Here is a 72,089-nt window from a genome sequence, read left to right as displayed (position 1 = left end):
TTGGTTTCCTCCAGGGATTCCCTTCCTCTGTATTTATCTCGTTCCTTTAAAAGAAAAAGAAAAATGGGCGAGGTTTCAGTCCTCCCTTTGTTTTCAAACCTTGTGTTTTAGATTTGTTATAACTTGAGCCCTCTTCGCTTGGTGTATGGGGTTCCCCAAACGCTTATTTAAAATTGAATCTAACCAGCCCTCACTAAAAGAAATCCATCGCATTAGGAACATTCATACATGCATATACACATGCATATTTTGTGGTAACAGGGGCAGGGCCTTCTTGGGTCACAGTTAGAAGTCGAGACAAGTTGACTGCGGAAATCAACCAAGGTGAGACGATGTCCGGACACAATTGGCCACAGATTTTTTGTTTCCTACTTGCAGGTACATAGGGACGGATGCAAGTGGGGATGGGGTCACGACCAACCGATCGTTGGCCCTTCCCGGCGCTAAACAAGCGGAGAACATCGCTGCAAGGTAGCCCAGTATCCTTTGCATTTGCAGTTTCTTTTACTATTGTTTGTTTTAAATAAGTAATCGACACCTAATTCTAATTTAAGTAGGTTCAAGTGGGCCAACGCTAACCTATGAGGAAGGAGGGGACATGGTTAATGTTCCCCTCAAAAAAAAAAATAGCAGGTTAGCTCGCCTGGGCGAGCAACCCCTGCATTCAAAATATAAAAACGAGGGAGGGGAACGTTTTTGCATCCAAAAACTCCCCCCCCCCCCCCCTCCTCATTCAAAAGAGAGAACACGAAGGCTTGCGGTTCTTGCTCCCTCAAGCCACTTTTGGTTGCCTTTTACTTTCATTTTTGGTGTTATAATTCACTCCAACAAGTAAGTATTCAATCCTTGGTGTTTTTAGCTTCCCATTGATATATTTTCTTCATCTTTTGGTGCTCCAAATTGTGAGAATGTGCTTGTATTTGTGGGGTAGTTTTGGTTTGTTTTTATGCTTGTTTTCTTGAATTGAGGATTTGAATGAGAAGGCCTTAGGCCTATGCTGTATTCTGAAGCAATGGGGCATGCCACATTGTCCCCATCCTCTTGCAATTTATGTCCAAACGTGCGCTCACCAAGTGCTCGGTGAAACGCCCCAATGATGTATGAATATGATTTTGTAAAATTGGGAGAGTGGGACTGTTTCTTATATGTAGAGACAGCATAGGAAAGTCAAAATAGATGCCCAAATGCAATCCCAAGCTTAGGAACCCAAACTTGTAGCTCCAATGCAAGGAAACATGCTTATGGCTAGGAATCCAAAATTTGGTTTTAGAATTAGAAAAACATGAAAATTAGGACTTGCTTGCGAGAGTTTTTGCTCAAGTTTGGGCTGCCCCATGTTTAATACTTTACATAGAGGTAGCGTGGAAAAAGCCTTGCAATAGTGTGTATACATAGGTAAATATAAAGAGCATGAAATTCCTAGTAAAGTGTGAATGATTGTCTTCCTAAATGAATGTATGATAGCACAGAATTCCCTTTTGAATACAAGTGTGTGCATAATGTAAATAGCTTGCCAATATGAATAAATGTGAATGAAACAATAAAAATTTTTGATATATATTTCAAACATATGAAGGTAGTTTGTAAATAGTAAATGTCTAGGATATAAATTAGGTGTAAAGTTTGACGCAACACTTTAAGCATGAAAGTGTGTTTTCTTTTCAGAATGTATATAGGTGTATGGCAGTTAGAATATGTTGGATGTTCTTGCATGTTGACATGAGTAATAGGATATTTTCTACACATACACGTGTGCATAAATGGATTACATGGGTTTGGTCTAAATCAGAGGGGCTAGCACGACATATTTGCGTTAATATAAGCATTATCTTGTAAAACTAACTTCCAAATGTTCGTTCTTGCAGGAGATGGCCCCGAGGAAACTTGCCTCAAAGAGATCCAAGAAGGATAAAGCGGCCGAAGGAACCAGTTCCGCTCCCGAGTATGACAGTCATCGCTTTAGGAGCGCTGAACACCAGCAGCGCTTCGAGGCCATCAAGGGATGGTCATTTCTCCAGGAGCGACGCGTCCAGCTCAGGGACGATGAGTATACCGATTTCCAGGAAGAGATAGTTCGTCGGCGGTGGGCATCACTAGTCACCCCCATGGCCAAGTTCGATCCAGACATAGTCCTCGAATTTTATGCCAATGCTTGGCCTACGGAGGAAGGCGTGCGAGATATGAGGTCTTGGGTAAGGGGTCAGTGGATCCCGTTTGATGTAGATGCTATCGACCAGCTCCTGGGATATCCTTTAGTGCTGGAAGAGGGCCAGGAGTGCGAGTATTGCCAGAGGAGGAACTGGTCCGATGGGTTCGACGAGGAGGCCATCGCCCAGTTGCTATGTATACCGGGGCAGGATTTTGCCCGGACTGCTGCCGGGAGACGGGTGCGGATCATGCGCATCAACATGACCACCCTGACTCAGATCTGGATGACTTTGCTGCTCAGCAACATCAAGCCCAGCGATCATAATTCCGATCTCCCCCTGCCGAAGTGTCAGCTGGTGTACGCCATCCTGACACGGATGAGCATTCACGTGGCTCAGTTAATCGCTGATGCCATCTATATATTTGCAGGTATGGCGCCTACCAGGCACCCTCTGGACCCGGATAAGTCCAACAGGGCCCTGGGTTTTCCCGCCTTGATCACAGGACTCTGCCAGTCGTTCGGAGTCCCTGTCGCACCTAGCAAGGTGATTCGGCCGTCCATCACCCGAGCTTTTATTGAGAAGTATTGCACGCAGAGACAGGCCCAGGGGGATGCTCCGCAGGCCGTAGACGCGCCGCCACCTCATCAGGCCGGTCCAGCTGGATCGTTTGATACGGAGCAGTATTTGCGGCATTTGGTTCGCCAGCAGGCGGCCAACCACCGGGCACATGTACAGACCCATGATTGTCTTTATCAGATGAGTCTCAGCCTGCAGAGCCAAGGCTTTACTTCTTTTCCGTGCCCTACTCCGGACTAGTTCAGGGCAGAGGTCACATGGCCTGGAGATTGGCCTGAGGCCCAGGCAGGAGAGGCACCAACAGAGGCTCCCGACGAGGCAGATGAGGCCCACGAGGACGAGGAGATGACCGATTTACTTGATTTCTTAGGAGGAAGCGGGGCCACATGATTGGGAGATCCCTTGATCCATGTTTCTTTTTGTTTCCATTTGTTTTTTTCTGTTACATATCATCTTATTTTTTGTTTGACTAAGGGACTAACGTTTGTTTCATGTTTTGACTTTTGTTTTGTACATACATATCATTTGAGTTGTTACGTCGGTACTTGTTTCATTGTTGTCAATAGTGTTTGTTGAAATTTCGGAACCGTGTAGAGTTTTTCATTTAGGAATGTCGTCCTAAAAAATAAAATGAACCAAAAATCCTAATAAAAAGAAAGAAGCGTTGTGAATAAAAGTCATGTTCATAAAGAAAAGAAAAAGGTTTTTATCTATACATGTTTGTAAAAGGAAAATGTGTATAGAAGGTCTTTGTGTGTAAATGATGCGTGGAAAGGAATTCTTGTGTGTGTGAGCAACGAGTGTATATGAAGAGACTTTTGTGTGAACTATAAGTGTGTGTTGGGAAAAATGAAAAATCTTTAAATGTAAATAGGGTTTGTATATAGACCGTGTGATGTAAAGAGAAGAGTTCTAATGCGTGTACAGAAAAGGTTTGTCATGTGTAAGAATATAGATGTACAAAGAAAAATTTTCCTCATAAAGGACCACAGGTGTATATTTTTGTGAATATATAAAAATGAAACAAAAAGGAAAAAGAAAGAATGACCGCGAAGATCGACATGTTATAGTTAAGAAGTATAAATCATTCGTAAAGAGCAAACGTATCTTCTGGAAACAAGGGACTGATGCTAAGAGTTTATTTTCCGAAATGAACCAAGATAAGGATGGATGAATTCATTGAACTGATGAAAGAACATAACTTGGAAACGTTGGGTCTGTCTGTGTAAATTCCCAACCGTAGTATCACAATGCCATAAAAGGGATGCTTGAGTGCCCACCTGGCTGTAGCCATGACTAATTTTGCACGTTGTTTTCAAATCATCATTGTCACGCGTGCCTTATGGAATAATGTGGAAGTTCGGCCCAAGACCGACACCTTGACACCCAAATTTGTTTTGCCCCAGATATCAAGATTGGGTTCCCACGATAAAAGACCCCATTGAAAAAAAACCTTGGACTTTTTTGAACCTTGGCCTATCAAAAGAATCCTCCTCCTTTCCCCCGAAGCAAAGGACAGCGAAATCTCCTCAAGGGAGAGCGAATAGAATGCTAAAACCCGATTTCCCAAAGAAAGGGATGGGGAAGGAAAAGTGAAGAGAAAGAAAAGGAAGAAATGGAAAGAAAGAAAAAAGGAAAAAAGAGATGAAAATAAAGAAAAGAACAGAAGAAAGGAAAGAAGGATTCCCGATCAAAGATAAAAAAGAAGTGAAAAGGGAAAAGAAGCAATTCTCGATCAATGAAAGAAAGAGGACAGAAATTCTTCAAGCCAGATTGCCACTCAGAATCATTCTCGACTGGCAATATCCCACCCCACATAAACAAAGAGGAAAAGACCGAAACACCCAGCTTCCTCTCCAAAAAAGCCACCCTCGAGAAAATCCTATTGGTCCGTGATCGTACGTTTGATCTTTGATTCGATAGGAAGTCGTGTGCAAAATAATGTCATGGTGCAGTTATGGTTTGGGAATAGGATAAAACACTTGCCTTCTGAGTTTTATACACTATGAGTGATTTATTTTCAGCTTAGCCCGATGTTTCCCCTGCATGTTCATTTGAAAGCTAAAAGTTGACGTCCTGCCCTTCATTCTCGGTTACAAGGAAAATTACCCATGGCACAAGTATATTGTTTCTCTAAGATATGGTGCTCTCGCGAATGATTTATTTTTCTTTACAAAAAGCATGTTTGCCTTTCAGGTGGAAAAACCCGGTGGACCGTTCGGTCCCGCCAACCACCCTTTTTCGGAGCCCCATGAATGTTATTGCCTAGCGCTGTTCATGTGTCCTCCACTTTCAAGTTTGGAGCTGTGTTTCATGATTGCCTAAGTGAGGACCCTCAAGGCAATCCTCCATTCTCACCCTTTTTCGGAGCCCCATGAATGTTATTGCCTAGGGCTGTTCATGTGTCCTCCATTTTCGAGTTTGGAGTTATGTTTCATGATTGCCTAAGTGAGGACCCTCAAGGCAATCCTCCATTCTCACCCTTTTTCGGAGCCCCATGAATGTTATTGCCTAGCGCTGTTCATGTGTCCTCCATTTTCGAGTTTGGAGCTGTGTTTCATGATTGCCTAAGTGAGGACCCTCAAGGCAATCCTCCATTCTCACCCTTTTTCGGAGCCCCACGAATGTTATTGCCTAGCGCTGTTCATGTGTCGTCCATTTTCGAGTTTGGAGCTGTGTTTCATGATTGCCTAAGTGAGGACCCTCAAGGCAATCCTCCATTCTCACCCTTTTTCGGAGCCCCATGAATGTTATTGCCTAGGGCTGTTCATGTGTCCTCCATTTTCGAGTTTGGAGCTGTGTTTCATGATTGCCTAAGTGAGGACCCTCAAGGCAATCCTCCATTCTCACCCTTTTTCGGAGCCCCATGAATGTTATTGCCTAGCGCTGTTCATGTGTCGTCCATTTTCGAGTTTGGAGTTGTGTTTCATGATTGCCTAAGTGAGGACCCTCAAGGCAATCCTCCATTCTCACCCTTTTTCGGAGCCCCATGAATGTTATTGCGTTTTCGTTCATGTGTCCTCCACTTTCGAGTTTGGAGTTGTGTTTCATGATTGCCTAAGTGCGGACCCTCAAGGCAATCCTCCATTCTCCATCTTTTTCGGAGCCCCATGAATGTCATTGCCTAGCGCTGTTCATGTGCCCTCCATTATCAAGCGCGGAGTCTCTGGTGACTGGGAAACACGTTATTCTGTTGTTTTCCGGATCGGTTCCTTCGCCAAATATGTGTATATGTGTATATGTATATTATATTCGTCGTTCTTGTTGTTGTTTGTATTTTGTTTTGTGCAAAAGAAAAAAGAAGCAGTAGAGATGAGAGTCGTCATCACAGAAAGGGCAGGACGGACGAAATCTATGTCCTATCTTTGCTTTCCTCTTATCTCCGATAAGAGGTAAGTAAAGAGGGGCAATTGTCATACCCTAATTTTGTCCGGGGATTATTACTTGATGACATGCAACCTTTGGTTAGCCGCTTTGAGATACTTGGCGTCCTTTGTTGCACAATAAATGAAGTCCCGAGACATGCCGAAAATCAAAAGGTAGCAGGCTTACGCAATCCGTGAAAATTCCGTGATGTGACGGAAATCGAAAGGAGGTATTTTTCGCAATCCGTGAGTTTTCGTAACTTCTTCGAAAGCAAAAAAAGAGTAAATACATAATCTGTAAGGACTCGTAACCTTGCGGAAGGAAAATAAGTATCGTTATGAAATTCGTAAAGTTTCGTAACGTTACGGAAAAAAGAATTACAAAAAAATAGAAGGGGGTGCATTTAGTAAAAAGGGGGGTACAAATAGCAATCTGGCCCACTTGGGCCTTCCAAATCCTTCCTCCAGAAGGCTGTTGCTTCTGGAGGAAGCAACATTGCTCACCTGGGCGAGCTGAGCTCGCCTGGGCGAGCTGGGTGACAAGCTTCTCCCCTATTTTGCTATAAATAGGGGGAGAAGTGAAGAAGAAAAGGGTTCAGCCTTCTTGGCATTTCTCCCTTGCTCGAAATTACTGAGGAAAATTATTTCCGTGAAGAAAATCCAAGCCGAAGCGCTTCCGTAACGTTTCCGTGAGCAATTACGCGAAGATTCTCGATCGTTCTTCAACATTCATCGTTCGTTCTTCGTTTTCTTCAGTCTTCAACGGGTAAGTAACTCAAACCGAGCTTTTCAATTCATTCTATGTACCCGTGGTGGTCCACATTTTGTTTCATGTATTTTTATTCTCATTTTCATTTGCTTTTTATACCCCCTTTTGACGTGCTTAAGCCATTTATTTAAGTCATTTCTCGCTCAATCTAAAAATAAAATAAATTTCCACCGATCGTTTGAATTGTATCATCCGTTAATTTCGATTAAAATGAATTCCGACCGTTCGGTCGTGCCGTAACCACGTTGGAAATCAAAAAAGGGGTAAAATAATAATATAATAATAAAAAAAATACCTTTTAGTAAAGTAAAGCGTAAAATCAATCGGACGTTTTCTCTTTGGGATTTCTCATTCTTAATTGAATTGACTAATAACTAAAGTGAAACTAAGGCTAAAATCAAACTCGCCTAGTCAAGCTCGTCTACAAAAATAGGTTTTTGAAAGTTTATCATTTCAGTTTCTTACCAAGTAAAAAGGATCATTTTTAAGGTCCAACGCCTTAAAATGATCACCCTTCAAGTAAAAAGAATCACTTGATTCACGTATAAGAAAGAACTACGTAGGTCTGATTTCCTCTTCGATGGAGGGTACGTAGGAGCAAAAGCCCCGCTATTGTCGACCTCAAAAAATAAAAAGAAATAAAAGTTAAGGTAACACAATTTCCACAATTCTAAAAAATAGGTTGTTGTCCTTTGAGACAAACGTGAGAGGTGCTAATACCTTCCTCAAGCGTAAATACAACTCCCGAACTTAGAATTTTTATTTTGACCGGTTTCCTTCGGTTTTTCCGACATTTTCCACAAATAAACGTTGGTGGCGACTCCGCGCATCTTTCCTCCTTTGGGAAGCGCACCCGTGAGCCTCGCCCTCGCTCGCCCGCGAAGGGCACGTTGCGACAACCGTCGATACTCAATGCAAATACTTTTTATTTTGCTTTGATTGACAGGAAAACACTCAACGAGCTTGGAGCCATCGTCTCCATAGAACATCTAAAGATGAAGTTCTCCACCTTGATGGGAGAGATCATGACTGTCAAGGCAGATCAAAAGCACGCACAACAGTGCTACGCGGAAAGCTTGAAAGTGGCACTCTATCCTCCCACCAGGGAGCCTGCCAAGCTTTACCCCACAGCAGATGGTACCACTCAAATCATGAGTGTGGACGAAGGGTCTCCAGTCTGAGCCCTGACAGTCTACCAAGAAAGCCTAGACAACATATTCAATGTAGATTCGTGCAACGACACTTCTGATAGAGGCCCAAAGCCTACTGAAGAACTCGTCAAGCTACAACTCGGACCCAAACTCGGGTAGTGCATGTAGCTCAACAGGGACCTCACCAGCCATGAGCACAGACGCATAGTTGATGTCTTACATAGGAACACAGACCTATTTGCTTGACAACCATCTAACATGCCGGGAATCCACCCTAGCATTATCTGCCACAAGCTTGCCATTTGTCCCTAGGCGAAACCAGTATCACAAAAGAAAAAGAAGATGGGAGAAGAATGACGCAAAGCGATCAAAGAAGAAGTGGACAAGCTCCTCAAAGCCAACTTCATCAGAGAAGTCAGGTACTCTACCTAGCTCACCAACATCGTCATGGTCGAAAAGGCTAATGGCAAATGGAAAATATGCACCGACTACACCGATCTGAATAGGGCATGCCCCAAGAATGCATACCCTTTGCCCAACATTGGCAAGCTAGTCAATGGAGCGTTTGAGTTCCAAGTACTAAGCTTCCTGGATGCCTACTCTAGATACAACCAGATTCAGATGCACGCTCCAGATGAGGAGAAAATGGCATTCATCACTAAATATGCCAACTTTTGCTACAAGGTCATGCCCTTTGGCCTAAAAAATGCAGACGCTACATACCAGAGATTGATGGATCAGATTTTAAAATTGCACATCGGACAAAACATACCAAACATGGTTGTCAAGTCTCAAAGCATAGCCTAACACATTGCAGACCTAAAGAAGTCTTCAGAGAACTCCACAAATACGACATGCACCTCAACCCAAAAAAATGCACTTTCAGGGTCGACGGAGGTAAGTTCCTGGGATTCATGATCATGCATCGGGGAATAGAAACCAACCCTGACAAATGCACAACCATATTGGAGATGCACAACCCTACCAACGTCCAAGAAGTCCAAAAGTTGAACAGTAGACTAGCATCCCTGTCCAAGTTTCTCCCAAAGCTTGCCGAGAAGGCGAAGCCATTCTACAAACTGCTCAAGAAAACTTAGGCATTCATATGGGACGAGACCTGCGAACAAGCCTTCCTGAATTTCAAGAAGACCATTGCCACAAACCAGTCCTGAGTCGACCCAGTCTAGGAGTACCCTTACTCCTATATCTCTCAATAGCTGACGAAGCTGTTAGCTTTGCCATCGCATAAGAGGAAGAGAAACACCAACTTCCCATTTACTTCACCAGCTGCATACTCCATGACGCTAAGAAGCGCTACCAAATGATGAAGAAGGTGGTGCTAGTACTCATCACCTCGGCCCAACATCGCAAGCCATACTTTCAGTGTCACCAGGTGGCAGTCAAGACGAACTACCCCACCAAACAAGTATTGCGAAAGCCTAAACTGGCAAAGAAGAGGTGACATGGTCTGTAGAACTTTCAGAGTTTGATCTCCAGTACAAACACTGTGGCCCCATCAAGACACAGTTCGTGGCAGACCTCTTGGCAGAATTCATTGGGAACGACCAAACCACCCCAGACTAGTGGAGCCTTTACATTGATGGTGTGTCCAACGTGAAGGGGAGTGGGGCGGGAATCATCCTCGAAGGCCCTCACAATGTCACTCTAGAGCAAGCCCTCAAGCTCAATTTCAAGGCCTCATACAATTAGGTTGAGTACGAGGCACTTATTGTGGGTCTAAAACTAGTAAAATAAATTTGGTTTAAGAAGCTACGATGCTACACAAGCTCATAGCTTGTCCAAGGACTTATTGCCAATAGATACCAGACCAAAGAAATAGAGCTACTTAAGTACTACCATATTGCCAAGAATCTCATTGACAATTTCAAATGCTTCGAGATGTACTACATACCCAGGGAGAGCAACACTAAAGCAGACCTGCTCTCCAAGTTGGCTAGCACCAAAAAGATCGGACACCTCAAGACTATCATCCAGGAGAAACTCCAAACTCCTACCATAGACATTGAAGAAGTTATGGTCGGAGAAGAGGAGGAACCATACTGGATGACTCCCTACAAGAATTTTTTAATTTGGGGGGTGTTGCCACGAGACGAGAATGAAGCCCGACACATTAAACGGAAGGCCAACTTCTACGTCATCCTTGATGGTGAGTTATTCAGAAGAAGGTTGACATCACCCTTGTTAAAGTGCCTGAACAGCCAACAAGCAGACTATGTCATGAGAGAACTTCATGAAGGCATCTGCGACCTTTACACCAGGGGACACTCCCTTGACACCAAAGTGGTGCGCATCAGTTACTATTGGCCGACACTCAGGGTTGACACCCTCGACTTCACCAAGAGATGAAACCGACGCCAAAAGTTTGCAAACGTGCCACGTACCTCTCCTAACAATCTGCACAGCCTGAGCTCCCTTTGGCCCTTCTCCATCTGGGGAATGGACATACTGGGACCACTCTCAAAAGCTCTAGAAGCAGTCAAATACTTACTAGTCGCTATCGACTACTTCACCAAGTGGATCAAGGAAAGACCACTACAAGAAATCACAGCCAACGAGGTAGAGAAGTTCACCTGGAAACACCTCATATGCAGGTATGGCCTCCTTTACGTCATTGTCACTGACAATGACACCTAATTCAAAGCTCAGACTTATTAAGACTTCCTGACGAGGCTAGGCATCAAGCACCTCGTCACCTCTATCAAGCATTGCCAGACCAATAGATAGGCAGAGGCAGCCAACAGAGTTATCCTCAAGGCCCTGCGTACTAGACTCAACAAGTCTAAGGGTCTATGGAAAGAGGAACTCCCCAGTATACTCTAGGCCTACCATTGTTCACCCTAGACAACCACTAATTAAACTCTTTATCGACTCACATATGGCATAGACGCCATGATCCTCGTTGAAGTTAGGGAACCACTAATGAAACTCTTTATCGACTCACATATGGCATAGACGCCATGATCCTCGTTGAAGTTAGGGAACCGTTGATAAAGAGGTTGTTTTTCCAAGAACAACAGAATGAAGAAAAAAGGGAACCAAAGGCTTGTCAAACCAAGGTCCGCCCTTGGTGAGCCTGGACAAAACCTGGGATGAACACATCACTGGTCCAAAGCTCAACAAACCTAAGGTTTACCGTTGGTGAGCCTTTCCATCACCAAGTTTCGCTTTTGCAAAAATCTAAGGTACACAAGGTCTACCCTTGACAAGCTCTTCCATTCCTAAACTTTATCTTTGTAAGAATACAAGTTTACTGGAACACAAAGGCCCAAGGTCCACCCTTCGCAAGCAAAAATCCAGGACGGACACGTGCCTAGTCGCACCTCCACAGGCTCAGCAAACCTAAGGTCCGCCCTTGGTGATTCTCGCTTCTCCAAAGGGTCGTAAAACCCAAGGTACACCCTTGGAGAGTCTCTCCAAAACCCAGGACGGACGCGTCATTGATCAGTCCAAAGGCTCGCAAAACCCAAGGTCCGCCCTTAGTGAGTCTCTCCAAAACCCAGGATGGATAATTCCCTGGTTGGTTCTCCAAAGGCTCACAAAACCTAAGATCTGCCCTTGGTGAGTTTCTCTAAAACCCAGGACGAACAATTCCTTGGTTGGTTCTCCAAAGGCTCACAAAACCCAAGGTCCGCCCTTGGTGAGTCTCGTTTCTCCAAAGGCTCATCAAACCCAAGATCCGCCCTTGGTGAGTCTCGCTTCTCCAAAGGCTTGTCAAGCCCAAGGTCAGTCCTTGGTGAGTCTCAATTCTCCAAAGGCTCGCAAAACCCAAGGTCCACCCTTGGTGAGTCTCTCCAAAACCTAAGATGGACAATTCCCTGGTTGGTTGTCCAAAGGCTCCCAAAACCTAAGGTCCACCCTTCATGAGTCTCGCTTCTCCAAAGGCTCGTAAAACCCAAGGTGCGCCCTTTGTGAGTCTTGCTTCTCCAAAGGCTCGTCAAACCCAAGGTCTACCCTTGGTGAGTCTCTATTCTCCAAAGGCTCGCAAAACCCAAGGCTTGCCTTTGGTTAGTCTTGCCAAAATCCAGGACGAACGCATCGCTGATCGTTTCTCTAAAGGCTCATCAAACTCAAGGTCTGCCCTTGGTGAATCTCTTTTCTCTAAAGGCTTGTCAAACCCAAGGTCCACCCTTGGTGAGCCTCTCTTTTGCTAAGTTTCGTCTCCACATGAACTGAAGGTATGCAAGGACTACCCTTGGCAATCTTTTCTATTCCTAACTTTTATCTATGTAAGAATACAAGTCTGTAGGAACATCAAAATCCCAAGGTCCGCCCTTGGTACAAAAACCCAAGGTTCACCATTGGTACACACTCTTACAAAACCCAAGGCACCCCTTTGGTCAGCTCACTCCTTAAGGACCACGACGACCACAGTCAAAGGTCTAGGTTCCACAAGGAAAACTACCATTAGACTAGTCGGCAAGTCCTTCAACCAGGTGGAAGTCATACTAACTCCTTACAACCATCAGGGGAAAAGCTCCGCAAAGGACAAGGAAACACCACTAGATGAGTGATAAGACCTTCAATTAAATTGAAATCAAACCTAAGATGATTTCATGTCATCTACTTCTCTACTTCATTTCTTACATCACCAAGGTCTTACTTCCTATGCTATCAAAGATTTCACTCTCACCATGACGACTTACTCATACTACTATAAGTAACAGAGCATTGCATAGACAAAGGCAACATACATAACATACACACAGTGCAAAATTCGTCAACAAAGGAAAGGATAGGCATTATCAAGGAAAAATAAGAATTTTCATAATTACAAAGCCTTTGCGGCCAAAATCCAAATACAGAAGAAAAACAAAGAAAAGGTTGCCTAAACATTGGCATCATCGCCTTGCTCCTCAGCATCCTGCTCCTCATCAGCCTCCTCCTCAGCAGCCACATCTTCCTCGTCAAGCAGAACATCGTCTATCACGTCCTTGAAAGGGTCAAAGAAACCCAAGTCAAGGTTCTTGGCAAAGAACTCGGCCCGTCTGACGGCCTTGTTAAAGCCCTTTTCATGTTGCTCCACAACCTCCTTCTTGTACATTAGCAGCTTCTCTTCAAGTTCCTTGTTGGCCTCCATCTCCCTAGCCGCCCACAGCTTGGACTCTGACTCCTTGAGTCAGACCTCGAGGTCTACGACCACCTTGGCAAGCTCGTCCTTCTTCGCCGTAATGCTTTCCACCTTGCTAGCCAAGTCATCTTTCTCTTTCTGCAAGTCCTTGTAAGGCTTAAACAACTCATCACTGTTCAACCTAGTGAGCAAACACTTGGCCAAAACTCTGCCAACCTTGGAAGACAATTGGTGGTTTGACTTCACAGCTTCAGCAAAGACGACAGTGGCATTGGCTACCTTAGGGCAGTCCACTCTCCAGGCCATGTGAGTAGTAGCCCTTCATTTGACGACCTCCACCTCCAAGGAGGCCATTTTGCTTAGTGCCTCTTTGTGCCTTAGCCCATTTTCTTCAAGGATTTCCAAACTCCATTGAAGAAAGACCTTGGTTGAATCCATAGCATTATGGAACCCAACTGATCGGATGAAATTTTTGTCAAAGGCCGACACAAAGCCAACTTGGGTCTTCTGTTCAGGCTTGTACCCCATGCCCCACAGGGAATCAACATCGTTGGAGGTGTAGATATAGTCTAAGCGCTCGTGGTCTCCACACCAGCACTCAATAAGGGTACATCGACAGTGTACTAAGGAGCCACAACAGAATCGGCCAAAGCAGCTGGTGCATTAACTTCAGTAGCAGGAGTGACCTCCTGAACAGGCATAGCAGAATGAGTATGAGTACCAGTAATAGCAGCAGGAGCAAGATCCTTGACGGCCAATGACACCGAAGGTAGGCAAACCTTACAAACTCGAAGGATGACCCAAATCAGGCATAAACCATGTAGCCTACCTCAGGGCTCACAGTCTAAAAAGAGCCTTTGAATTTTTGCGGCCCGACGCCCCAGCAACGTCACCTTGCTTCCCCTTAGCTAAAATAGAGGAAGGAGCCCCAGGGCGACATCAGCAACACTAGAGCAAGGCTAACCTCAACAGCAAGTTGACCCCCTTCTCCAGCAACAAAAGCAACAACAAATGATGGCACAATCCCACCAGCAGGTTTGACCTTCTTCACAAGTGGCCTCCAAGGGAAGTCGCCCATAATACTTGCAAGACAAGTAACAACAACACTAGCAAGTGTTAGTTCAGACTAACACCTACCTTAGATACAAAAAAGGACAAGGTAAGACACTTTAGCGTCCAAGGCAATGAGGGGATCGCTTGCTGAGGGAAGAGACAGAATGGCCCGCGTGCCCAGCGAGTCTGGCAGTTGCTCCAAGATAGCCTTGTTGACCCTCTCCACAAAGGTTAACAGATCCTCGTCGAAAGACTTGAACCTGGTGGGGTCATACTGCCAGTAGAACAGGAAGCGAGGCTCCCCATCCCTATTGAACATCAGTGGCAAACAATCAGCCACGACATCAGTAGCCAGAACCCTGGAGAAATGGTCCTTGAAACGAAAAAAGATGTTCAAGTCAAACTCGAATAGCTTCTTGGACACGTTATTCAAGGAGACCTAACCAATCTTTCCCGTTAGCTTCATCTGGAAGAAACACAAGAACACCGACACACTAAGCCTAATGTTAAAGAAAGGACATAAGACCTCAAAGGCCCTCACCATGGCCCAACAACTATTGGGGTGAAGTTGAGAATGGGCCATGTTCAAGTGCTCAAGCAGAGCATACTAGAATGTGGTCAAGGGGAGAACTAGACCCAAGACCCCAAACAGACACCTATACATGAAAAAGAAGGGCGGACTACCCGACCCTGCCCTCAAGAAAAGGAAGTCATCACTCCCACAAGCTCAAACGACTATCTTGCATAAGCCCTAGGGCTTGCCAATTTTACTTGACGTTGTAGTGTAGCAACACTCGCTTCAGAGGTGATGAACGACTTGTTCTTCAAAACATTTTCCTTCACCCATTCAAAGCCAACAATGGCAAGGGAGACGATGTGACATCCCATTTTTCGTGAATTAAATTAAAAAGATTTTTCATTTAATATAAATAGAGTTTTAGAAAAAAAATGATGAGGCTTTTGTAACTAAATAAATAAGGAGAAATAACTTTATTAAAATAATGATTTGAAGGAAAATAAAAATGATATTTGATTTATTTATTTGATGGGAAATAAAATAAAGTATTTGTTTATAAAATAATAAAAAAAATAGAGTAAATAATAGACTAAGAGTACCTAGCTATAAATAGAGACATGCTAGGTCATTTTTCAGACTGACAGTAGTCTTTGCAGTTTCTCTTCCTCTCAGTTTCGTTTTCCCTTCTCGTCCTCCCAAAACCCTCTCTTTTTCCCGCAGACACTCAAACCTATCTCAGTAAAATGAAGATCTCAGAATCATTAACCGTTCGATTATTGTGAAATTTGATCACCAAGTTCACAACTCAGTTACGAATATTCAGACCGTTGGAATATACGAAAAAATGTCGGATCTGAGATAAAATCCCTTTGTGTTGTAGCTTTCTCTTTTCCCGCAGAGATCCAAAACATGTTCCTGTAAAAACACGATTTTGGACTTGTTAACCGTTGGATCATTGTTAAATTTCGATACCAGGTTCAAAATTCATTTCCGCATATCTTCACCGTTGGGATTTTCAAAATGATGTCTAGGAAGGGACAAAAACTCATTGCATGTAGACATGGAATGAAGGCTTCAATCTCTTCTCCTTCTCTCTAACTTTTGGAAACCTTATCAGAGCAACCAGAGAAAAAGCTTAAGGAATCTCAGAAAACTGTTAGAGATGTCGCTATCACTGTCAGAATACACACGTGAGCCCACTTAGAGGTAAGGGATGAGTTATTCACAATTGGGGAGTAGTAAAAACATGTGTATGGATCCTTAGAGTATCAATTGGAATGAGTTTTTGGGTTGTTTCTGTAAATTTTGATTCTATCTTTACAATTATAAATGTGAATTATATAATTATATATGTTTGATGAACCAATTGATGTTCCAATGAGAAATTGTTATGAAATTGATGTGTTCTTGTGTTGAGTGTAAACCTTAAAAATTGAGTTCTTTTTATTAACATGAATTATACTCTAAATATTATTCTTTTTAATGACTTATTTTATACAAATTATTTTCTTGTTCTGTATTTTCCAACGATGATGATCAACATGTTGTGTGTGTGTGTGTGTGTGTGTGTTGTAATACTAAAATAATAAATTAAAGAAAGTTGTAAGGTTAATGTCTAGTAGTAATTTCTTTTGATGTAATCTTAAATTTATTGTTGTAGAAACTCTTTTTGATTGAAAATAATGTAGTTTGATTTACTATATATATATATATATATATATGTTTTGTGTCATGCAATTATTATTACTATGTGATGTGTATATGAGTTATGAGACGTGATAAATTATTATAATGAGATTATAATATTGTTGTTGAGATCAAGTATAAGTGTAAAGTTAGACATGTGTTAATTTGTGAAATACACATGAACATGTGATGATGGATTGTGATATTATGAGATGTTAAATTGTGGTCATTAGATTTGGTTGTGAATAAGTGTGTGTTTAACACTTGATGTAATAGTACTTGTGTTGTGATCTATGAATTATATAATAACCCGACCAGTGTTTACCTTGAAAAAAATGTTTATGTGCAGTGTTAAAGGGAAAGTGTAGGTTTCCTAGTTAGGAACCAGTGTTAAATTGTAACACAATGTGATAAACACTTTTGAAACACGAGTGTTAGGTCATGAGTATTATATAATTCATGAGCAGTGTCTGCGTGCAAAAATTATTTTAGGGGTTGGACCTGAATCAGGAAGGTGAGACCCTAATGGATTCTTCGGAGTTTAGGCCTTGGGGTAAAGACACTCGGTTTGAGTGCTCCTTTAAGCCTATGTTGATCCCATATGGTTGGAGCATTCTCGCAAAATGGAGTTAACCTGACTGGTCATCTTATGATTTTACTTAGTGAGAGTGACCTGACATACCCATTGTGTGGTGTGACTTGTTATGTACTCCTAAGTGCCCCGGGGTGGTTTTTCACTGACATGGTATCACATTGCATATAGGCTTGAGTCTTAGTGTATCTGCTGCATAACGCTTGTGTATTTATTGATATTGATTGATTTAGTGATATTGTGTTTTGATCTTTGATTACGTGAATGATGTGAAAATGAATGAGACGTGTTGTGTTGTGATGTGATGTGATGTTACGTGACAAAGTGGTGGAATTAAGTGAGCAATGTTTAAGTAAGTTGTATCTCATTTACATGATATGTATATCTAGTTGTCTCGTTTCTCTCTATTAGTTAGGAATGTGATAACTCACTCCCCATGTGCTATTTGTGTTTGGATCTTGTTCGACGGCCGGCAAGTGCATCGGATCGCGCAAGTAGTATAAAACGGTAAGTGAATACCGAGTATCGAACTCTCGAGGAACTTGTTTTACTTGGTAAAGCTGTGGTTCAATAAATAAGTGTCTTGGGATGAAAGTTTGGTGTGTGGTATGGACACATATGTAAACTAAATTATTCAAAAGCAAATCACGTGAGTCGTGGTGTGTGAAGACAGATAGACAACGTGTTGGTCTTCCTACTGGGTGTCTGATGTTATTAAGGATGTTCTCTACCTAACAATGTTCATGTGTTCTATGTTGTCTCCTGGACTACTAAACCCCGATGTCTCATGCATGTTTAGTCTAATCCTAATCAAGCTTTGTCCTCAGATGTCTCTTGTTGGACTAAACTTAACTAGAACCGCATTAAGACATAACATAACAAAAACTAGGTTACCGTACCCCGATGTCTCGTGAAAATACAATAAGCTAGCCTTGTCCTATCAGGTTCTAAGGATCAAACCATTTCCCAATGTTGAGTGACCCTAACTAAGCATGCAGTTGCATGATCAAGGCAAAGACACACTAGAATTAAGTACTGATAGCACAGTGAACACATAAAACATCATTAGATAGATAAGAAAGTATTTACATCAAGTATCCCATAGGAAGAACCAACTGAGGATTTAGCTCTCCATAGCAGGGAAGCTTCCATTACAACAATGAGAAAAGAAGATGAAAGATAGAAGAAATACAAGTAGTAGGGATGTCTCCTCCACCTCTAGAAACCTCACAATGTTTCAAAATCTCATCCAAAGCTTTGTAAAATGGCTTTCTCGTCAAGCTCAGCTCTCTCTCAGTCTCTCCACAGCCAAAAACTCTCAAAAAACTCAACAACCCTTCCAAAATCGAGATTTCAACTTTAAATAGGCAATCCTGTTGGTGGGTGCGCGCTTGGCGGAAGATGAGCTCGCTTAGCGCGCGTAAGTGACTTTTGGCTTAGCACCAGTCTTCTTGCTTAGCCTAAGGGTTAAAGGCGGTGCGCTTAGCGAGTTCACACTCGCTCAGCGCCTCTGTACAGCTTATCCTTCTTCCAGATTCTTCTGTGCGCTTAGCCGGAGGATAGTGCGCTTAGCGAATGGCTCGCCCAACGCGTGGCGTGGCTCAACGAGTTCATAAATTCTTCACTTCACCAATCTTGCCCATTTTGCCTAAAATTGAAAAGGAATGATCATTAAATACACAAAATTGGGATATTGAGTACCTATTACTTAAATTAATAAAAAGTAATTACAATACTACCAAAAACAACTATAAATGGGAGGAGTCATATACAATTTACAACAATTTCTTACACAAAAGTTAGTCGTATTGACCAACTAACAAATCTTATGATGATCTCGAACTTTGTGTTCATGGGAGCAGATGGTTAGGTGAATGGCTATGAAGAACCTCATGCTAGAGGACACGGGAACACAATGCTTTGATAGGATATGACATTGGGATATAAGTTTCTATATTAATTGCATAAAGTCTTAGACGACCTTGTTTGAGCTTAGATGATTTTATTATTTATTTGGACAAGTTTTATTATGATGAGAAAAAAATGAATGTGAGCCTTTTACCCTTTTGAAAGGATTTTATTTAAATGTGGTTTAAGAAATTTTAATTAATTATAATTTCTTTTCCTTTTATTATTAGTACATATATGTATGGGGTAAAGGGTGTCTCAAACGATGTCGACCAAGCACTATGGCTATGCCACACACGGGGGGACATCCTAACATCCCCGCCACCATTGTTCCTTGGTCCCCTTGAAGTAGAAGGGGGAGAATCATAGTAATCGGAACAGACTCCCCGGTCGGGGAAGCAACAGAAGGTTGCACCCTCCCATAGAGGCAAGAAGCTCCTCCACCAACACGACACGAAACCCTCAACCTCTCTGAGGAAGAGGATTCACTGTCAGAAGCACCGTGGTGAGTGTCCTCCTAGGAGGAACCGCCGATGGATATCACCTCCCAATCCACCAAGGGTTGCTGAATCGAACCCCTAGAGTCACTTCCACCCATGCCAATGGTGGATTCAAAAAGAAATGAATACATTGTCAGAAAAAGAATGCCTTGAAGATTGAAGAGGATGAACGAACAGGAAATCACAAAATCGCGAGTACAAGAACAAAGAAGATTTAGAAGGGAAAGGCAAAAATTCAAAGTGACAGTGGTCATGAATCAAACGTCTATTCCATTTAAAGAGGAGGTGGACTCGTCAATAATGACGCAACCCCACTCACCCATGCACCACGTCTCTAGTATATGTCGACTCCATGAGTGACATGTATGCAAGAGTATTGCACGTGCACTGCACACGTTTGCAGCAAAAGACAAAACATAATGTTTTTCTTCAATGTACTCTCCAAAAGTCAAAAAGGGTAGAGTTGCCAAATACACAGACTTCCCTCACCTGACACGTCAGACCTCGCCTGCAAAACCAAAAGCATGTCCACCTCGGACAACTTGACAGAAGCAGCCCAAACAACACTTGTCCAGGCCTAGGGCTTGACAAGCATGATAGACCTGCAATTTTCACAACTGTCGAGGATACCACTCTCGACACTAGACAACATTTGTCCATGCTTAGGGGCTCGACAAATTCGTCACCCTTCTACTTGTTAATGTTAAGGCTACTACCCCGGACATCAGACAATTTCCTTTGACACTGGACAACCTCTTTTGCCCACAAGCTGGCTCAGAGCTTGAGGGGATTATGTACTGTCCAGGGTACTCAAAATGCATGTGGCATCCTACATGGCTATTCAAGATACACGTCAACCCTCCATGTCAGCCCTGGCATAGGAGCACAGACATTCAACCCTCAGTAGTCGGGCTCTCAACTAACAGTTTATCTCTAACCTCTTGATTATTTGAATATATTGTCAATTATCTACAAGCTACACATTATCTGTAAGGTACAATTATCTACTAGCAATTATCTCTAAGCTACATGTTATCTGTAACATTATCTATAAGTCACATTTATTTATTGACTATTATCTACAAACTAGTAATTATCTACAAGGGTTGTTACATCACCATAACAGCCCCTATCAACAAGGACCTATAGCTCTTTGTCCTTACTATAAGTATCAGGTTCCCTCGTATTCTCTCCATAAACACATACACACCTGCTCATATATGCATACATACTCACTCATTCATACTCTCCTAACTCACGTACTTACATGAGCGTCTGAGTCATTTGTTTTGCAAGTCCCTCTTTTTGTCCTCCTAACAAAGGTCACTCTCAGTTCATTGTGCGAAGTCCAGGAGCCCATCTAAGTCATGTCCACCCTAACGTGTGTCAACTTCTGATTGGTAAGTACACATTCTATAACAAACCTCTCTACCACCTATTGCTACACCAACATCATTAGGATATCAAAATTAAACATAGCAAAGAGATTGTTATAGATGCCAGCACGGGCCACAAATTGCGCTAGGAGAAGACAATTGTGGTTGCAACGAAGACTTTGAAAGAAGGGGGCAGAACTTGCCGTCATAGTTATAATAAACGATGAAGGTGAGGACGAGGTAGCGGGAGAGGGGAAAGAGGGGATGGTGTGGAAATTCTTCTTCCCCGAGGAGATTGAGGAGTATTCTCATATGCACAATGAAAATGCAACGATTCTGACACATTCATGGTGCTGCCAACGCTGAAGTAGCGGTCAAAGAGCTAGGTGGTATCAAACTCGTTTGTGGTGGTGTTAGTACTTCCACAATCAATGTGCAATGATAGATTTAGTTTTGGTAGAAAAGCATTGTAATATAGGATAACATATAAGATTCATGAAAAACCGATTCCCAGAACACCTAGAAAATTGAAAATAAGTTTAGAAGCAGAAATTTGTAAAATTGGATAGTAGTGTAATTTTAGACAAGATGACTTATCATAGGAATTTTTGCCTCTGTATATGGTTATCTTAGGATTATTTATTCTAAAACTATTGATTAATTTGATATATTATTGTTGAGATAGATTGCAAAACCTAATGATTTTTGTATGTTCTAAATTGTGGTATAATATATATATATATATATATATATATATATATATATATATATATATATATATATATATATATATATATATATATATATGTATATAATTGTTATTGTTGAATGACGAAACTGATAGAGTGTGAACTCCTGCAAATTATATTTGTGGTATGTGAATTTACATTCTGTTATATATATGAATATTGTTATTCTATCTATACGCACAGGGGTTTGGGTCCGGGGGTATCCGACCCTTGACAAATTGTTCGTTATGATCGTTAGATGGTTGTAATTACAACCATTATGCTGCCGGATATTTTGTGTGACAAGTGGTTTCTACCGCTTAAAAGGCCACAATTGGTTCCCTAAGAGTAGCACGTAGGCTTGAATCTTGTCTCTCTCTCTCTCTCTCTTGTTTGTTTAGATGTATGAGATTGTTGATGTACGTGGCATGAGGGCTAGACACGCGATGCAATGGCAAAAGTCAAGAGGATTGAATAGAGAGTAAGGAACCAATGGTTCTATTCCATCTACAAGAAGGTGAGATTATGTTGAGAAAGTGGATGATGGAAAGAGATACACTAGGATATAGTGGGAAGAGAGGTTCGAAGAACCTAGGGGAATTAACAAGTGATGACTACCCGACATTTTGTACACTCATTTGGCACGAGAAAATCAAAGGCTTCACTTTACTACTCCTGACAAGCTCTAAGACTATGCTTTTTAAGTTGGGAGCTTGGGGATTGGTGTACGTTGTATCCATATGTGGCGATCACTCCCGATTGTCATCCACATAAACATAAATGTAAAAGATCATCAAGACCTAGGAGGCTTTGCGGCAAAGGTAGGGCCCTACTATGTGACAAGTGTACTAGTTATGCACTTAGGATGTCAAAATTGTTGTTTTCTTAGAAATACCACACACAGTGTTTAAGTAGGTTTGTTTGATTGTTTGTTTGTAGTGTTTTAAGGAGCAGAGGACTCATCCCTACAACCAACAACTTTCAGGTATTGATGATGTTGAGGATGTCGATGCCCTTACGAGCTTAGTGTAGTTCATAGTAGGAGTGGGTATGGCCATGTGATGTAACACGTACTACATGTTATACATGTCATACCCTAGTACATTTTGTGCCAATAGAGTATTTGGATGTGACGCCCACTACTATAGACTACACTTTATCTTGCTATATTCTGTGGGGATTCACATCTCGTTCAAAGTTCCACTATTATGAAGATGTTTGCCTGTACTTGGACTGGAGGAACCTCGTCATGACTTGGAGTTCAAGTTGACTTCGGTGGGGTATGATAGACAAGGCAACGCTTTCAGCTACCATGTGGAGCCAGTGAGCATAATTGAAGTAACCGAGGATAGAGGAGACCATTCGGATAAGACGTTCGAGGAGATTAAGGAGAACAAAGAACTTTTGCGGCAACTAGAGCCTTTGTCTGAGGAGCAGTGTGACGATCCTCCTAGGACATCTCTTAGATAGTTCAGTACTTCTAGTATGGTAGTGGTCTGCTCTGGTCTTAGGTTTCTTTTACTGATTTTGATGTATTTTGAGGGATGGTTTCTTTGAGCGTATATATTTGGTTGTAGCAATCATGTGTAATTTATTTCGCTTACTTTCATACACTTATAGGATGTATTTGTATTTATTCTCCTACGACACTACTTATGTTACTTTGTTTATGTATGGGGACTAAGTTATTTTACATCCGCACTTATTTAATTTGATGTAAAGATTTATAGCTTTTCCAATGACACATTTATAAAAAAAAAAATATTTTACCAAGCTGAAAGTAGAAATTAAAATTAGTGACACATATTTTGAAAATAAATAAAATAAAAAGGGTTTTTCAAGAAATACCTTTGGACTAGAATTTGAGGTGTTACAATATTTCATGTTATTTATTAAAATTGTAAAAAGCTCCAATAATGGGAATATGAAATAACGATGCCACATCATCTAGTGTTATTGTTAGCTCTCCGATGGGCAAATGAAAGGTGTTCATCTCTGTGCAATCTCTCTACAAAAGCATGCATGAGTCCCTTGTCTATTGTTAGATAACTACATGTAGTCAACAAAAATAACCCAGATCCCTTGACCATATCTTGTTGCTGGTCATGTAGGGCAATTTTTAACTTCATAATATCTTTCTCGCATGTGATACTAACTTTAGGTCACCATGTTCGTACAAGTACATAAATAATTACTAAATAAGTTCCAATATAAAAATAAATCATTCAATAGTCGAAGAAATTTTAAATATTGAAACAAACTTAGTAGTTTACCATGTCATTCCATACTTCACAAGCCACATGATCGACATATGAGGTCAATAGTAATGTGTCCTCAGGGGCACCAGGAAACAGAACGGGTGGTTGTGGCTCCTGGTGCTCCGCATGCTACGCATGACCAACATTCTCTACAGGCTCCACTTGCGCAACAGGATCCAAAGGCTCTATCACTTGAGCTTCTACATGTCACCTTTGATTAGACATTTCTGTGTTATGTTGTTATGGTGTAGCTTTCTCCTAATTATGAACAAAAAAAAAATTATAGTCATCATAGGAAAAAAGCTTAACAACATAACTAACCACACAAAATCAAATTACGAAAAAAACTTAACTAATCTACTAAGAGCAAAGGGAAAAAAATAATAATATTGATGTTCAGGAAAGCCTATTATGGAATAGATTTGTGAATCAATTCACATTTTTGGAACCACTATTTTAGAACAGGTATTCCAAAATACTTGTTCCAAAATAGATGTTATGGATAGCTTTGCCACACTAGAAACCCATCACCACACCACAAACCAGAAAAACGAAATGAAAGGAGAAAACTTACATTCAGTGGTGTCGTGCAAAGGAAGAGGGGGAAAAAGGTGGCATGAAGGTGGAGAAGGAGGTCATTTAGGAGGTGGTTGTCGTTGTGCTTCTAGGGTGAAGGAGGTGTTAGAATGGGATGCACACAAATGAGATTGAAGGAGGTGCTAGGGTTGGGGAAGGGAGGTGCTCACTCACATAACTCATTAAGGGTACTTTGCTCTTTTCAAAATTTTTGGGAGGTGCAGATCACAATATGGATAATGTAGGAAACAAATGTCTTACCCGCTTTGTCCCTTTTTGACGGTTCCAACGCCCATTTCTCACCCCCTTAGGAAAGTTGAAACATTCGATTTGGATAAAAATGCCCCACATCCCTAACACCACTTTTTAGATTCCTTCCTCCCTTTCTCTTCTTCGTCCGGCGACGCCACTTACCTCTTCACTGCCACCAACCCCAACAAGGTCGGGATCAGGTACGAGCCAGTCCAACTTCACCATCATGTACCGCGAGTCCGCGACATCACAGAGAAAACCACACCTCACACAATGCTGAAATCGCTTCACCCCATTTCACAACGCTAAAATCACAATCGATGGTAATCACTAATCAGAGGTGCTCGTGGCTCGATCAAAATTTGGCGTCATGGCATTTCAAGCTTCTAGCTCTCAAGTCTCAAAAATCAAGAACCTCGAAGCCCTTTCACTGAAACTGAGGTGAAACCCAAATGTTAACTAGCTGCAATTTCACTGGAATTTCTCTTTTTCAATAACCCTTTGAACTCTTATGCAATTTGATATTACTCTCAGATGAGTGTCTCTGCAGCGTCACTGAATAGCATTGTGTCCTGTTTCTTTAGTGGCTCCTGCTGTTTTATTAAGCACACAGCAATGACCTACAAAATGTGTATCAATCGGCACAAAATAAGAGATATATTTTATTTTCGAAAGCAGATAAGAATTTCTGAAAACATACATGGAAATGCTTTAAAGTTTGATTCTGTCAAGTTTGATGCTAATAAAACTTACTATTTGTGTATCTTTTTTACTACATCATTTTGGTCAACATTATAGCATCTTTAACCATAAAATGGTTCATCCTATTGCTTCTTAGTTTGACACCTACTTTTCTAAACAGGATGATAGCTCAGCAGATCAAAGATTATCCCAGGAAAATGGGACTTTGAGTAAAGTAGATTCTCAACCTCCCTTTGCAGATCTCTTTGGTGATATCTTGGGTCCATTGGCTATTGAAGGCCCTCCCTGTAGCAGTGTCCACCCTCAGCCAAGCTCAAATTCAGGATTGGAAGGAACTGTAATTGAAGCCACAGCCATAGTACCTGCTGGAGAACTGGCCAATTCTGTGCAGGTACTACACATTGGTTTAATTTAAGTACCCAAATAAGTAATGAAGTCTTTTTCTTAACCTGATGTGCTAAGTGCTAATTGAATGCCACTGCAAAATTCCGTTTGAATATTGTTTTTTCTTATATTTCATACATCTTATATTTTGTTTACACACGATTATTATTGATGATGAACCACATTAGGAGTTTATGTGGCTGCTCTATTTGTTGAAATTCCTACCTTTGTGTTCCATGGTAAAAGCTGAAGAAAATTAAAACTATTTTTCTGAAAAATGTGGATATGGTTTTTAAAAAAATCCAAACGGTTTTTCTAAAAAATATGGATATGGATGTTATCACAAACCGAATATATTACAAAACAATGACATTCTGCAGAAAGCAAAATTGCAAACCGGCTCCAACACCAATAAGAAAGTTCCTGATGTTTTCACTAAGATTGTGCCGTCCTCCTCATTTCATAACTCCAACTGAGGTTTCTTTTTTTTTTTTTTTTTAACAAAGTGCATATTGTCTCTCCTAAAAATTCTCAAACTACACCTATCTAATTTGTTTTTCTCAAAGTACACTACTTTTACATGCCTAATGCCTAGTGGGAAGACGGATTTAGTGACCCCGACTTTCGTGCTTGAACTTTAAAAAAAATTAAAATATTATATTATATAATTATTTTTAATTGGTTTTAAAATTATTTATTTATTAAATTAATTTTTTAAGGGTTGATTAAATTAATTTTTTATTAAGAAAATGATATTATTAAATATAATTATTTTTGTTATATTATTTACTTAAGATACGTTTTGGTGAATATTTTTTTTTAAATCTGAATTTTGTGTAATAATATATTTATTTTATTAAAAAATTTAAATTTTTTAATATAATTAGTTTGTTTATGTCATAAGATTTAATTAAAAATAATAATATTTTTTGTTTAACAATTTATTTATAAAAGAACATTATACTGTATTATCAATAAAATACTTAAACAATCATATTTGATTAAGAAAAAACTTAAAATGAAAATATGTTAGGACAATTATTTCTGTTATGACTAAGTTGTCTGCAAATTTCATATTTTTTTTTTACTTTTCCGTTCATTTTCGTCTTTGTCTATCTCAGTAGAAATTACGAGTTGAAAGGGGACGACCCTTTGTAGTCCTCTTTCTCCTTGGATCAAGATCCCATTGATCTCCTTTATATTCTTGTCACATTGATTTGTGTGGCAGTAAACCGTGAGAACACAACAAATGTTTAACCTCATATTCACCACAATCACACTTTTGAGATTGTAACATTACTCTAAACCTTCCAGGTGGTCTGGGTGTTTGAAGTGGGGATTGGGTATCTGTTATAATAAAAGTGTGATTGTATCTGTCGAATTCATTTACAATGTGTGTATTAGATTCTTGTTGACCGTTATTCATTGCATCAGAGACGACTTCAGAATACTATGAGCCAGAGTTGATCATTGTCTGAGTTTGTCGACCTCTAATAGCAAAAAGTTGCGTGGTCTTGAAATATGTCTCCTCAACCAACGATGACACCGACAAATGTTGTGTTTTTGAACATGGAATTAACAGACTTAGACAAATTGGTAGTCATATGTCCCCAACGTTTCCCTTCATCGAAACATTGTACCCAATTTTGTTTGGGTAATTGATCTAATCATTCAGCTGTTGGCTTATTCACACGGATATCTCCAAGACGTCGCCAGTGCATTTTTTCCGTGTATGCATAACCTGTAAATATTAAATCAATCTATTACGTTATAAAATTTGATTGAAAGTAAAGTTTAACGAATAAATAAAATAGATTCTCACCAGTCAGCATGAGTGGTTTCTTTAAATGTTTGCAATTTGAGTTACCGCAAAGAAAATTTTGTGCAATCTGGTGCAGGCAAAAAAATGGGATGTGTCTTGAACCCATAAGTTACTTGGGTTGTTGTAGGCACTTATAATTGAGGGGTGTCTGTCTGAAATGAAAAAAAATGTTAATTTGCGAAGTAACATGTCTTCTTAAATTCTTTAGAAAAAAACCTCAAGCTGAAGTTGTCTCCCCTTCTACAATGGCGTAAGCAATCAGGAAGATATAGTTAGCTTCATCTTGTGTGGTAGCTATCAGCAGTGTGCTAGTATACTTTCTCTAAAGTCATGTATCATCTACTTGTACTATGAGTTTGCAATATACAAAGTCATTAATGCATGGACCAAATGACCAAAAGACACGTTTAAACATTTTTTTGCCCAGTACGATTTCTCCTTTCTCATACACTGATTTTGTTTTAGCAGTCCCGGGAACACAAGATTGGAAAGCTCCCAAAAGTTTTGGCAGGTTGGCATATGATTCTTTCTAGTTTTCATGAATCATCTCCAATGTTCTTTGCTTTGCTAACCTGTCTTCTTGTAGGATGGGGTATAATTCATGAACGTTTTGATCTCTGCAATCAACGTCTTGATGGAGAGGGTGGAGTTTGTTTTGACAATTGATTGGATGATCTGTGCTATGACATGTTTGTCGAGTTGCCGATGATCTTGTATGAGCATTGGCGCGAGACAAGTGTGATGATCTCTGATACTATTGATAATTAATTTGTTATGCCTCTTTGAATTGCATGCGCCTAAGCTCCATGTACAACCATTTTCATATAATTTACACACAAAGTTTAGCCTTCTCTAGTTAGAGTAAATTATTCTGCAATCAAAATGATTTTTGATGTTGTATTCTTTGACTGCTCGAAAATATTGTGCTTTTTCATCGAAGGTCATGTCAACCTCAAGTGCACCGGTTGGTGGTTGTACATTATGTTGTTGCTAAACAAAATGGTGTCGATCAATGTAGTGTGGTAGGTGGTAAAAGTTTAAGTCTATTGGACACCTAGGTTGGTGATATTGCAACGGATGTGACAGAGGTGTTGTTGGTCTGCCAAGACCCTCATCATCGCTTTGGTCATCGCTTTGGTGATTGATGTGATCAAAGGTCTGTTGATTCTCATCCTCACTAAAATCATCCATGTTTTCGTCATGAAATCGTATAATGGGATCTTCATTAGTGATGGGATGTTTATTTCGGTTTGATGTTTGTGTTTGTGGTTGGTGTGAAGGTGGCGTAAAGGGGGATGAATGATGATTTTGTTAGTCAAAGGAGGTTTATTGGAAATCAAAAAAAGAATCATTTTCAGATAATAGTTGTGTATATGAAATATAAATGTCAAAGGGGTCTTGTGTTTCAAGGTTGTTGTATGAAGATACTGGATTTTTGAGGTTTATGTTGTTGTATGATAATTGTTGTGGAGACAGTAGTTGTAGTTGTGGACATGAGAGTTGTGAAGACGATGGTTGTTGTTGAGGAATAAGGTCAGTAATAGCATAGAATTTGGCAGAATTCAATTGTGAATTGAGGAGAATTGTTTCCATCGCGCCTTTGAGATCGTCATTGTCGAGTAGTTGTGTTGAAATATAACGTGTTTGACCCTGATGAAATGAAATAGGGATACGAAATAACAATTGAGCAAATTTTTCAGTTGCTCGAGTAAGGAGACAGTTGTTAATTTTTTGAATGAATTGTGTAAACGTAATAGAACGACTGACGTAAATAAATATTGGGTTCGCACATGTGTAAACCGATCCATGAATTGGGTCGTTTGCAATGTGACCATTGTGGTAAATGATGGTCGTAAATTTTTTAGGTGGAGCCATGGTGGTGCTTGTCAAATGACATCAAACAAACCGGGTCAAGCTACAGTTTGGACTACAACAAGATATCCCTGTAGATCCCATGTCAATTTGGTGAAGTCGATCAAGATTCAGAGATGTCAATTTGGTCTGCATGTACTACAATTATTTGTTTCTCGTATAGTTGTTGCATGATTTGAAGTTGTTATTTTCAATTTACTTCAGTAATAATAGTCTACACATGCATAATTTCAAAGATGCGGAGCAATGTCGAACCTAACCCTCATATGCATCGACAACCCCATTAATGTGTGGTGTTGCACACTGTTCACTCACATGTGTACGTTTACCTCATTAACATGGTTCTGAACAATCAGCGTGACCTAAACATGCGATGTTGAACACTGCGGTCAACACTCATGATTCAATGGACAGTCTGTCATGTACATCAATGTGTGGGGTTGCAGACTATTCACTCACATGTGTACACTGTTCCGCAGTTGCACAGTATTCACTCACATGCACTGAATATCCTACCCATATATTATATCACCATTTGACAACATATCACACACAATAACTTTCTCATAAAACAAAACTCGATTTGTAACTCTCATAGGATTTCCACTTATATTAGACTTGAACTTTGACCACCTACCACACTACATTGATCGACACCATTTTGTTCAGCAACAACATAATGTACAACCACCAACGGGTGCACTTGAGGTTGGCATGACCTTCAATGAAAAAACACAATGTATTCGAGCAGTCAAAAAGTATAACATCAAACATTATTTTGATTGTAGAACAATTTACTCTAACCAGAGAAGGCTAAACTTCGTGTGTAAATTACATGAAAATGGTTGTACATGGAGCTTAGGCGCATGCAATTCAAATAGACATAACAAATGGATTATCAAGAGTATTAGAGGTCATCACACTTGTCTCGTGCCAATGCTCAGACAAGATCATCCGCAACTCGACAAACATGTCATAGCACAGATCATCCAACCAATTGTCAAAACAAACCCAACCGTCTCCATCAAGACGTTGATTGCAGAGATCAAAACGTTCATGAATTATATCCCATCCTACAAGAAGACATAGTTAGCAAAGCAAAGAGCATTGAAAATGATTCATGGAAACTAGAAAAAATCATATGTCAACCTGCCAAAACTTTTGGGAGCTTTGCAATCTTGTGTTCCCGGGACTATGGTCGTTGCTCAAACAGAATCCGTGTATGAGGGAGGAGAAATCGTATCGGGCAAAAGAATGTTTAAACGTATCTTTTGATCATTTGGTCCATGCATTAATGGCTTTGCATATTGCAAACCCATAGTATAGGTAGATGGTACATGACTTTACGGAAAGTATACTAGCACACTATTGATAGCTACCACACAAGATGAAACTGACCATATCTTCCTGATTGCCTACGCCATTGTAGAAGGGGAGACAACTTCAGCTTGGGGTTTTTTTTCTAAAGAATTTAAGAAGACATGTTACTCCGCAAATTAACATTTCTTTCGTTTCAGACAGACACCCCTCAATTATAAGTGCCTACAACAACCCAAGTAACTTATGGGTTCAGGACACATCCCATTTCTTTTGTCTGCGACACATTGCACAAAACTTTCTTCGCGGTAACTCAAACTGCAAACATTTAAAGAAACACTTTTATTATAACAGAGACTTAATCCCCACTTCAAACACCCAGGCCACCTGGAAGGTTTAGAGTAATGTTACAATCCCAAAAGTGTGATTGTGGTGAATATCAGGTTAAACACTTGTTGTGTTCTCACGTCATGGTTGTTTGTAAATCTGTCAATGTTGATTTCATGAACTATGTGTTGACATTATTCACTTTGCAACACATTTTGCACGTCTACGATAACTCCTTTGGTTTACTGCCACACGAATCAATGTGACAAGAATATGAAGGAGATCAGTGGGGTTTTGATCCAAGGAGAAAGAGGACTGCAAAGGGTCGTCCCGTTTCAACTCGCATTCCTACTGAGATGGACGAAGACGAAAATGAACGGAAAAGTAGAAAAAAATGTGGAATTTACCGACAACTTGGTCATAACAGAAACAATTGTCTTAACATATCTTCATCTTAAGTTTTTTCCTTAGTCAAATGTGATTGTTTAAGTATTTTATTAATAATGCGGTATAATGTTCTTCTATAAATAAATTGTTAAACAAAAAAATATTATCATTTTTAATTAAATCTTATGACATAAATAAACTAATTATATTAAAAAAATTACTAAAATAAATATATTATTATACAAAATTTAGATTTTAAAAAAAATATTCACCCAAAAAATATCTTAAGTAAATTAAATAATATAACAAAAATAATTATATTTAATAATATTATTTTCATAATAAAAAAAATAATTTAATCAACCCTTAAAAAATTAATTTAATAAATAAATAATTTTAAAATTAATTAAAAATAATTTTATATAATATAATATTTATATTTCATAATATTTTAATTTTTTTTTTTTTAAAAAGGTTAAGCATGGTAGTCGAGGTGACTAAACCCAACTTCCTAAAGGACACATAAAAGTAGTGTACTTTGGGTAAAACAAATCAAATAGGTGTAGTTTTAGAATTTTTATGAGAGAGAATGCACACTTTGATTAAAAAAAAAAAAACCTATAATGTGCCCTGTAACTTGGCCAAGTAATGAAAATCTTCTAGTTGGTTTAATAACCAAAGTCCTCTTTTTCAAAAAAACATGTGACTGAAAATACTTAAGGGCACCAAAGCATGCAGGATTTTTGTCCAAAGAGATCTATGTTTTTGATCTAATGAGACCAGTGTTTGTTGGATGGCTATAGAGATCTATTGCCAAGTCAATTCTTAGTCTCCTAAGAATATTTTCAGTGCTCGTTACTTAACGAGTTGTTTATATTTAAACATCCTTCTTAAATTTTTCTTACCAATAGAAGTAATCTATGTGTCATATTGTTGTTTAAAATTAAGTTTTGATTGCTTATGAGTAAAAAATATTTTTTTATCATTGAAACAAAATATATGAGTTGTTTAACTATGATGTAACACTGTAAGAATTAATTAATATAAGAGAAAAAAAAACTTAAAATGGATTAGGTAAATTACACCATTAAAAATGCTCTAAGTACGTAGGGACGACGTTTTGAATGCCATTTTCCTCATTCAAAACAGTTTTGAAAGCCAGTAAAGAACGATAAAAAAATTTGTTATGTTCTTTTTTCTAATTCCTCTTTACTGTAGATTGTAGTGGAGTATAATTTTGACTTCAATATCCTTTTTCTTTTGCATGGATTTCGGTGAGAATAATCATTCATCATTGTTTGCATGTCTACTTCGGATGGTAAGTGTAAGTTATCTTTTAGAGAATATCCAAAATAGTACTATTAGCATGTTAACACTCAATTTTTATTCAAACAAATTATTTCATATCTTTAAAGGAAAAAAATAGAAAGCATGTTAAAATCTAATATTCTACAATCTTCACAGTTAATATTGTCTCGGGGAAACTTTATAATATTAGAAATTCAAATCTGTAAAGTGCCACTCTAAAATTACTTTAAACCGTCTCCAATGGTGATTTTGTTAGAAGTTTTTACAAATAAGAACTTGTTCGGTTTTCATGATTAAAGTTAGCATACTGCCTCTCAAGTGTAGAACTAGTTAAGAATTAAGTTCTTAACTTTAAAAAGAATATCAAAATTAACCATAAGATTCCTTTTAAATTTTTGAAAATTCTACTATTAGAATAAAAGTTTGTTAGAATTCTTAAACCTTATACGAAAATGTAACTTAAAATAAAAGGTCTCTATATTGAAATAAAAATTGGTATTATTTCTCCTACTTTAACTTTAATCAATGTATGAACTTTAGAAAAAACAGAAGTTTCCATCTTTCATCATAGATGATTTTTAGCACGAGGAGAGACACTGCTTTTTATAAAATTTAATAACGAAATTGATCAAAATTAAAGTTCAAAAACTAAAATCAAATTTAACAGATAATACAGAACCTAAAAATATATTTTATCTTAAAACAAATTAAAAACCCATAAATAAGTTCTCAACTGCTCTTACTTAACCATTGCTGGTGGCCCAAGAATAGTCTCACCCAACGACTAACTATTCAATCATGTGTGGGAATCTCTGCTAAACATTAAGAGAGAGAAAAAATACAAAAACTGTAACCAGAAAATATGGTGACACCAGATTGAAGGGAATTTATCCTCTTAGAAGATCATGAGAATTCAGATTGTGGTAGGGGAGTCCAACAAAGGAGATGAGAAGCATTAAATTTTCCACCGCTAGTGGAGCAGTTGTACGTTGTTTAATGCCCTGTGAACAAATGAATAAACCAATCTTGAACAAAGAGAGCCCAGAATCCAGATAATGTGGCAGAGCCTTAGAGATGGACCCAATAGTCACCCAACCCCATCATTGTCCGCTTTAAACACCACAAAGGTTCATTAATAAAAGCACTGTACCATTGCTACCAGCCTACCCATTTCATCATCAAGAACACATGAATCCCTACCACACCTACATAGGCTTCATAGGCTACCTTCACATTTCACTTTCACCCAATTAAAGTCATAAATAAATATGTCTTTGCCTCGGAAATCAAAAGGTAGAAATGCCAAAGCCTCATTCCGGATTTTGTCTCCTAATTCCTCCAAACTTGCCAATTGCAAATGTTCACTAAATAATGTGTATAACGTACTAGTGTCCATGAGACACAACAGACACGAAGCCAGCAACGGGACAGAAAAAAGAAAAGGATAAATTAGTCTCTCACGTATGAGACGATAAATTGGTATCTAATTTATCTAAAAGATAAAAAAAAAAATTTATCTTTAGATATATGAGATGATGATAAAATGGCTCATAAATTTAATAATAAAATCAATTTATCATATTTTTTTCACATTTAATTACTAAATTTAAATTTTATATCTTTTAATAATTAATTTATCAATAGCACACAGTAAAATGAATATTTATAAAAAAAAAAACACAAGAAAAAAGAAGAAAAATTGTAACATTTGTAGTTGATTCCTCTTGTTAGTTTTTAGGGGTGTTAACTAGACACTATTTTTATCTCAACTCAATCTAGAAGGATCAATTATTTGAACGCAATCTAATTAAAATCCAATAATATATTAAATAAAATGATTTATTATGTATAACTAAATTGGAGAAATAAAAAGTATAAAACTAAAATTAAGGCGTATTTTACAATGCTAACAACAATAAAAGCAGTATGCCTCTTTTAGTTTATATGTTTTGTTTCCAATTTTGCCGTTGAGCAACCACATTTGCAAGATGTAACCCACACGACTCTTGACATCCGTTCTCTAATATCTCCACTTTAAGAACAAAAAAAATTGTAACTCCTATTGCAATTTTTATTTTTATATAGGAAACTGCTTTTGCATATAACCTCTATTTTATTTCAACTATTTCAATTCTCGACTCACACAATAGTTTATTGGTAAAAAAAAGAAAAGGATTAATTATATATACAACAAATTCAATTTCAGAAAAATAAAACATGCGGGTTAAGACCGAAAGTACATATTTGTCCTTGTCTTTCCGCTAGTTAATATAAATGTAATATTGTGACATACAAAATACAAAATATTATCCATTAAATCAAGAATACTTATTATTCAGACATAATTAGTGGACCAAAATATTTTCTTAATGAATAAAGAATTTCACGCAAATTGCAACATCCCAAAATATAATATAAATTCATCTACAAGTATACTAGATATAATTTCTGAAACTTAAATTTATCAAAATTCAAAATTAACTTGAGTAAAGTTAGTAGGACAGGGTATGAAGAACACCATGGCCGGTAGTGAATAGCCTACTTCTTGACTAGGTTCCTTTCAAAATTCAACTGGTTGCTTTCAAAAATGTGTGAAGCCAATTCCAACACACATTTTTACTATTAACAAAAAATATTGTACCCGGAGCACAAATTAAATCAAAAGGGATACAAAATTAAACAATTCTTACATGATCGCAATATTTATATGCCCATAATAATTAAAATTTATGCTGAAATTTTTGGACCATCTAAAGCTTGCTCGTGCAAAATTTATAACCAATTGGATTAACCAAGTCCGCATGGTTAGTTACTACTAACTCTTAAAATGTGACTATTGTTAGCGCACAAATACAAATAGTGAAATCCAATGATAGGTTCAATTATTTGTACGATAAAATAAGTGTGTACCAACATACACTGGTAAGTTCTCGGCCCTTAACAATCACCTGTACAACTGTAAAGTGTTATGACTTCGAGACTTTGGCATTACTGTTTTGTATTCCATTTGTAGAGCGACCCCCCCAAGGTTTATTGTTTGAACATTGGGTATGCACGTATTCAGGTACTACTACTAGTGGTGACAAATTGAGAATAAAAGATTTGAGGCACCCTTAATGAAATTGTAAATGAATAACGGTTACTCGGAACAAGGGCATAAATTTGAATTTTACTACAGATGTGAAGAACTTGATGACAGATAATATCATATTTATAAGTGTTGTTTAAATCTTAAAACTTATCATAATTCTAATGAGCTATCAAGATTCAATTTATCTGAACTTTTGTTAAGAAAATGTGTACAAACATTAAATAGACAAATTAAACTAGCCGATGGTAAGATCATGCCAGCTAGCAAGTTGAAAAAAAACGGTTAACTTATGTCATAACAAAGTACAATAAAGGTTGTTGTAATTAATAACCCTAATAAAAAAGTAAAAGCCAAAGTTGAACTACTCTTGATTAAAGACCTAAATAAGATATTAAAAAAAATAGAAAAATCCACCAGAAGGAATTAGGAGTATGGCTCAAAGAGGCTATGGAATGGAAAGTCCTCTTCACATCCCCATCAGTTGTATTAGATTTTAGCAATTTGATCTCTTGCTGGCATGGTTTTACCCCATATGGAACATGACTTGTTGATATTACTCCAAGAGGGTAGCAAAGGCTAGGGTTGTTCCAGGCCCCAAAACGTGTTCTCATTTTTCCATAAAACTCCACAGAGAATTTAAGCTCTCCTGTCAAATTGTTGCCACTAACATATAGTGCATTGAGACAAGGAAGAGTAGATAGATTTGGTGAAAGGTTGCCTGTGAGGTTGTTGTCACTAAGGCCTAAAAACCTCAACCTCTTTAATTCCGATATAGACTCAGGAATTTCCCCTTTCAACCCCATGTTAGAGAGATCCAAAATGATCAAGTTGTGAAGGTTTTCCCACTTAAGGGTCCTGATATCCCCACCTATTGCATTGTTGGACAGAACCATTTCCTCTAAAGAATACATCTCTTGAATACTCAATGTCAACCCTCCAGAGAATCTGTTATTCCTAAGGTCCATAAGGGTCAAATTCTTAAGATAAGCAAATTCTTTCAGCAGATTCCCCTCCAAATGGTTATGGCTCACATCAAGCTTCAAAAGGGAAGTTAAGCTTCCAAGTGTCAAAGGTAAAGTCCCAGATAGTGAATTTCTACTTAAATCAAGAATTAATAACTCGCCTAATGCACTAAAAATATCTGGAATGTGTCCACTAAAATGGTTTCCAGCAAGAACAAGCCTCTTCAACTTGTTCAGTTTACCAATATCTGGTGGAATTTTACCTGTTAAACCATTTTCTAATAGTACTAGTGACTGAAGGTTCTTGAGGGCACCAAAACTTGAAGGAATTTTTCCAATGAGACCTCTGTTTGATCTAAACTCAAGTGATTCTAAGCTGCCAGCAAGCTTTTCCCAGTTTGCATTGGGGATGGTAACTTGATGCCTGTGTTGTGATTCAAAGCATTTGAATAGGGATAGAGCTTTAAGGTGCTTCAGCTCAAACAACTGTGGTCTGAATTCCAAAATTTTGGCACAACTTAGAGAATTATCGTGGATTGGTCCAATGTTCAAGACAGTAACATACCAAAATCCATTAAACAGATCACAAGAGACCCCCTGCAGCAGAAAACAATAATAAGTATTAAACAACATTTTAAGACCATACTGTTTTGGAAAATTTATAACTTCTTGGTTGAATTGTAAAGAATTTTGATTTTGATTAGATGGCTTAATAGGCAACAAATATAATGGCTACTTAATGCATGCAACATTTTACTAGGACCTGCTTAACTTATGGGGGAAAAAAGACAAATAATTGATATTCATACTTTGGAAAGTTTCATCATTGTGTAAAAGAAGCTTTAAAGAAGAATTTTGAACTGGAAAAATTAAGCCAAGTGATTTTCTTTTCTTTTGGCATGCTGCTGCTGAATGCACAAAAGCTGAATTTCATCACACTATTCATTTATTAAATTTTCAAGGCCTCATTTACTTCCATAATAATGATTAATTGATTATCCTGAAATCTTTAAGGCAAAAAATAATAATAATTTGAAATGTTCTCATGCAAGGATGGTTTCATAACTTTAACCAGAAATAATTTAAAATGTCCAACCATTATCCATAGCACAGTAAAAAGGTAGTTGCTTGGAAATTTTGCACTGTGATGTCTACTGTCTAGTCATTCGGAAGGATTAAAAAGTACCTGAATAGGAGTCCAGCCACAAGGATCTGGATAGAGATCTGAGCCATTCCACCAATCACCAACAAAGCCTTGAATGGTGGAGTATAGAGCATCCCGCTCTGCCTTCTCCATTGGAGCCATGTCAAGTTCTACTTGTCCATAACACCATGCACTCAGAGAGATGATGAAGAGAGCAGTGATGGCTTGACCAACAGCCTTGAAGTTCCTCATGAGGTTATTGAGTCAAAGCAGCACTGTCAGGCACAGGATAAGCTCAAGATGGATGGAGCAAAACTGATGAAACAAACACAACAACAGAAGGAGGTAACTTGGCTTGAACTCTAGTGCACAATTTGCATTATGGTTTTCATACGCAATTCACTTTTTTTTTTTTCACACAGAAACAAAATCCAGCTAAATTACAAGAAAAAGGACAGACAAAGGAGGAGGAAGAACAGGTGATTTACTCCCTCAACAGTAAAGGGCATACCAAGACAAAACAAATACCATGGGGGGGGGGGGGGGGGGGGGGGGTCCCTACAGAAAAACTAGTGATATTTTTAACTGGTGATACTTTGATGCAACAAAATGGAGCAGATTCTAGCATCAAGAAAGGAATAACAGGATCCTGAAATTGTGTTCAAAGTTAACCGGAAAAAGGAGAGTAATGCTAGAGGAAAAACAAAAGCATAACAAGAAACCTGACCTCTTTTCTTCCTTGTGTTTATGGAAAAGCTAAGGAAGTAGTATATGGCAGATATAAGAGATTAACACGAGATGTTATTATGCTAGCACAGTTCTCGAAGCTTAAAGTCATAAATGAGTCTAATTTGGCCAGAGCTGTAGCAAGTGACTGAAGGCCTATATATAAGATGAAAGCGCAATCTGGTCTGCAAATTGCACACTCATTCTGATTCTATTATTGTATTCTCATTGTTAGTATTATTATCATTATTATTAAGGGTAATGCTAACCTGTGCCTAAGACACTGGTTAAGAACATAATAAATAAAAAGCTTTTATTAAAAGCATATGTTGGGGTTGTATTAAAAATCACAGAAGAGTGCACTGTTATATTTTTCGATAAAAACTTTTTACTTTGATTCTTTAACCAATATCCCTAAATATTGATTATCATTTTCCTATTCTTAAAATTTAATTTCTATGTATTGTCAATATAAACACTCTCAGCTAGTCCAAAATAGATATGATTTTTAAAGTAGATACTAAACACTATAAAAGTCAATAAACATATCATAAAACAACTCATAATTAAGTAACAATATAAAAATCATTTACTTTTATTATTATTATTAGATAGATGCAAATATAATAAGTCATCTTAGGATGTGTTCGGATTTCCAGTGGGAGGGTTTAAAAGTATATGTTTGAAATTAAAATCAGTTTAGGGTAATGTTTGGTTACTCCCAAAACTATGTTTGAGAGTAAAATTTTACCTAGATATCAGTTTTGAAAAAGTAAGCCTTGTGATACTTTTATAGACTTTAATCCAAACATTTAATTAAGACAATTATGAAAAGTTGAAGGGCAAGGAATGATTTTGGGAGAGGGGGGAATAGTTGAAGATAAATGGTATTAGTAGGGGACCATGATGCATGCAAGAAAAAAAAATGAAAGGTGCATGTAAGTGCATGCAAGACAAACTAGGCTTTTATCTGTTATTGTCTTGTTGTCTTGTTTAGTGGTGGTGACCTGAGGGGGTTTTAACAGCCTTCTGAAACTGCAGAGGAAAAAAGGACAACATTCAACAGTGGCTTTGAAAATAGAAGTTAACCATATTGCTTGATTGCAGTTGGGTCATGAGGAGGACCACACTTTGTACCAAAAAACAAGACGAAAAAACAACCTCAGAGTCTTTGCTGATCCTCAAAATTTGTAGCCTGGGATATGAATTGAATTCGTGTCTCAGCAAAAGGAGAAGAAAAATGGCAATAATAGAATAGTGAATTCATTGCTTCCCATGCTTTTTCTGCAGCGTATGATTAAAAAAATTTAAAATAATCATTAAGTGCATGTTTGTTTCTTTTTTATGTGTTTATGTGAACGGAAGAATTTTTGCTTTGGCACATTATTAGACTTTCATGTAAAAAGAAAATTTTCTTGCTTTTATTCAACGTCCTATGAAGCCTCTTTAAGTTCTAAAACAAACATTCCGAGTAGTTTGTGCACAATTTGTATGGAATATAGTATATTTATTATATAACATTTATATTGGAAAATGATAATGAGTACGAAAAACATATGTTCTAATTCACACAAATCTTAAGAGTTGCAAATATATTCAACATGAATTTTACCATCAAATACATGAATTAACTGGTGCAGAATTATTTCCTCAAATTCCCCTTCATATACTGGATTTGAATATGTATGCAATTGAATTGAATTAAATAGTCGGAAAAAAAAGTTTTACCCCTCAGTAATTTTACCAAGTAAAAATATTGAAAAAAATATTTTTTTCTGTGCTAACTGAATGGATATGCAATAACTTAATTGACTCATTTTAAATTCATGTGCATACCTTTCGTACAAATTAGCAATCCTGCATTATACCATAGATTGCATTTTTTTATTTTTTAAGAAACCATAGGTTGCATGCTTGGTACTAAGCAATAACCCTTTTTCCTAATAAAAGTTTTTTGTAACTATTTAAGAAACTATTAAAAAATTGTTTCCGATAACTGAGTTCAATAATGTGTGTGATGCATGTACCTAACCTTCCATGGTGGGATAAGATTTTTGCTCTTGTTGTTATTAAGAAAAAGGTTATTTTAAAATAAACTAATTCCAACACGCTCTTAATATTAAACTTATAATGCTTGACTAATCTCATTAATAGAGCTTCACCATCAATAAAGATACTTCCAACTTGCAAATGGAATGAGATGAGATAATGAGAGGATAGACGAACTAAGTGGTCTATACATAAATACAACTAATAAACAATGAAGGAAAAAGGGAGGAAAGACCAAAGAGAATGAAAACAAAGATTAAATATATAATATAGGTAATAATTTTTTGAGTAAGTTCTCATTATATAGCATTGTAATAATAAGTTCTCCAATTGTAAGAAGAATGGAAAGGACAATAAAATCACAAAAGGCTAAAGAATCCTAGCCTAACGTAGGTTGGCAAGTCTTTTTCTCCCCTATGTTTCCTCTGGCTACCCTCTAGCTAGCAAGTAATTTAGGATAGCACCATGTAGAAAAAGTCAATAATAAGTGCTTATTGGGATGCAATGTATTATTTTATTTTATTTCCAAGAAGCATGCGATTTTATGTAGGGTAGGGTCAAAAGGCCCCAGGGTGTTATTCTGTTTTCAAATGTGTAAACAGGAAAGGTAAAAGAGAAATATATATTTATTCAATTTATATCGTATTAATAGGAAGCCTTTTTATTTAGATATGAACTTCCATTGAGTCACTCGCTCACTGCACATGCTCCAAATAATGTTCTGAAGCATCGACGTAATTGCTTAATTTTATCAATTAATGCAAACATTAATACTGAAGTTGATTCACCCCTTTAGTTCAATTTTAGGAAGCATCAACCTTTCTTAAGCAGCAAATCTATTTTGCAAGAGAACAATTATTGAGAACACAGGCAGCAGAACAATGCTTCTCATCTGCCAGTTAATAAATGCCAAAGCAAAAATGGAAGCTACACCAAAGTAATATTACATGCATAATCTCCGAAATATGGAATGATGACATATGTATATCTATTGTGATATAACTACTTCCATCACGTTGTAAAAAATCTGAAGATTTTCTTTCCAATGGACACCTCACCCAGATGTTCCTCTTCCTCCTCCTCCTCCTCCTCATCATCATCATCATTTTCAACTTCATGAATAGTGCTTCCATCTTCCATCTTCATCAACATCATCTTTTGGTAGTTCAAACTGTAGAAGAAAAAATGTGTAAAAATAAAATAAAACATATATATAAAAATTTCAAAGAAATCAATCATCAAAACAAGGCTGTGTTACCCTAACAGCTCTATCGTCTGAGAACTCCACAGTCTTTACTGTCGAGACCTGCACCAGGTTTGTGTCTTGTACATTGTCATCATCTACTGCTAATGAAGTTTCAAAAACTTCAGGATTGTTTTTATCACCCTCCAATTTACCAGCAGCAGCTTCTTTCTCCACACTCTTTGTTGCATTTGATATGTTCTGTGTTGATGAATCTTTGCCAGCACTGCTAAAGAAAAGGGGTGATGTCAGAAACAATCAAGAAAATTATGACCACTGCAACAAACATTAACAGACATGATGCCTGATGGTTTTGCTGCTAAACATACTTGCCAGCCACATGCAAGACACACTTGCAATAACACCCTTAACATTCTCTCACATAAATTCAAATAGCATTAAACAGTAGCTCAATCCAGCAATTCAATTTCCTACTATTTATACACACGTAAAATACCATTTACTATTGGGAAAGTATCCACCACACGACAGCTGGACAGCCAAGTAAAGCTTGTGCTGTCTAAAACAGAAAATTGCTAAGCAAATGAGCAAACCAAGATTGTGTGGCTTCAATCAGAATCGCCTTACACCATTATGTAAGGTCCGCTACATGGATCATATTACACCTTAGACTTGATTAAAAACCAAATTCTTAAAAGATATTATTCACCTTGAGGTCATATCAACAAATAAAGGGATCAGTTTGTTTAAACTTAAAAAAAAATCAATTTAAAAAAAAACACTTTTTATATAAGCGCTTTTATAAGAAGCATCTAGAATTTGCTTCTTAAAAAAAGCAGGAAACACTAACCCAAGAAGTCTAACCTTTTATCATTACTTAAAGAGAATTTATTTTAATAAACATACTACAGAACAGAAACTTCAATCTTAATATTTTTTTTAGTATCTGAAAAATAGTGTTTCTGTCCATAAATTAAATAATCTAGCCGCTTGAGTGATTTACGCTGAAATAGTTCATTTCCCAACCACAATGTAATAAGTACCATTCTTTCTTGCTATTGCAGAAATCTAAAGATCACATTGACTAAGCAATAAACAGTTAGAAAGATCAATTGACATTATGATCTATTATTACAAAATGAAGCAACCTTGGAAATCACAATAACAAAATCAAGCCAATCAGTGCAACAGATTGGAACCCCACATTTTTTCTTTATTCCTTTTTGGGCAGGGGACAAGAGGAGGAGAAAAAATGACAGATTAGTCCTTCAGTGTGGAAATCAACCATGAATTTATTTCAAACATATCATTAATCCAAACATCAATACCCATATATATTCAGTTCATACCTCATCCTAGAGAATTATCACCAAAAATAAACACAATTAGCATAACATATAATGTAAACTGTTATTGATCCCAGATGAGGCCTGAGACTAAACTTATGTCTTATGCCGCCTGAGATTGTATCGCTTCTCCCCAGTAACTTGTGTCAGTGGAGCAACTGTTTGCCTCTTCTTCCTGCACCCACCAGCTGTAATACTATCTGAATGTCCTTCACTATCACCAGCATTCAGCTCAGTTTCTGTAATCCTGGAAGTTTGTGCCCATTGCCGCTTCCTTCTAGTGTTACCAATGGCTTTCTCGGTGAAACTGGAGTCTTCTCGACTATCTTCTCTGATATGATCAGTATTGAGAGACTGCAAGCTTGCATTTTCTATTTTCTTTGGGTCTTTTCCTAGAAACTCCTTGGCCTCTTCAACAACAGCCTTCACTGAGCATGTTCTAGCAATTCCAGATTTGCTTTTCCTCCCAGGTTTGCACCGACCAAGCTTTGGAACAGACTGCTGGGAATCACCTGGATCTCCATCTATGAAACTATCCACATGGCTGTGATCACCTATGGATAGAGAGTATTCATCACCAACCTCTTTATCAATGTTATCAGATTGGAGGTGTGGTGTATCTGAAGAGTGATGTGCCATCCCACCTGCTGGTTGACGTTCATCAAAAATAACTCTAGCTCCTATATTAGGAAGAGATGCAGGCAGCGCATCTATGTTCTCTACACTAAAATTGACATCTGAAAGTGGTGATGTCCCAGCCATGTCTGAAGCACCAACAGCATCAGCTATTTTACTTGGGGACAAATTGAAAATCTTGGTTGTGCATTTACGGAGCCAAGACACAGGCCTTACAGATCCAGAGATGTTAAACTCAGAAGAAGCTACATTGTCCTGGGAGTTCTTAGGAGGCTTGTCATTCAGAACAGGGGAGATAGGTGAGGGAATGGCCACTCTTTCCGTAAAGTCAGGTAACTGAATATCAGATACAACAAAGTCCCTAACAACTTCACCACAGCCCTTGCAACTCCTTAGCTTCTCAACAAGTTCAAGAAAATGTTTTCTTTCAGCAACAAGGCATTCCCGTTCCTTCTTAACCTTCCGGCTGAGACTCATAAGCATTTCAGAGTCTTCATGCATCTCATGTTGGCCAGACTTCAGTTGCTGCTTGTTCGACTCAAGTTCCTTCCTCTCATTTTCCAACCTAATCCCCTCAGCCTTCACTTCTTCCCATTCCTTCTCAATAACATCCTTCAAGTTATTAATGTTGTCAAGCTCTCTTAGCATCTCCTCCTGAAAATTTCTCTCCCTTTCCTGCAAGTCTTTCTCCATTTCCTCCTGTCTTTTCTGGATTTCATTCTCAAGATTCCTCGTCTTCGATTCAAAATCTTGAAGCATTTGTGCCTTTTCATTTTTCACCTTTTCAGACAAAAGATGTTTCTCTTGCTTCATTGAATCTCTGAATGATTCCTTCTCCAATACAAGCTTCTCCAGCTCTTTCTTTATATGATCTTGCATATGTTGTTTCTCACTTTTCAACCTTTCTTCGCTGTTCTGAAGTTTTCTTTAAAAAAATTTCTCCACATCAATATCACGCTGCTTTCTAGTAATTTCTGCTCTTTTTTCATCCAGCACTTCCCACTCTTTCTCAAACCTCTGTCTCTCCTCCCTTAAGTTTTCAGCTTCCTTCATAATAAAGTCCTTCTGCAATCTGGTATGCTCTATCTCCTGTTTTAGTTCCAATTGCAAATGAGAATGCTCTGCCCTATCATCTTCAGTAAGCTTCAAATTCTCGGTCTCTTGGCATATTTGCAGCTCCTTCTGAGAAATCTCAGCTTTCATCTTCCCAAGTTCAGCATTTAAATTCTCCAGGCTCTCCCGGTCAGCAAGCAGTTTTTGTTTTTCCTTCTCCAACTCTTTCTCTTTGATTATCATAGTCTTTTCCTTCTCCTTTAAGGATTTCAACTTTGCTTCAATCTCCTTATTTTGCTCTTTTATTCTCTCAGTCTTCTTATTCAATGCCTGCTCTTCTTTTCCAACCTTTTTTTCCCTACGGTTGACTTCGACTTCCCTCTGCTCAAAGACTTCCTCCTTGCTGCTAAACTCCTCAACGAGGGATTTCTGCTTTTGTTCCATTTCAAGTTCAACCTGCTGCAACTTTAAATCCAGAGTAGCCTTTTGTTCACCAAGGAGATTCTCGATCCCCTCCTGTAGGAACCACAGGTTCAACAGTCAGAATGCAATAAAATCATGCAAGTTACTCAAGACATACATGTTATGCTCACAAAAAACATTATATTTATATGTCACAAGACTATGGGTTTATATAGTGAATTCCCATTTTCAATTAATTTCCCTACTTTCACTTGGTAAAAGTTGTGTAAAGTTGTCATTCCCAAAGTTTCAAAAAAGTAAATTACCATGAATTTGCAATATAGGCATTCAGTTAGGTAAATGATTCTTCAAACTATCATTAATGTATAATGGGAAAAACTGGCTTCAGTATTTGATCTCCCTATGATGCAAATTTTATCCTTAACAAAGTAGAAAGTTCAAATTAGTGCAGAGTTATTCTAATATTCCCTTTTCCTGTAAAAAAAATTAAAAGTAATAAATGAACTAACAACATGTAAATAGATGTTATTCAAAATATTAAAATTCTTCGATTTTCCTATGAAATACATACTTGAAAGGCAGATTTCAAGATGATAAAAGCAAAGCATTACTAATATTACAGACAGAGTTTTTAATTGTGGATTGTGGACAAATGATTGCCTAGGACACTATGATGCAGAAACTAAAAAACGCCTTAGCCCTAGAACCATTCATTCATTCACAATGGAGTTTACTGAGCTCTTAGAAATGATTAAAGATCAAGTCATCTCACTTTACATCACAATACCTCTTGCATCTCAGCAAGGCCAAAAGCAGATGCATCATGTAAGCATCATTGAAATCTACATATTTCAGAAAAATACAAGTGTATCTCTAACAATATATCTTTTGGATTTCATTTCTAGGCAACATGTACTAAGCGATTATAAATTGATGTATCATGCAATTTTTCCATTCATACAACTTTGCATGACATTTTATTCTATTGAAAAATCACCAGGTTCCCAGACTCACTCTTTCTCTAGCACTAAGCTTCAGTTCCAGTGCAAGCAATTCTTTCTCTTTCATCTCCAGCATGCTCTTTAAAGAATCCGCTTTCTGCAACCAGAATCACAACACACAATTAATGGAAAGGATCAGCAAATAGATGTTTGCATAAAAAACAGAACACAAAAGTCATCAATTCACAATGAAAAAGAACAAAACACACCTTCTCTTCCACATCTAAATCTGCTACTCTTTTAATTATCTCAGCTTCCTTTCCTTTCAATAAAGAATTAGATGAATCAATTTTCTTCTCCAACACTTCTAGGTCTCTTTCTTTCTGCCTAAGGTTCTTCTCAGTTTCAACTATCTTTTCTTCTTTCTCACCAAGATTTTGCCTACCATCACATAGCATGTCTTCTCTTTGCTTTAGCTTCCTTTCCCAGTCCTTCAAATCTTCCCTTTGTTTGTAGAATGTTGCCTCAAATGATTCTCGACTGCAACGTACAATACCAACTTAATGAATTAAGTCGCAATGCAAAAGAGCCAAAATAACATGACGCATAGAAACATCCATAAAATGTAGTGCATAGAGCATACTCAGTAGCTAAAGACAAACGCTCCTTTTGAAGCAAACTTTCCTGAACATCCACCTGTCGCAATTTCATATCCAGCTCTGCATTTTTTCTGTTTATCTCAGCAAGCTTAGCTTCTGCATCAAGCAGTTTCTTATCAACCGCCAAAGACTTCTCTTCAATTCCATCAACCAATGCATTAGCTTCAGCTAGCTTTGTATGAGAGAAAGACTGGACTTGGGCATGCTCTTCTTGTATTGCACGCAGAGCTCTCTCAAGCTGCAATTGATTGATTTCCAAAACATCAACATCAAATCAAGGAACATCTAAACAGACGTCTCAAGCGACAACCTTAACAAATCCAAAAATGCCGTACAAATCTTGTCATAAAATTGAAATAGAAATAAATTGATAAGGTATTGAACAACATGAAAATCCATAAGAGAACATGTATCAAGGTAAAAAATTTAAGGCCTACTTGGTTTAAGAAAATAAGGTGACATTTTTCTGATAATTAGTATAGGCAGGAGCCAGGAAACAAAAACAGATAAAATTATGGTTTTGAGCACACCATAATTTTTATCTAATATCAATTGTGGTTTTTATGGAAGGGTAATGCTTAAATACTGCATAATGAAGCTCAAGGTAAGGGGAAAAATGAGGAAGAGAGGAAAAAGTTAAAGCCCAACATCCTATAATCAGCTCTTCCAACACTGACCAAAGTAAAAATGAAGACAAGATCAACAGAAAAAAGAGGCAATGTATGCAAGTAGACAAATCTAACACAATCATATAATATAATTGAAGATAAAAACAAAAACATACATCAGCCCCACACTGCCTCTCCGTGCTTAATGCTTTCTTCAAATTTTCCTCTCGCTTCTCAACTTCAAATAATGCAATTAAATGTGCTGACTGTTCTCGTTTGAGAATCTCCTGAGTTTCAGCTAGTTCTTGCCCCAGCTGATCAAACATCGAACTCCATTCTTTCTTCTCAATCAATAGGAGGTCCATGTTGTATTGGTAGTCAAAAAGCTATAACAAATGAAAGGAACCAAATAGTTCATCAATGATCAATCATCACAGCTGATCAAACATTGAACTCCATTCTTTCTTCTCAATCAATAGGAGGTCCATGTTGTATTGGTAGTCAAAAAGCTATAAAAAATGAAAGGAACCAAATAGTTCATCAATGATCAATCATCATAGAGATAAATGATTTCCACAAGAAGATGCTTCTGCAATAAAATTCAATGAACACAATATTTATTGGGAAATTTCACAACCATAAAATATTTCATAAATAGTAATGGAAAGGCCAAAAAGGAATTTGCTTGGTTACACAGATAGACATGTTCATGAATTGGATACTTCACCAATACATATCCATAAAGTATCATGTGTTAGAAACCACTAACTACGTTGAATCTTAATTTTAAAGTGGGTCAAATTATTTTATTTTCTCAGTGTTTTGCTGGCAGTGGGCAATTATGTTAACAAAGTGTGCACTTAGTTTGAATTTGAAGAATTACAATTACATATTTATTATGTTTTATTAATGTATATTATTCACATATCTATATACGTATATTCCCCCATAGCATATCCTATATATTATAATAGTCACAGCCACATTTAGATGCAATAGCATAAAATGCATTGTCTTCATTACTCTATCAACTATAACGCTTCTTTCACAGCCACATTTGCCAGTAATTTCAGCAACACATCAAGGGCTTCATTTTTGGGGGAATGGGAGGATCCAAACTCATGTACTTGCTATTAAGTTGATAGTAGAATCAATCAAAATAGTTCCTTTCTTTAAACCATATCAGCATCGATAGCGACATCAATAACAATATTCAAAACATTAGTGACCAACTGCAACTATAGATTCAAATTGATCAATCATAAATACCAAATGCCAAGTGCCAATCAATCATTAATTCAAACAACAAAATGTATATTTATAAGCAATACAAAAATCATAAAAAAAGACAAACTTAGCAAAAACGCATCAAATTAAACGAATCAAACCCCAGAAAAGTGCTTCAAACAAATAATGACGAAAATTTGAAAAAAACATCGAAACTAACCTCTCTTTCGAGCCTAGAAACCTTCTCCACGAGCGCCTCGTGGTCCTTCCGCTGCATCACAGCCTCGTCCAGCAACCCCAACTCGGTGAACCGCTTCCAGGTCCTCGACGTTCCCCGCGGGGTCGAGCCCCACCGCGACCGTGGTTTCCGTCAGAGATCCCAAAGGCGGCGGCGGCGGACCCTCCGCGACGGCCTTTCCCTTCGCGGAGGCGGAACCGCCCCGATGCGGCGTGAACGCCACCGCGGCCGGCCACGCCTTTCTCTGCGGCGTGAACATTGCACTGTCGATGCAACGAAAAAAAATCGCCGGAAAAGTGATAGAAAACGAAACGACGGTGAGGGTTTCGCCGGAAAAGAAAAAGGGAGGGATTGATTTGTGTTTTGGTGAAGTGTGAAAATTTTGAAAAGGGTAATAGAAAATGGACCGTTTAACAGAGTGTGTTTTGTACTACTACAACAATTTGGATTGCAATAATTTGTGATTCGACAAATGAGGGAACTTAATTGGGGGAAATTAAACGCTCCATTTCTGGATAATGATTGTTGGGGGAATAAATTAGAAAAATATCATTTCAAAAAATAATAGAAAAATATGACAGAATAAAATAAATTTATTTGGTAAAGTTTCTGTTTTATCTTTTTATTATTATATTTTACTATTTTTATATAACAAAGAAAAGAAGTTTTGATGTATTTTTTCTCACTCAAATAAGGGCACTTTAGATTGTTTTTTGTTCATTAATATTATGGGAATGATAATGACATTAATAGTTATTTACTTAAATTCATGCATTAATTTACTGGCTATTATGTATTTATTTATTATATTTATATATTTAATTTTAATGTCATTTAACAAATAAAATAAATAAATATTTGTTTTATATTTTTTTAATTTTGGAAATATTGAAGTCAAAATAAATTAACAGTCTTACAATTAAAAATATTTAACCATGTGCAGTCATTTATTTTATTTAGAAATTTTTTTAGTATTAACATCATATATAGAAAATAAATAAAATAAATTTAATATTTTTATTATTTGAAATAAAATGTTGTTTGAAGACATTTTTCTAATCTAAATGTTATCGTTTAATAGGTCATTGAAAAACCTTTATTTTTATAATTAATGCATTTCATTCTCAATAATTATTTAATACTTTTTTTTTTCAAATTAGATGCTTTTTCATTATCTAATATTTAGTATGTACCAAAAAAAATTTACAATTTATTGTTTAATGAGTGATTGAAAAGTCTTCATTATAATGTATTTTTTAATAAGTTGATTTATGTTAATGAATTTCAATTAATTAAAAATCTTCCAAACTTTGGTCAAAAACATCTTCTGAAATATGTACTTAATATTTCACACAGAAAATATTCAACTTGAGAGTTGTCATATTTAAAACATTTTATATATGTAATATTTAAATATTATAATACTAATAAATATATTTAAACTTTAATTTGAAATACTTTATTGTATTGAACTGATAAAAATATTTACACATTTTGTTTTAAATATGTAGTAATGTAATATTTCTAAACTTATTTATGTTTCATTTTTTTGTTTTATAGTGTGTTTAATTAATTGTGTTTTTCATTCTTAAGTTTCATGTTCAATATAAATTAACAATTTTTACATATCTCTTATACTCATCATCTTTATTTCTGTTTTTAAAAAGAAGAAAAAAAACCTTAAAAGTAATATATTTTGTACTTTATGTTTATTAATATTGATATAATATAATTTACTATAGTCTGCATGCTTTCTTCAGTATAATGTTGTCGACTTCATTTCATGCATTTATATTTTTCTTTAAAAATTATTGAATGTTCTTTTACAATTTATTTGTTTACTATGCGTTTTTTTTAGAATTTTTTTGAGGGATTTTAGAATATATTTATTCTTTTTGTTTTCTATTATATTATTTATGTTTATAAGGACCAAAGGTGAATACGATATTTGCATCATACCTTATGTAATGGCTTTTATGTTAAAAATATGTTAGACAACCTAAAACTAAAATCAATAACTCTTTTTTATCATATTAATATATTAACATTAAAGAGTGAACTTTTAATCATATATTCATCCCTTTTTTAGGTTGTGTAATCAAGCCATTTTGCATAACACAAAATCATTTGTTTAAAAAATTATAAATTCATTCAATATTATAAAATTTAATTTAACATTTGGATAGAGTTTCCATGTATATATGTAAACAATTTTAAATTAATCCTTGCAAGACTTTAAAAATGTTAATACTATAAAGTATAGTTTTTTGTCTCTTAAAGATAATTTATGCAAATGCAAACTTCTAGTAATTAAAATAATAAAAATTGTCTCTTGTAACGATTAAATTATGTATTAACTCATTATTTTAAAAAAACTCTTGACATTGGCACACTTAATTAATCAAAACACAACACATGATATAAAAAAAAATTGTGTTGTCAAACATAAAATTTAACCAATGATTTTGTTTTTATTAAAGCATATTTAAGAGATTGGAAGAGGAAAAATATTTACCAAACCACTAACCTAAAATAGTAGCATCAATCAATTAAAATGAACTATTGTGCAAAAGAATAAATTATGATTTCCATTTAAAAAACCACTGAATTATATTATAAAGAAGGTCACACTTAACTTGAAAATAAGATTTCTTTTCGAGACACAATAACACTAACAAGGGACTTTTAGTAACGTAGTAAATTGATCTAATAACAAAAATATTTGTTTGTATTGAGCCTGAGGATAATAATAGGATGCTACAAAATGTGTTATTTGATTATTAGATTTTCTAAGAGTTGTGCAACCCTTGGAAGGATGTGCTTGCTACTGAGACAGAGGTAAAACCATCAATTACAACATCATGAAATAAATGTTCAAATGAATGTAATAGTATGGAGGGATTGATAATATTGATGTGAGTAACAAGTTGTAAGTTGTATATAGTCAAGTTTGATATGTGCATGGTAGAGAGACTTTTAAATGATGACCTTTGAATGATCTTTGACCACTAATTAACAGTTAACAATTGGCTTCTAAAATTTAATTTCCTTAAAACAATGATTTATATTCATGTTAGTGTGGATTAGGTTCCCTAATTTAAATATTGTATATTATGATGAAAGTTTTGCTATGACCTCAATTATAGGAAGGGTAATCGAAGTAAATAACATTTTGAAAGTGGAGAAGAAGATTCGTAAGAATTTGTGCTGAAGTAGATTTAAATCAATTAGTGGTAGGTACTATTCGAGGGAATGATCATTAGTACATGGTGAAGTATAAAGGTTTGCATATCATTTGCACTACCTGTGATCGTTATGGCTTATCATGTACCTACACTTTGAGATTAGTATCAAAGATAACCCAAAATTTGCTAGAAAATGAGACCCTATAAATCACGAATGTAAGAAACAAGCTACAAGATCATTTGTAAGAGTTATGAAATCATCATTAATTAGAGATTTTGTCTATAATGATATGCTTAAAAAATTACATGAAAATTAATTAATCGTTACGTTAAAAAATTATCATAATTAAAAAAGGATACGCTTAAAAAGGAAAAGAAAGGATGAAATGGCAATAAATTTAGCGACTTACAAAAACATCAATCAAAAAGAGCAAATAAGAAAAAAATAAAGAACAAAAAAAATTCATAAATGGAATCAACAATCATTACACGAGATATTGAGTCTAACTTTGACTAGGGTCTCTAGTAGAACAGTCATACTATCCAAGATTTGTTGGGTCGCAACGTTAGATCTCTCGGCCATGATTCCCTCAAACATCTTTATTAGTTGTTTCAAGAATCATCGTATACATATAACTACTACTAACGCTAGTCTAGATATGCCCTTATACAAGCATCAATAATTACAAACAAGTCCTCACTTGAATTCTCAAGTAACTCACACACACATATGTTCTTACACTCTTGTCTATAAAAGCGGTTGTAAGAACACACCACACAAACATGGACAAGTCCATACCCTAATCTTGGTTAAATATTTGTGGCAAACAGTCTCAAATAATCATAATATAATTATTTGAACTTAAAATCATGTTTTACAAGTCAAATAAGGGTAGGTTAATTTTCTCATAAAAATTAGAGCTCTATGAGAAAATTATGTAAAACACACTATATTGTCTACAAAAATAATTAGTGAGTATGGGATTAATATCAAAACTTGATGAAACTGATAAAGTCAGTTCATTCTCAAGTCACATATAAAAATAGAAAAGAAAAAAAAAACATATTCTAGATATTTCTAGTTTGAACTATAATAGAATTATGTATGTTATAGTATGTTATAGTATTTTAGAGTAATATCGTAGGCGGGTCGTTACAGGAAGAGTTGAAAGAGAGTGTGTCTCAGTGGGAGTATTGGGTTTGGAGTGAAGGAAAATTCTTGAGAGGTAGGTCTATATATAGGAAAAGTTTAAACTTTCATTTTACACTTTTAACCTTACTCTTTTTGGCAAATTTCAAAATTGACACTCAATGAGAGAGGCACTATGTTAGAGGGTGTGCATCAGCTGCACGAGGAAAGAAAACTGACATGAAAAAATAGTTAGACTTGAGATTTACACAAGTTAAATTTCATATGTGTTTCTTCTAGTTCTCTTACTAAGAATTTATTTTTAATTGAAACTTTTTTAGAAACTTAAATTATACTTGTTATGACTTAAAATTAAATTTTTCATGATTGATTTTAGTTATTTGATTTATCTAAGTGTTTTTCTATTTTACTTCACAGTAATTTCATTTTGATCTCTTTAATTTTTAAATTTTACCATGTGTACAAAACATACAACTATATTATTCAAGTATTGTTTGATATTAGAACACAAGGTAATTAGCATGTCTTAAAAGTGTTAACAATATATTGTCTATGAAAGTAAACTACAAGTTCCAAAAGAATTCCCTTTAAGGGAAAAATATATACAACAACCTAAAAGACTATCACAAGGCCCTAAGTTGGTCTCCTCTAACATTATATATGTAACTAGCAAAAAGAGAGAGATCTTGACTCATAATCCATCTTCTACATCTACGTATTCAAGAAGTTGTATAATCTCCTATAACATCAGTACTATTTGCTCTCGTGTCAAACACGACCCTCATAGTCATACGATATAACACAGACACAAAAGCAAGGATAAACTTATATAAAAGAATCATACAATAAAAAGGTAAAGGCATAATGAGATAGCTTAAAAGAGAAGTTTGAATCAAACATTCATTCACAAATCATTTCAAGCATATGATACGATAATCTCAATTGAAACTTTAATCTCATGCATATGCATCATGTAATGTTAAGTGGACATGAATCCATGGACATTTCTACAACTTTTGGGTGGTCCCTATAGGCCCCATCCCCTACCATGATCCTATTCTTTGACCATTTAGGGAGTCTCTTAAGTTGACCTTGTGGAGGTAGTGTGATTTTATCGAAATTAGACAAGTGTGGGTAATGAATTACCTCTATAAGGTTTGCATGACTTTACATTTATAGGATTTCACCCACTCATATAATCTATAGCCCAATTCCCATTAGCCACCACGAAAACCCCTAACATTAGGTTGAGAGCTCACCAAACACTCTCAACTTACGTGTTTGCCCACATACAATGTCATTATGCACTATTCATCGACTAATATGGTACTACAAGCCCATTTTCATTCTTAGCAACAAACTTAGGAGCCCATCTAGCAATTCCATAAGTTCAACTAGGCATTCTACACTCTCACACATCATCATTTTTTAGACCAAGCATATTCCTAATGTAGTTTTAGGTTTTCAAATCACAACATTCACACAACCCTTTTTAAGTTTTGTAGTACTCTAACATTCTATCTCTACGTTAATTCCACAATTGATCATATTCGTTATTGAGAAAAGAAAATGACTATTAATTATAATTATTGGAACTTTATAGCCAAAACAAAAAGAAGTGACAACTAACATTTTTGCTCAAGTAGCATTTTCTAGCTAAGCCATTATTTGTCTTGCTTAGCGAGTTCTAATCTTTTTTTATCAGCTAGGTTTGCTTGCTTAGCAAGTTTCATGAAATTTCTAAATTTTCCAAATCAAAGGATTTTGCTCACTTAATGAGACTTGTGAAATTTCTAACTTTTCCAAATCAGAGGGATTTGCTCGCTTAGCAAGAATGTCTCACTCAGTGAGATTGCAAAATTTTGTAGATCATGCATTGGCTTCAAAACAGAGAAATCCAATCCCCAATCCACACCAACACCCTAAAATGACCAAAACAGCTTAAACACCTAATATTCAGCAACCAAACATCACAAAAAACAACATCAAAACTCAATGCAAATAATAAGTTACGTAATAAAAACTTCCTTTACCCAAATCAATGTCCTAGGGTTTTAAGCCCTTGTAAAAGATAGGAACAATGATGCACTTGGTGATTTTTGAGCGGACCTCCTCAGTTTGTGTTCTAAGACCAACTAATAAATCCTAGGCCAACATCAAAACAGTCTTACTACAAGATTCTAACACCACCCATCAAAGAGGTCATGCAAGAAGGGAAAATGAGCTCAAGGGATCAAAAAAAGGAAGGGATTTGTCACTCACCTACTGAAATTCAGCAAGGAACCTTTAACGCTCCTGAGAAATCAAGCTACCACTAAATGGGTTTCAACATGCAAGCTATAGTGGAGAATAGATTTTTGAGCAGAAAAGGGAAAAAGAGAAAGAAAGTGAGATGGAGAGGATTTGGAGATTTTTAATATTGAAGGGGTTAAGGGGAAAGGGTGGTTGATTTCATTGTCTATTTTCTAATCGGCTACCTTTTTCTTATATTCTTACCCCACTTCTATAGGTTTTTGTGACCATATATTTGAGCCTGAAATACCCTACTAACACTCATAATACACCAAAGTTAAAAAAATTAAATGAATTAACATCTCGATTAACATAAAGTCATATATAATTTCATCTTACAATGAAAAAAGACACTTATAAGCACAAGTAATAAGATCATGACATCACAATCTGAAAAGGTCCAATAAACTTAGGAGTGAGCTTTTTTGGCTTGATTGCTCAACCTACACCGGTAGTCAGGGTAACCTTCAGGAAAAAAAAGCATGATTGCCATCCTCAAACCTAAGCAATCTTCTATGCTTATTTGTATAAGATTTTTGTCTATCATGTGTGGTTTTCATCCTCTCTTGAATCAACTTAATCTTCTCTGTAGTTTGTTGTAAGAATTTTTCCCACAACCACATTCACCCCATCTTGGTACCAATAAAGGGATCCAAAATACCTAGATGATCCAAAGTACATGCCCACAACAGTCTTCTAATGATTGGATCGTCTCAACTTAGATCCTAAAATTCCTTGCAAACTTTTCCAAAACCTTGAAGCAAATCTAGGATTTCTATCATAAATGATACTAGAAGACATTTCGTACAATCTCTATCAGAAATGTGTAACCGAGACAACTTTTCCAAGGAATACTTCATGTTAACCAGGAAGAAGTGAACACACTTCGTTAACCTAACAACAACCACCCATATTGCATCACAACCTCTAGTTGATATTAGCAAATGAGTAACAAAGTTCATAGTAATGCCACTGCAATTCCACCTAGGAATATCTATCATTTGCAATGTTCAACTTTAGCCTTCTAACAAGTCAAACATGTTGCCACATATTGTGCATGTTCCTCTTCATGCCCAACCACCAAAACATTTTCTTCAAATCTTGATACATCTTAGTCATACCAGGATGTAGACTAAGTTTACATTTATGGCCTTCATCTAAAATAAGTGTTTTCAATTCAGCCTTTTGTGGCACACAAATTCTATCTTTTGTGAACCCAATAACTACCATGTCCTATGCAAACTTGGATCCATATTATTTCTCCTTGATCAATCTAAGAAAATCATTAGTCACTGTTAACATGCCACAACTAATGCGATCATGAGCCACATCGACATACAGGTTCAAATCTCTAAACATATCCCCGGACTCTAACTCCTTCACTATTAAGGCAGACATCTAAAAAGTCTTCCTACTAAGGCGTCGACTACAACATTGGCTTTACCAAGATGGTACATCAACTGGAAGTTATAATCTTTCATAAACTCCATCCATCACCTTTGTTTAATATTGCGTTCCTTATGATTAAACATATATTTCAGGCTTTTGTGATCCCTAAAGACATCAAACTTGGCTCCTTAGAGATAATGCCTCCATATCTTCAAAGCAAACGCCGTTTTCCTTCCTTGCATCAACACACAACCCAACCCTTGATGGGAGGCATCATAGTAAACCTTAAAAGGTTCACTTGAATTAGGAAGCACTAGAACAGATGAAGTAGTCGATCTATCCTTCGATTCTAGGAAACTTTGCTCACACTCTTTAGTCCATGCAAAAGGTTGGTCCTTACGAGTGAGTTAAGTCAAAGGTTCTACTATTTTAGAGAATCCTTCTATGAATCTCAGATAGTATCTATCTAACCCAACAAATCTTCTAATCTCTGTGGTTATCTTAGGATGCTCCCATTGCAACCTAACTTTCACTTTATAGGGGTCCACTGCAATCCCTTCAGCTGAGATCACATGGCCCAAAAACTTGACTTCTTCTAACCAAAACTCACACTTAGAGAGCTTATCATACAATTGCTTTTCCTTCAGAATCTTAAGTGCTCTTCATGCTTTTCATGAGTACAAGAATATATCTAAATGCCATCGGTAAATGCAACAACAAACTTATCCACAAAGGGAAGAAAGATCCAATTCATGTAATCCATGAATATAGCAGGAGCATTCGTCACTCCAAAGGGCATAACTATGTACTCGTAGTGTCCATACAGAGTTTGAAAACTCATTTTTGGCATATCTTCCTCTTTCACCCTTATTTAAATGATAGCCTAACTTCAAATCAATCTTGGAGAAAATCTTTGCTCCACACAATTGATCCATCAAATCATCTATCCTTGGCAATGAGTACTTGTTCCTAATGGTGAGCCTATTCACCTGGCAGTAATCAACACAATCTCTATTTTTAACCAATAACCTTGGTGCTCCCCACAAGGAAATACTAGGTCTAGGGCCTATTTGGATGCACTACTGTAGAAGATCTTATAGGAAAAGAACTTATTCAAGAAGTTCTTATCTGAAAAGTTATTTTTACATAAGTTAATGTGATTTTTGAATGATAAACTTTTAAGTGTTTATTTAAAATAAAGTGATGTTTGGATGAAATTGTAAAAAGTTTTTTACATAATTAAAATTACCAAAAGGGTATTATATGCTTTGACATTATTAAAACAAATAATTAAATGCTTTAACATTATTATATAATTATTAAATACTTTAAATAATTAAATATTATTAAAATAATAAAAATTAATTTTTTTCTATTTCATTTATAAAACTATTTTAACTTTATCATTTTATTTAAAATATTGTTATATATTTTCTAGAAATTTTGATTAAAAAATAATTATTTTTATAAAAATAAAATAAATGTATCTCATAAAAATATAATTATATGTCTTTCTACATAATTAATTTTCATATTTAAAATGTAATTAATACAATATTATTTTAGTAATGGTATCACTTACATTCTAGTTTATAATTTAATTATTATCTATGAAATTATAATTTATATCATATAAAATATAAAATGTCATTAACTTGGTAATAATATGATCAATAATGTCTTCCAATATAAAATTATTCAAATGTACTCATTCTATAAACATGCAACCTTGTATTATTAAAAAAATAAAGAAATTAAATACGTGTTGGAAACATATTCTTTAGAGATTCTCCAAATCATTCCATTTGTAAAGTACTTTGAGCATCCGGTTCTTCCCATGTTGTAGTACTATGATCACCTTCACTTTCATTCTCATCACTATCTATATGTTTCTTATCTTCATCTAATGAATCAAATTCTCCATCACTCTTGTCATTTTTTGAATGAAGTTATGTATAGTCATGCAAGGAACAATGATTTGGTTTTGTGTCTTCAAAGCAAAAAGTGGCATATTACCTAATATCTTCCATCTCGCTTTACATAAACCAAATGCATGTTCAATTGCACTTCAAAGACTAGAACGATAATAATTAAAAAACTTCAACTATCTCCTTGATTCTAGGCTCAATTCTAAATTGTGGGAGATGATACCTAGTTTTCCCTTACGACCCTAGAAAACCCATAAAAGTAGGGTAACCAGAATCAACAAAATAATATTTACCTAAAGAATAAAACAATAGTGCATGTTAGAACACAAAATTATAATGATACATATATTTATAATATATAAATGTTAAGTACCTTGAGGAGGATGTGGAAAATGCAATGCAGGCTTACATTAAGCCTCCATAAATATCTTAGTATCATGTGTAGAATCTTCCCAACCTGCCCAAACAAAAGTGAAACACATGCTAAAGTCACAAACAACCATGATATTAGTGGTAGTGAAGCCTTTCCGACCAATATAGACTCTTTGTAGATGATAGGGAACCCATACTTGTATATGAGTATCATCTATTGCACCAATACAATCCCTAAAATAAGAGTGATATTTGGCATCTTTCAAAATCTCATCAAGAGTATCTCTAAATGATGGATCAACAAACTTAATTATGTCATTTGCAAACATACACACAACTTCTAAGACACTATGGAAATGTCTAGATATTATTTCACCTGAATGCTAAAATCTTTCCTCACAATTACGAACAAAACCTGGTTGACTCAAGATGTATAAAAACAAGCCAACTTGCTCATAAATGTTGACATTTTGAGTTTTCTTTAAGTTGTACTTGGTTTCCAAGATATCACATAATTCAAGAAAGACAAGTTTCTTCATTCAAAACATCTGATAACAATGTATTGGATGACCATTTAGAATCTCAGATACCCAATGATGGCTTGTCATGCTTGAATCTCTACATGGATTTTTCACAACATAATTCATGAAGTAATTGGTAACATTAGCTACAACAAAAATCAACACTTTGTTCTTTGTAATGTGATCGCCATCATCAGATGAAGAGTCATTTGATGATAATGGTGAGTCATTTGATAATAATGATGAAGACATCTTGTAGAAGGAAAAAAAGTCATAACACAACTGGAAATAAAAATCTAGAGCCAAACCATAGCCAAGATCCATAGCATAACAAAAATTAAAAATAAAGATCCATGACATAACTGAAATTAAAAACTAAGATCCATAACACAACCAAGGTTCATTACCAAGCAAAACTAGTAAAGTGTCAATGATATCAAATAGAGGAGAAACTAAGGAACATCATATATATTTGGCAAGGGAGTTAAGAGATAAAAATCTATCTCATTATAATATATAGATAGATTAGTTAAATACATTGTTCTCTAAACCACTTAATAATTTCTCAAACAAAAGAGTCCAAGTAAATTTTTTGGTGCAATTAAAAAATATTTGGATTTTTTATACCCATCTAACCCTCTCCTATCAAGTCAAATAATTTTTTATCTAAGAAAGCAAAATGTCATCAAGATATAACCTAAATCGTTGTTAATAAAACTTAAAATAACAGTACAAATAAAAGTGATCTATCAATACTGGTTGACGCAAGTGGTAACGAATTGTGTTCCTTAATCAAGTTGTCCAAAGTTCGAATTCTAACCTTTGTACATGAAATAAACCATGCTGGGAAAAAGGAATACCCACTTTTGTATGCATTCATGGTCTCTTTGATGGAAATTAACCACTCCTTTCAGCAATGAATACTAACTATTTATAGTTATGTGTGGGACGGGGTGGGTTATTGTTACGTGCTGGAGTATGATGCCAATATCATACTAACAAAGTATAATTTTATATTTTAAATGATTCCATTTTATCTATGGTTACTTGTAATTAGAAATTAGAATATGACGCACATATGAATTTTGTAGACATCAAAACTAGAGCGATAGAAATAAAGCACGAATGGTTCAGTGACCTGATATCAGCAAGTGTCTTAAGTTTTGTTCTTTTCTTATGTCATTATGTTGTACTCTTGATAATTGAAGAAATCAATCATTTGCTTTATTCCAAAAGCTTGAGAAGAGTTACCTATCCTATATATACATATCTTAATTGAGCTATTGAACAAATTCACACTTCTAAATTGTATCAGTCACAAACAAGTTTAGCAAAAGAAAAAAGAATACTTCTTTAAGACTTTATTAAATTCTATGTTATTTTGTGAATTACACCTAAATTTCATTACTTACTCCATTTAGTGGAACTACATGCAATGTTGCACTTGATAAATAAAAGAATGTGCTAAAAAGAGTCTTAAAAGGAAGAACAATGATCCTATGACGTTCCTTTATGGGGTGACTTGTGAGATAAATCATACATGTGGGAAAGAAAGAAAAGGAAGAAAAAAAGAATAGAGAAAATGAGAGTTGGGATGGATAATGTAATGGAAATGGAAAAAAGAAATACAAAGAGAGAATGGCGTGTTTGTAAAAGGAAAGTAAGAAAAAGAGATATGAGAAAATCAAAATTGTGAAAAAATGTGTGTGAGTGCTGATACTACATACACTTGTGAACCCTTAAAATCAAGAGTGATTTTCTCCTTCCAACAAGTGGTGCATTTTCATAATCAAACCTTTTTGTTCTTGAAGAGTGTATTTTGCCTTGTGTCATACTGTCGTTAAACTCTTTCTAATCATTCATCCAATCGAGATACTATGTTACTTGTGGAAGCAATGTCTTCCAAGGTTATTTTGATGATGCCAAAGAATCAAAAGTCAAGCAAAGATTCAAGAATCAAGTTTCAAGATTCAAGAAAAATCAAGATCAAGATTAAAGACTCAAGATTCAAGAATCAAGAGAAGACTCAATCAAGATAAGTACTAAAAAAGTTTTTCAAACATTGAGTAGCACATGAAGTTTTCACAAAACCTTTTACCAAAGAGTTTTACTCTCTGGCAATCGACTACTAGAAGGTGATGCAATCCTACCCCCCCAAGGGTATTGGATAGAAGACTCCAAGAGGATTGGGCTAAAGCTGCTAAAGAAGGCCTTGGGGTTCTCATGAATCCCAGGGTAGATTTCTGAGCCCATGGACCAAGGTTGGATCCTCTCTTCTTTGTAAATATTAGAATAGGTTTTTCCTTCTTTTGGGCCTTGTATTTTGGCCATTCTAGTAGTATAGGGTTTTAGCCTTGTATTTCAGGGCATTTTGAGTAGTCTTTGTAGTGTGGACTTTTTTTTATATTTTCATGTATTTTGGCATGGGGGTGAGCATAGCTATTATAGGGGATGTGTGTAGCTAAGCTCTAGCTTCTTTAGGAATCTTCTCAAGGAAGCTTCTCAAGGAGGTGAACTTAGTTATTAGAGGGGTGTGTGTAGCTAAGCTCTAGCTTCTCAAGGAAGTTTTCTCAAAGAAGCTTCTCAAGGAAGTTTTCTCAAGAAAGCTTCTCAAGGAAGCGACCTAGTCTATAAATAGAAGCATGTGTAACACTTGTTGTAACTTTGATGAATGAGAGTCTTGTGAGACATACTTCAAAGTTCAACTTCTCTCCTTTTTTCTTCCTTCAATTTCGTGCTCCCCCCTCTCTCTTTCTCTCCCTCTTTCTTTTCCTCCATTGAAGCATCCTTCCAAGCTTCTTATCCAAGGCTCATCTTGGTGGTGAAGCTCCTTCTTCCATGGCTTATTCCCTAGTGGATGGCACCTCCTCTCACCTCTTCTCATTTGTCTTCCGCTGCATCTCCATGGTGGAAAATCACCATTAAAGGACCTAATTGAAGCTCAAAGATCCAGCCTCCATAGAAGCCACACAAGCAAGCTTCCATCAAGTGGTAATCAGAGCACAAGAGCTTCAAGTAGGTGCTCCTTAAACCTCCATTAATTTTTTTGCTTTACCTTCTCTTCCATTGTTGTTTCTTCATTTTTCACCATGTATCTCCTCACATATCTTGTGCTAAATGTTGTTAACATGATTCTTTAGAGTTTCCACCGATTAAACTTGCTATAGAAGCTAGATTTGATTTTCTATGGTTCAAATTTCTTGTTCTTGTTCTTGAACCATGAATTGTGTTGAGTTTAGGTTCCTTTGAGTTTTGTCTTGTTATTTTTTGTGGCTGAAACCTAAACCATAAAATTCTTACAAAAATATTAAAGTAGAAGAAAACCTCAAAAATCGAGAGTGACTTGTTCACCTATTGTAGTTTTGTCATAGAAGTCATGTCTAGTCATGAAACTTGTCACATAAGATTTTTTATGTTGTGCTGAATTTTATTTTCTTGTTTCTTTGTCTAACTCATTTATTCATGAGTGTATGAAATTATTTTAGCCTATTATTTGATTTGAGTCAAATCTTTCATGTTAATTAGTCCTTAACATGTTCATGCATAATTCTTAGAGAGTCTTTGATTGTGAACCTTTTCTTGAACTTTTAGGGTTTCTTATGATTGTGTGTATTGTGAATTTGAGTTTTGGTGATTGAATTGCTGGCTGAAATGTTGATCCTAAGTGAATATTGAACTCCTAAAAATGTGGTAAACAATCCTAGTGAGTTCAACATACATAGGAAGGTTGAAAGTAAGCCCAAGGCAATCAATATACCATGCTTAAAAAAAAATCGCTGGTGCTGGCAGCTTGGACATACAAACTTGTAAAAATTACTGAGAATTGGTTACTTCGAATTTTGAGCTGAAATTTTTACTGAATTTTCTAGATATCTGAAAAAAAGTTATAAAAAAATAACCAGGTGGTTTGGATAAAAGGAAAAATAATAAAAATCACACAAGTTGGCAGAAAAATCAATATCCAGAAAAAAAAAAGTGAAAGGGAAGTGTGCTTGTTGCTTTGGCTCAAAATTTATTCTATAATTGGTTCCTATCTTATACCAATCTTAGTTCCTAAATTTCAATTGAAAATTACTGTGAAAACAAGTGCCAAAGCTAGAGTTTTGTTGAGTCTATTTTTTTATAGTTTGTTTACTCTACTCTAGAGCCATTCTAAGTTTCTCTGAGTCCTAGCTTGCTTCTATGTCCTTTTCATTGCTTTAATTGTTGAATAATCCTTGAAAAATTGTCTTGTTAAAAATCCATTGGTTTAGCTTTCATTTCATTTTTTTTGTCTTTGGTTATTGTAGTCTCTTTGTTTCCTTGTTTGTGGGTTGCCATATAGGGAATTGGAAGGAGGATTGGTGTCATCCCTTGAAGAATTTGAGTCAAGAAGAAAGAGGCCAACCACCTTAAGAGCTATTGGACTAAGAAGCATTCCAAATTGAGTGAATCACCAAAGAGAGAACAACCACCAAAATTGAGGACCGTTTTGTAATTTTTTAATTTGCAATTTACTTACCTTCATTGCTTTTAAGTTTTGTAACAAAAAGGTCTTTCATTGGAAGTGTGTTGGGAGCCTCCAATAGGTTACCAAACTTCCATTTGTGTGTAATAATTTTAGGCAATTTTTCCTTAGGATAGTGAGTGTTTTGTTGGGAACCTTGAATGTGGTCATCCAAACACTCTTAGGATTCACCTAGTTTACATTTCTTGCTTACTTTCATAGCTTATTTCCTTTACCTTCCATTTTCAAACCGCCTAGATAGCTTTCCTTTTACCAATTAGTTTTTTTACCTTATCTTTCACACCTCTTTTAGTGTTTATTTTGGCTAGCTTCAACCATAGTTTCTTTTACCTTTTGTTTTCAAACCTCCAACAAGAAAGAACCACAACTTAGGAGCCAACATAAGTCATCATTCATCTAGTGTTAATGGCGAGGGTACTAGTCATAAAGATCCTTTATCTAGAATCTTAGATGAGTTGAGTTCCCTCAAGTTATGGAAAGAAAAAGGAAAAAAAAGAGTGGAAGAAATAAGTCAAGATGAAAGAAAGAAAATAAGAGAGGAAGAAAGAAGAAAAATAATGAAAGAATGAAAAGAGAAAAATATGCCTCTTATAGTAGTCATAACTCTTGCAAGAGCCTAAGTGAAGAACTTTGTGACTATTACGAAGGAAGGCATAGGTCACATCTTAGACCTCACTCCCATAGGAGAGAAAAGGAAAGAAAGCCTCAAGAGGCTAACGCTAACCTCCCATACTTCCATAGGAAAGACAATGTAGAGGCTAACTTAGATTGGGAAATAAGGGTAGAGCAACAACTTAAAAAAAAGTCTACGTCAAAATCTTATGGCTCTCACTCTTATCCAAAGAAAGACCAAGGTCAAGGCATCTTAGGGGTGACACCTTCTAAGCCCAAAGATGATAAGGGGAAGACAATAGAAAATCAAGCCCCTAAGGCTAGTATGCAAGAGAAAATTAACTCTATAAAGTGCTTTAAATGTCTTGGAAGATGACACATTACTTCTCAATGCCACACCACAAAAACCATGATTATGAGGGGCCAAGACATTTATAGTAGCCAAGATAAGGCTACTACTTCACCTTCCTCTAGTGAAAGTGAAGAAGCAAAAGGGGATGAATCTAGTGAAGAAATCTACCCCCAAGAAGAAGGACAACCATTAGTGGTTAAAGAGAAGTGTAAGGAGGTAAGTGTTTCCTCCAAGAGGTTAGCTAAGAAGGAAACTCATTTTACAATAAAGGAAAACATTAAAGAAACTTTCCCTCTTAGACAACTTCAACATTTTCTCTTTCGTAAAAAGGCACTTGCTAGCATTGCCTCACCTCTTGGGCTTGAGTTTATTCTTCAAGTAAAGAAGTTGTTGGATGAGGGTTTGGTTCACAAGAGCTTAAATCCTTGTGCTTTGTTGGTGCCCAAAATAGGTATTATTAGGCACCAAGTCCCTAAAATAGGTGGAATGATGAATGTTTTGAGTGTTGCAACCCTCTTTTGTAAAATCAATCATGCACCCAACATCTTTATGATTCATGTACATAGGTTCTCATTAGGTAGGTTTGTTCTTATTTTTGGTTTTAATACAAACTTAGGTGCTCATATGGGACACCTTAGGTTTGTCGTATTTTTTTGTAGGAATAATCAACACTAAAATACAGAAAAAGGTACGCTTTATTGCATTACTTTTCTTAATTTTTTAAATAGTGGTCAAGAGGTTCCCACAGACCCTAAGAGAATAAAGGTCATTCCTGATTGGCCCACTCCACCAAGTATAAGGGAAATCAGGGGCTGCCATGACTTAACAAATTTTACAAAAGGTTTGTCCCATATTTTTTTATACTTGTAGCACCACTCATTGAGTTGGTGAGGAACAATGTTCCCTCATGGGAAGATGTCCATGAAAGGGGTTTTCAGACCTTACCATACTCTAACATACCCAACACCACTAATACATATGTTTTTATTCTTTTTACAGGTGTCGAGGGAAGCAGCCCAGAATATGAAGAACCTCGGGATTTGAGGTCAAATCCTTTCCAAGGTGGAGGGGATGATGCAATCCTACCCCCCAAGGGTATTGGATAGAAGACTCCAAGAGGATTGGGCTAGAGCTGCTAAAGAAGGCCTTGGGGTTCTCATGAACCCTAGGGTAGATTTCTGAGCCCATGGACCAAGGTTGGGTCCTCTCTTCTTTGTAAATATTAGAATAGGTTTTTCCTTCTTTTGGGCCTTGTATTTTGGCCATTCTAGTAGTATAGGGTTTTAGACTTGTATTTCAGGGCATTTTGAGTAGTCTTTGTAGTATGAATTTTTTTTTTTTTTATATTTTCATGTATTTTGGCATAGGGGTGAGCTTAGCTATTATAGGGGGTATGTGTTGCTAAGCTCTAGCTTCTTTAAGAATCTTCTCAAGGAATCTTCTCAAGGAGGTGAGCTTAGTTATTAGAGGGGTGTGTGTAGCTAAGCTCTAGCTTCTCAAAGAATTTTTCTCAAAGAAGCTTCTCAAGAAAGCTTCTCAAGGAAGCTACCTAGTCTATAAATAGAAGCATGTGTAACACTTGTTGTAACTTTGATGAATGAGAGTCTTGTGAGACATACTTCAAAGTTCAACTTCTCTCCCTTTTTCTTCCTTCAATTTCGTGCTCCCCCCTCTCTCTTTCTCTCCCTCTTTCTTTTCCTCCATTGAAGCATCCTTCCAAGCTTCTTATCCAAGGCTCATCTTGGTGGTGAAGCTCCTTCTTCCATGGCTTATTCCATAGTGGATGGCACCTCCTCTCACCTCTTTTCCTTTGTCTTCCGCTGCATCTCCATGGTGGAAAATCACCATTGAAGGACCTCATTGAAGCTCAAAGAAGCTAGAATTTTCACAAAATTTGGTAAAACAAGGTGAGCATTTCATAGTAGCTGGTGTATCTTAATGTACAAAAGTATCAATAATTCGAGTTTAGATTCCTTCAGTCAGTTGAGGTTAGACATTGAGAACTGATAAAAATAAAATACACGAGTAACCTAAAGGGCATATATTAAATACAATATACTTCTTGCCTAGCTCAAGGTATACATTGTCATTCTAAACAACGAACCTAATAACTGTGTTGCTAATATATTATAATGTTACTACATTATATATTATAATGTTATTTTACTAATCTATCTTCATTCATTCATTCCCCTATAACCTGTAGTTCTAATATATTGCAACCTACAGTTCTAAACCCCTACAACCTGTCGTTCTAATATATTGCATATTGATAGCTCCAATTTGAATTATACACACCTGAATTTTGGCCTTACACTTGGTTAATTCCATGTTAAAACAACTTTAAATCCTTAGTTTGTTTGATTCCCTTTATAGAATTGAAGTGAATGCCAAACTCTGGTCCCTTGCATACAAGGAATTCCATTTCATGAAATGATGAATTTCTACTCTACATATATGTTGCAAATTTCTTGTTTTTAACAAAAGCAAGACTAAACAACTGACCATCCATATCCACATAACCCACACCATAAATGCCACCCATGCTTTTGCCTTTCAAGTATTTCTTAAGCTTTATTCAAGGAATGTATTTATTTCCACCATAGACCAAGCTTGCATGTTAGAGTAGTACCACAGGAAGTTGATAAAACAAAATACTAAAGACACATAATTGGGACATTTTACTCAACTATCTTTGATAACTTTTCCTATCCCGAGGATATGATAATGGAGCATCTCAATAACAAATAATAATGGCATATGAAAGACATAAGTGCATGCATGCTAATAATTTAATAATTTCATGTTTTAATTTGCATATTGATAATTTTGTGATTAGTAAAATCAGATACAGTTGTAAACTTTCACACTCTGACTCATGAGCACCCTCATTCCCACTATTTAATTGATAGATCCCCTCTAACAAACTGTCTATAACTATTTGTCACTTCCCTTCTATCTTAAATGAGATGGCTCATCGTCTCCCCCCCCCCTTCATGCTCTAGAGGATACAAATTTCACATAACACCCAACTTAATGATCCATCAATTTAAATTGAGTGGGAAGACAAAGTTTACAAATTCAGAAATTTGCAATCTTTTACTTGGGTGAAGTTGAACTCTCTTACAAACTCTGACATGCTTTAAATTATAAGTTCTTGGTACTTGTGTATAGTAGGTAGTATCATGGTTGTTGTGACTTATCAACTTATCTTAACTGAGTACTAACACTTTATTGGGGAGGGAGGGGAGATTGAGAAATCCTTTCAAGATGCAAACATAGAAGAATTGTCTCCACATGTCATGCATACTCATCTATTTATGAACCAAAGACACGAGATTTTGCAGTGCTACTAATGGATAACTAGACAAACTTACAACAACACAACCAACCGAGAACAAAGAAATAAATCCACCATCAATTTAATCCTGCCATGGACAATGACAATACAGAACTCCTTGATTTGGATAATATTATTTGGATAAGACAGTTTAGCACTCTCCAAAACACAATAGATTGGAGTTCTCAAAATTGGAAAAAACTATAACATTTTCAACAAGCAGTTAAATTCAGAAAACTAACTTTATTTTAGTTGAATAGTACACACCTGAATTTTGGCTTCCCGCCATTCATCACTAGCAACAATGGTCCTTCCCAATAAGCTTAGCCCATAATTCCCATTCCTTTTTCAAATAATCCTACCTATTTCTAAATTGCTTATATGCATACCTCAAATTTGTTGCCTTATTGAACTTTTCTGCAATATTTGCCCAACCAAGCTTAGTGAAGTGGTTGTCAGGTTTATTTCCAACATTCACCTCTTCTTTGCACACTTTCAACAAAATCTCAATATTTTTATCACACTATTATGCTTTCTTTCTTTTCACAAGAACTTGATTGAGAAACATTCCATAAGCTTAAGAAATAGAAACAATGATAAACTTTCAATTAATTTTCAAGAATATTTAATTATACCTCATAGTCTCCACAAGAATATGTTCAAGGGGTCAAAATTCATAATAATTAATGAAATAAACAAAAGCATAACCCTAATCCATAACAATTCAAAATTTAATGAGAAAAAAAAGAAATTAATGAAGAATTGGTTAACCTGTGATGTTAACAAAGGAAGAAGAAGAGATGAAGAATGATGATCTAAAGAGAAATTGAAAAATGGAAGAGAGATTGAGGAACGAAGGAGGGAGGCATGTAACTTTTGAGGAACAAGAGAGAGAAACCAAGACTTTAGGGTTTAGAAAATGTGGAGGACATGTTGTCATTTTGAATTTTTTTAGGACATAATTGTGCAAGCATCATTTAGGGAACAAATTCCCAAAAAGTAATAATTTCATAAACTAAAAATTTAAGCTTTAAGAGAAGATATGTTGAGAGCTTTTACTTTTATAAAAGCTAAAAAAAATTAATAACCAAACACTCTTAAAAAATAAAAGACCTTTTTCTAATAGATAAGATGCTAGAAGGTCTTTTGGGTTGCATCCAAACAGGCCCCAAATAATCTCTTTCTCAAGTAGATCTTCTATTTGTCACTCTTCAACTTAGCTAGTTTAGCTGGTGCCATCCTATAGGGAGTTATGGACATTGGTCTTGCACCTTGGACTAAGTCAATGGCAAACTTAATCTCTATTTTAGGGGCAAACCAGGTACTTCTGCAGGGAAAACCTCTAGGAAACCCTTAGCAACGTCTATCAACTTCAAGTCATGATCACCCTTAGCTTCTAAGAAAGAAAGGACCACAAAACATGAGGCTCCTTCCTTCAAGGAAGTTTGAGCTTAATTCGAAGAAATAAGGTCAACACATACATGATTCGGGAAAACAATAGACTTTTTAGCACAATCTATAAGAATATGATTAGAGGACAACTAATCCATTCCTAAGATTATATCCAAATTGGCCAAAGGAAGACTAATCAAATTGACCTTGTAACTATGCCCACTAACCACAATAAGACACCTAACACACACTAGGGAAGCTTTCATAGGAGTGGTTGTAGGAGTAGAAACAAGCAAATTAAACGATAAAGGACATGCAGACAACTTTAATCTTTTCACACAATCATAGGAAATGAAAGAATGTGTAGCTCTTGAGTCAAATAAAATGAACAAAGAGTTACCAACAACTTCGCACACACCTTGGACAAGATCACTAAACTTGGAGGCTTCTACTCCACTCATAGTGAAGATCCTTCCAGCCACCTTAAGCTTCTTAGCCTTGGGTACACTCCTTACTGGTGCAGTTCTCACAAAAGCTTGACAATCTCTAGCAAGATGATCGGGCCTCTGACATCTATAGCATACCATCTTCTTTTGAGGGAAATAGGTCATTAAGTGTGGACCATCACTAAGTCATTGAGTTCCTAGCAAGGTCACAACTAAACTTTCCTGAGGTTGTTGGGGTCTAGAATAGGGCTTCTTCTAAAGTTTCCCTTCTTAGTGCTAGAGGATCCACCACCATGGGTTCTGATCACTTTGCTACCACCTTCTAGGTGTTCCACAGTTTTTGCCTTCTTTACCAATGCAGGAAATTCCCTAATAGCCATAGGGACCACCATCTTCTTCACCTTAAGCCTCAAATATTCTTCAAGTTTCCTACACTTCCAAGCTTTAGTAGTAGCTTGACAATGACAATAAACAAAAGTGAAGGACAATCTCTCAAAAATATTGGAATTTATCTACCAAGACTAGTTTCTTCACATGGTCAACTATATATTATGGGTTATAACACGTGACAAATTGAAGATTCTTATATGTTTTGATGATGGAAATAATTCAATACATATCACTTCAAATATTGCTTATAGAGAAGTCCTTCAAAACTTGAATCAGGTATTGTTGCTACATATTATTTTTATCATATATTTATCATTTAATATTTTAATATTTATTAACATTTTATTTTTTTATTTGTATAACCTTCAATATTGAGATGCCTTGGTCAACATCCAATCAACCATAGTCAACTAGTCAAAGAAAAGCAAAGTAAGAGAATATCTCAATAATGATATTTTTGTAATTATGCGATTTTTTAGGGTAAAAATTATTTTTAACATTGATTAAATTATTTTAATTATAATTAAGAATTTTCATGTTTTAGGTCAAGGAAATATTTTATTATTCATTAATAATTAATTTATTGAGCAAAATTAGTGTTTTAATCATACAAAATTCTTTTTAAACTGGATTTGAGTGATTCCAAAGACCTTGAACTCAAAATTATTTATGATAATACGATTTATTTATTTGGAGTCAAATTCAATAAAATAGGATAATTAAATATGCCAAAAATATTTTTTAAAAAGGCTTAAATATGTTTTTCATACTTGGAAAATATGTTTTTTTTCAAATTACTATGTCAAATTGACTTTTGGTCAATTAAGTTCTTGAAAATATTTTATGTTTCTACTTAGTACTTGTCGTTAGTCTCATTGTGTTAAGTAATAATGTGACAGACAGAGTGTCACGTCATCAAGCCTCATCACTAACATATCAGTGCCATGTCATTTTTTATTATTTAAATTATTTAAAAAATTCAATCTTCCCTTCCCCTTCTCCAACAAAAAACAACCCCACGCCACCACCGCTGTCTAACCAACACCATCATCATTGACTGTGTCGTTAACCCTACCCTCGATGCTAACCTTGGCATCCACTTCTCCTTCTTCTTCTTCCCCTTTGGATTTGAAGTTTTTGTTGATGGAAACGACGACGAAGTTGGTAATCCTGGTGGAGAATCTAGACGAGTTTATGGAATCAGAATTGGGGACAGCGACGACGGTTACCGCATCGATGAT

General features: G+C 36.3%; 4 protein-coding genes, 1 long non-coding RNA gene and 1 pseudogene across 7 annotated transcripts; 2 read left to right on the top strand and 4 right to left on the bottom strand.

Moving 5' to 3' along the window:
* Positions 1 to 9,910: 9,910 nt before the first annotated feature.
* LOC114419263 lies at positions 9,911 to 10,378 on the top strand. The gene has a single exon (XM_028384930.1). The coding sequence runs from the start codon at positions 9,911 to 9,913 to the stop codon at positions 10,376 to 10,378; it is 468 nt and encodes a 155-aa protein (XP_028240731.1).
* Positions 10,379 to 24,209: 13,831 nt separating this feature from the next.
* LOC114414140 lies at positions 24,210 to 28,388 on the top strand. Its single transcript, XR_003667128.1, has 4 exons — positions 24,210 to 24,987; positions 25,409 to 25,639; positions 27,923 to 27,965; positions 28,041 to 28,388. It is a non-coding gene; the product is annotated as an uncharacterized LOC114414140 (long non-coding RNA).
* Positions 28,389 to 36,024: 7,636 nt separating this feature from the next.
* LOC114414120 (piriformospora indica-insensitive protein 2-like) lies at positions 36,025 to 38,763 on the bottom strand. 2 transcript variants are annotated; one of them, XM_028378469.1, is made up of 3 exons: positions 38,590 to 38,763; positions 37,905 to 38,177; positions 36,025 to 37,315 (listed from the first exon to the last, which is right to left on the bottom strand). In XM_028378469.1, the coding sequence occupies exons 2-3, from the start codon at positions 38,112 to 38,114 to the stop codon at positions 36,128 to 36,130; spliced, it is 1,398 nt and encodes a 465-aa protein (XP_028234270.1). In that variant the 5' UTR covers positions 38,115 to 38,177; positions 38,590 to 38,763; the 3' UTR covers positions 36,025 to 36,127. The 2 variants fall into 2 exon arrangements, with proteins under 2 accessions (XP_028234270.1, XP_028234275.1); XM_028378474.1 differs by having other exon boundaries at positions 37,905 to 38,137.
* A 2,732-nt stretch (positions 38,764 to 41,495) lies between these two features.
* LOC114414092 (protein CROWDED NUCLEI 1-like) lies at positions 41,496 to 44,730 on the bottom strand. Of its 2 annotated transcripts, XM_028378447.1 has the most exons (3): positions 43,288 to 44,730; positions 41,896 to 42,106; positions 41,496 to 41,808 (listed from the first exon to the last, which is right to left on the bottom strand). In XM_028378447.1, the coding sequence occupies exons 1-3, from the start codon at positions 44,700 to 44,702 to the stop codon at positions 41,752 to 41,754; spliced, it is 1,683 nt and encodes a 560-aa protein (XP_028234248.1). In that variant the 5' UTR covers positions 44,703 to 44,730; the 3' UTR covers positions 41,496 to 41,751. The 2 variants fall into 2 exon arrangements, with proteins under 2 accessions (XP_028234248.1, XP_028234255.1); XM_028378454.1 differs by lacking the exon at positions 41,496 to 41,808 and having other exon boundaries at positions 42,003 to 42,106; positions 43,284 to 44,730.
* LOC114414108 (protein CROWDED NUCLEI 2-like) lies at positions 44,717 to 49,093 on the bottom strand. Its single transcript, XM_028378460.1, has 6 exons — positions 48,955 to 49,093; positions 47,684 to 48,016; positions 46,884 to 47,137; positions 46,510 to 46,780; positions 46,314 to 46,397; positions 44,717 to 45,392 (listed from the first exon to the last, which is right to left on the bottom strand). Exons 2-6 carry the CDS (start codon positions 47,870 to 47,872, stop codon positions 44,751 to 44,753), a joined length of 1,440 nt encoding a protein of 479 aa, XP_028234261.1. The 5' UTR covers positions 47,873 to 48,016; positions 48,955 to 49,093; the 3' UTR covers positions 44,717 to 44,750.
* LOC114419171 lies at positions 48,680 to 49,434 on the bottom strand (annotated as a pseudogene).
* Between the last annotated feature and the right edge of the window lie 22,655 nt (positions 49,435 to 72,089).

This window comes from Glycine soja, chromosome 1, assembly GCF_004193775.1.
Source record: "Glycine soja cultivar W05 chromosome 1, ASM419377v2, whole genome shotgun sequence".
Lineage (NCBI taxonomy): Eukaryota > Viridiplantae > Streptophyta > Magnoliopsida > Fabales > Fabaceae > Glycine > Glycine soja.
This window is presented reverse-complemented; position numbering and strand designations above follow the sequence as displayed.

What these genes read in the sequence shown, in the direction of transcription:
- LOC114419263 (XM_028384930.1), top strand. Translation starts at nt 9,911, where the DNA reads ATGTACTACATACCCAGGGAGAGCAACACTAAAGCAGACCTGCTCTCC.
- LOC114414120 (XM_028378469.1), bottom strand. Translation starts at nt 38,114, where the DNA reads ATGAGGAACTTCAAGGCTGTTGGTCAAGCCATCACTGCTCTCTTCATC. An exon ending in GTGGCTGGACTCCTATTCAG is followed by an intron (nt 37,316 to 37,904) that starts GTACTTTTTAAT and finishes TTTCTGCTGCAG; the next exon opens with GGGGTCTCTTGTGATCTGTT.
- LOC114414092 (XM_028378447.1), bottom strand. Translation starts at nt 44,702, where the DNA reads ATGCAAGATCATATAAAGAAAGAGCTGGAGAAGCTTGTATTGGAGAAG. An exon ending in AATCTCAGGCGGCATAAGAC is followed by an intron (nt 42,107 to 43,287) that starts ATAAGTTTAGTC and finishes TTTCTTTAGCAG; the next exon opens with TGCTGGCAAAGATTCATCAA. An exon ending in CAGACGATAGAGCTGTTAGG is followed by an intron (nt 41,809 to 41,895) that starts GTAACACAGCCT and finishes TTTCTTCTACAG; the next exon opens with TTTGAACTACCAAAAGATGA.
- LOC114414108 (XM_028378460.1), bottom strand. Translation starts at nt 47,872, where the DNA reads ATGGACCTCCTATTGATTGAGAAGAAAGAATGGAGTTCGATGTTTGAT. An exon ending in AGAGGCAGTGTGGGGCTGAT is followed by an intron (nt 47,138 to 47,683) that starts GTATGTTTTTGT and finishes AATCAATTGCAG; the next exon opens with CTTGAGAGAGCTCTGCGTGC. An exon ending in CGTTTGTCTTTAGCTACTGA is followed by an intron (nt 46,781 to 46,883) that starts GTATGCTCTATG and finishes TGTACGTTGCAG; the next exon opens with TCGAGAATCATTTGAGGCAA.